Here is a 62,758-nt window from a genome sequence, read left to right as displayed (position 1 = left end):
GTAAACTGATGTTTTTCACCAAATATGGGAGAGTACTCCTTCAAACACTTTTCCACATCACTCTCACTCTTCTCCTTCTGGAACCCCAAGCGTACATATGCTAGATGATTCTAGGTCTCTGAGGCTCTGTCACTTTTTCTTCAATATTTTCTCACTGTTGTTTGGATTAGAAAACTTCCACTCCTGTCTTCAAGACACCAACCCTACCCTCTGACATCGTCAGTCTTTGGCCAAGCCCCTTCGTTGAATTTTTCACTTCCATTCCCACACTTTTAGATCCAAGAATTTCTCGTTTGGTTCTTCTTGACAATTTTCCATACCGTCTTGCTAGCTCAATGATGCATTAAAATGTAGTTTTAAGTGTATTTTCCACAATTTTAGGTGACTAATGGCAGAAGGATGTTTCAGAGTTCCTAGTCTGACATTTTGCAAGAAAAGAAGGTCTTGGTCGCATTTTTCAACGGAAAAAAAATAGGCAGGATTCTGTGACTCGTTGGGTGGGGAAAATAGGTATGAAAGAGTTTTAAGCTGGAGATATTAGGCGGAGCTGGCAGAAAGAGGGAAAGCTGATGGAGGGGCATCAGTTCAGGGGGAACTGACAAACTGATTTTAAGGCATTTTGAATTCCAAATATCAGGGCAATATTCAAGTGAAGATGCCCTGTGGGAAACTGGAAACCTTAGAGATGAATTCATTTGTCCTCTTGACATGGCTGAGTGTCTGCTACAAGCCAACACTGGGCCAAAAGCTTCCTGGCACTGAAGCACTCCCTCAGGGAGCCCAGAGCCATCAGAACACCCCTCCTCAATGTCCCCAGCCTTGACACTCAATCAAATAAATAGCTGGCCTGGCCTTGGCAGTCCCCACCACATTGAATGCCTTCCCCCCACCCGGAGATCCCACCCACCCTTCCTAGGACTGAAATAATGGACAGAAAGATCAAAAGCATGACAGGAACTAAGTGACTTTATCTTAAGCACCAACAGCAAGGAGGGAAGGAAGATTCAGGAAAGGAAGGGAAGAGCAAGAGTTCAGGGAAGGGCAAGGTTAAGGGGTGGGGGCTGAGAGACGGTCCCCTTCATGGGTCAGACAGCCCAGAATCATCCAACAGAATATATCCCTGTGCCTCTCCCAATACCCTTTCTCAGCCTCAGGGAGGCAGGAGACAAGGAGGGAGAGTCCCACACAACAAGAAATGAGAAGTGGACAGCAGGGAAGATGGGCCAGAGTGAGATCAAGGGGTTACACCCCACCACCAGGGCCAGGCTGGAGAGAGAGCCAGCTGGGAACCTCGGGAGGACGAGAGCGCCAGAGGCTCGGTGTTTCATCAAACCCTGCCAGCTTCACACTTCTTAACCTGTTACCACAAACTTCCATCCTACAGGATCTGATGCCACAGAAATGGGTGACTGAGACATCCCCCACATACAACTCCGCCTGAGAGCGGCTGACACCTGCACAGGGACGATAACAAGTCAGAACCTTCGGCAGCGTGGGGACCAGAACTCCCGCCCTACCAGCCAAGAGCACCCAGATGGCTGAGATGGTTCTTGCTTATTCACATCTCCAAGGATAAAGAAAGCCTACCTGAGCCTCCCTGTGGCCTGTCCCAGCCTTTACTGGAAGGGAGTCCATCTGGTGGTTTAATCTCAATCCCTTCTTAATCTAGTCTTCCGTCACTGACTTCAGGAAGACCTCCCTGGGGACAACCAAGCTGATGAAACACCTGTTTTAGTCCAGAGAGGTATTTGACATCTTGAACGTGGACACATGTGCTTGGGCAAGGAGAAAATGAGAACCTCCCAACAATGGGAAAGTAAGAATTCCACTCCGATGGGTATGGCATGAGGAGTTATGCCCCTCGTGACCCAAGGTCAGTGTTAGGACTGGGCACTAGCTCCCGACAGTGGTCCCAGAAATAACGTGGTCACCAGCTCTGAACCCAGTCACCAAAGGAATCACTCAAGTTTTCCCAGGTCAGAAAAGAAGATCTGGGGTGCAGACCCCCCAGAGGCTCAGCATCTCCCCAACCCGGTTCCAAAAGAACATAAGGGTCAGGCTCTCCCAGACTCCTCTGGGAAGTGGGACCCGCCAAATGCAGCAGGACACAGAGATCCCTCCACCTGCCCAGGAGTCCAGCTCCGGGCTGCCTCCCCACCCACACTGACGGGCTACATGATCACGAACAATCCAGTCTCCCCGAATCTTTCTATTTGCCCTTTCAGTGTGAGGCCTCTTTTTACCCTGCCTTCCAACCAACAGTGTTCTGGAACCAGTTCACAGAGTCTGTTTGACACATTTCTAGCCAACCCTAAATGCAGTCACAGCCGGCCATGCCGGAAGATTTTACACCACCGAAACTGGCAAACCCTGTAAATGGGACTTTTGTTTCCTTCTGAGAGCTGGTTGTTAAACATTTACCCGCAAGCAATTGCCCCTAACTAAATTATACAAGAGGCGTATTGGAAATCAAGCAGTAGACTTCAGCTAAAAGTATTCTCCTTGGCCTCCCCTCAGGGCAGGGAGGGTCCCTCCAGCTTGGTGTTCTGGGGGCCAGGAGAGAACAAAGTGGGTTATGGTCCTGGGTGTCTCGGTCCATTTCCTGGATGTACCAGTCTCTCCCCTCCCCCAGCTGGGAACACCCCAAGAACAGGCCTCTCCCTTTCATTAACAGAGTCCCCCTGAGGGACCACAACCAGGGACATTTGTCATGCAAACGAGCTGGACTGAATGGTGAGATCCATTTGGGGCACTCACTGCCCCAAATGTGATAGGGGGCGGGAAGTGGGGGGTAAATGACCCACACCTGAAACTTGGCATTTAAACCTCATTAGTCCGCCTCTGGATCACGCGGTCTGCGCAGTAATCTCCTCCACGGCAGGGTCTCCCCACGCCACATCACCATGACTTTCATCTCCCCATATTAAAGAGAAGCAGAGATTCTCCCGAGGCTCAGGACGGGGTGTCCCAGCAATTCAGACACCACAGATGGTTGGAGGTTGTACAGGGCTCAGCCTGTGCAACCATACATGTTAGTCCTGCCCAGCCACTAAAACCTCAGAGCTGTGTGCCCTTCTGTTACCATCTCTAGGGATCAGAATCCCCAGACAAAAGAGGCTTTGTTAATATATGCCTGGCATCCTTCCCACTGCCATGTCTAGGAGGCAGGTGTCCTATGCCCCTCACCTTGCTGCAGCACCAGGACTCAGCCCCAGCCCAGCTGTATCTAGCAATGTCATCAGAGTTAGCCTAGATCTCAGTCACAGTGCAGCCCATGTTCATGTCCCGGCTGTTATCCAGTTTGGTGATGACTGAGGTGTCTGAGATGCGGGCTTCGGTGACTCTCATTTCCTGTGGGGCCGACAGCCATTCATATCACCTGTACCATCAAGAGCCAGGTAGAACAGAGCTCACATTCCCCCTTCACACACACACACACACACACACACACACAGAGCCACCATTTCAAAGCCTTTATGCCTGCAGACCCCTCTGTCCGCTTCCTCTGTTCAAAGTCTAGCCTGGGACAGAGTGAAGACGGATGACTAATGTCCTCCCTGCCAGTGCTCACCTCCCCCCCTACGGTGTTCTGGAAGCCGATCTCCTCCACCAGGCCGTCAGCATCGGCCTCCTGGTCTCCCTTGCACACGTAGGCACAATTAAGCTCCTGGAAACAACGCACAGGCAGTTGCTGGTTGTTGCAGAGATTTTCCAGGGGACTGTACCTCCCCCAGGCCAACCCTGGGAAATTTCCAATCCCATTTTCAACCCTACAGAGCCAGTCATGGGCATAGATCCAGAAGTCAAGGGTTGGGGAACTAAGCTCTCACTCTCACTCTAGCAAAACGTAGTATGTGACTTTGGGGAATTCCTTTATCTCGCTGGGCCTCTCTGTAAAGGAAGATCCAGAGAATCTCTGCCCTGTGGGTCTCCCAGGGTATAAGGAAGAAAATGCCTTTCCATGGGTAGAAATAAAATATGAGCTTATTAACTGACAGACGGAGTACTGGATGCCCCTGAGGGCTGCTGCACGCAAACCCACTCACCGGCTTGATTCTGACAAGCTCATTCTCCGCAATGGTCCCCAAAGTGACCTCCTCTTCCTACCTCCACAGGGAAAGGGGTTTGGATCAAGAGAAATTATCAGAGATTTGGCTAGTAGTGGAAGGAAGCAGAGAGGACCCCAACATGACCTATCACCTCCCCACCCCCAGGATGTCTGAAATATCCCTTTGACCCACATCTCTGATAGTACTTAACTTAAATGAGCATTACTCATTCTAAAGAGCTTGGTTTTGTTATTACTCTAATAGAATAAACTGACTGCCCAAGCTTCGATCCAGGACGGTGGGTAGAATTAGCAACATGCACCAATGAGTGTGAACGGTGGAGAAGAGGTGACATCATTTCTTTGCACCCCTAGTAGCTAGCATAATTTTGGAATAGAGTTAAGCGCTCAGAACAGGTCCACAGGGTGGGTGGACGAGTAGGGATAGGGCCCCTATCTTACATTCATAAGGCAATGGGGAGAGGCTCTTAGCTGATATTTCAGCTTCTCTCCCCTTCCTGTGTCTGCCTGTCACTGCCTCTAATGCTGATAAAAGCACAAAGTGGGTTCACGAAGGAAGAAGTTTCCAAGGCCAGACCTTCCTCCCCACTGACTCGATTCTTGTAGCCCCAGCACCTCCTGCACGTGGTTAGGGCAGGGGACAGCTGTGATGCAGCAGGGTCACAGGCCAAGGTGCAGGTGAAGGTGTAGCCAGAACTGTCTCTTCAAGTGATCAGGCGGGAGCTGGATTTGAGGACCTCATTAGGGGAGCTAAAGCAAGATGATCCACAGGTTTTGGTGAGCTAGGCTAGAAGAGTTAAGGCCAGAGGGAGAGGAGAAGGATTCTGACCCCTCCTTGACTGCCCCTCCCTTTTATAAACGCGGCCCGGCCACGTGGAGTGGCCATTTTGTCACCTGATCAGGCTTGGGAGACTTTGCAGCCATTTCTCCTCTTTCCCGGGGTCATGATATCGAGCTCCACACTGGGGTCCACGCTGAGCATGGAGGCGGCCAAAAATTCTATCACCCCCTCTGCCCCTCCACTTTCTCCCCCCTCCCCCGCCATCTCCCTCCCTCTCTCAAAATAAATAAGGGGCACCTGGGGGGCTCAGTCAGTCAAGGTCCAACTTCAGCTCAGGTCCCGATCTCCTGGTTCGTGGGTTCGAGCCCCGCATCGGGCTCTGTGCTGACAGCTCAGAGCCTGGAGCCCGCTTCCGATTCTGTGGTCTCCCTCTGTCTCTCTGCCCCTCCCCCGCTCGCAGTCTGTCTCTCTCTCTCTCTCTCAAATAAATAAGCATTGAAAAAAAAATTTTTTTTAATAAATAAATTAAATAAAGCCTCCATGCTTCAGGGTAACTCCGTTTCTTCTTGTGAGGGAGACACCAAGGGAAGACGTGTCCAATACTACCATTGCCTGGAGAAAATTGGAGAACAACCTGTACCGAAGCCATCAGTAACACTACTGGCAACCCTAGCTAAAGCTGGGAGTGGAAGCATAAGACACTGGAGTGGGACCCCCACCCCCACCCCACCCCACCCCCCACCCAGAGGACAGCTCTAAGGTTAGGCAGAAGCCCTGCAAAGTCAAGGCTAGACCAAAGGGATTCAGACCCACAAGGGTGTTGGGAAAGACAGCAGAGGGGGCAGAGGGGCACTCTCTAAAAATGGGTTGCCAGACAGCCCAACACCAGTCAGAGCTGGCCAGGAACACCTCTTGGGTTCCAGGATTTAATTACCCTTTGCATAATAATAACTTATATTTAAAAGCAAAGGAAGCTAAGGATGATTTGCATGCTTTTCTTTAATGCTGCCTGCTGAGTTCACATTCTAGTTTCCCCTGCCCATAATTGGACGTATAATTAACTTCCATTATAATGGGCTATGGCTTTCTAGAATTGGTGGCCATGACCAAGCCCCAGTTGAGGGGAAGGCTTTGGATTGGGCCTATTTTTCTAAGAGCCCAAAGCCTAGAAGCCTGGGCTCCCTCCTAGGAGAAGAACTCAACCCTCACTGAGCCCCCAAAGACTCAGACCTCCGAGGGGCTGGCATGGAGGAGGGCTGGAAGCCTCCTTTCAGATTCTGAATCCCCTCCTCCATAGAGCTTTCTGCGCTTGACCTTAAGCCACTGGACCACTCTGAGCTCACCTTCCCAATCAGGTAAATGGGCACAATAATACTGACCTTGGAAGGATGCCCGAGGGTAAAGATAAGAAAATGCATCATAAAGCCCTCACACACTGGAGGCACTCCTTTAATGCAACTGCTTGAACTGACCCCCAGGAGAGTGGAGAAGGGTACAGGAAGCAATGTGGCGGACCAGGGAGTGGGGGCCCCACACTTACTAGGAAAGGAGCCATGAGCTGAGTTCGGAGCAACAGAGAAGGGAAAGTTTTTGCCCAAAGGGACATAGGATGAATGGCAAAATAACAATGGTAGAATAAACAGAACAAGCAAATAAACAAACGTTTATGGAGCTCTTATTAAGTGCTAGGTAGGGCCCTAAACGCTTTCCTGTCCATTATCTCCTTAGGTCCTCCCAAGAGCTTGCAGATGGGTACTATTTATTACTCCTAACTCGCACAAGAGGAAACTGAGGCTCCGAAAGGTTATTCACTTGTCCAAAGTCATGACAAGAATCTGTAAGACCGGCTTCAGAGACCCCTCCCCTTCGACGCACACACTAGCTCCCCCACTCCGTGGTGCACACGAGACCAAGGCTAAGCCGGCCCCCGCAGGGCGGTGGCGCCCGGCAGGGACCCCAGCCGCGCGGGGTGTGCCCAGCTGGCCAGCCCCGGAATGGAGCCGGTGACGATCCAGCGCCTCCGGGGCCCAGTCCCGGCCGAGGGGCGCAGAGGGGGGCGCCCCGAGGCCGCGGCGCACGGCCCGCAAAGGTGACCAGGCGTTTCCCGGCCCCATAAAGCTCGGGCGGGAGGTGAAGCCGTTTTATGGAGGCGGCCGGCGGCCCGGCCCGCTTTGATTCCCGCCTCGACGAGGCGCGCGGGCCAACCTCCAAGCTCGTAAACGCGTTGGCCGCGCGCTCCCGCCGGCCCGGTGGGCCGCGATATAAGGCGCAGCGCGGGCCCCGGGCTCCAGCCACCCGCCGCCGCCGCCGCCACCGCCGCACCATGTCCTGCCTCTCCAACGGCCTCGCCGCCCCCTGCGGGGTCCGCGCCTTCAGCTGCGCCTCGGCCTGCGGGCCCCGGCCCGGCCGCTGCTGCATCACCGCCGCCCCCTACCGCGGCGTCTCCTGCTACCGCGGCCTCACCGGCGGCTTCGGAAGCCACAGCGTCTGCGGCGGCTTCCGCGCCGGCTCCTGCGGCCGCACCTTTGGCTACCGCTCAGGCGGCGTGTGCGGCCCCAGCCCGCCCTGCATCACCAGCGTGTCTGTCAACGAGAGCCTCCTCACGCCCCTCAACCTGGAGATCGACCCCAATGCTCAGTGCGTGAAGCACGAGGAGAAGGAGCAGATCAAGTGTCTCAACAGCAGGTTCGCAGCCTTCATCGACAAGGTGGGTGTCCTTGATCACACCGTTCCTGAACCCCATCCATGCTCAAACTCAGGCTGGGTGCTGAGGGTGGAGTCAGAAGCAGGAGGGATGTGACCCAGGTGAGCTCCCAATCTGATAGAGGAGATGAACAAACGTCCCGGGCACAGGCAGACACAGAGAAATGAGTATAGAGCAGCAGCCCCTCATCTGATAACACCATTATTATATACAATCCCTATCCAGACAGGCAGAGTCTCCACAGACAAGGGGGGATGTCCTTGATCACACTCTTCCTGAGCCTGGAAATCCTGGGAGAACCTTGGAATTCCCAGGCCAGTCTCTGGAAATGGGGAATGGGGGGGCTGGTGATATTTTATGTGATCATATTAGGTGGTGCATTAAAGCACTAAATAACATCGAAACATCTGATGGGAAAATTCATATTTTCTCATGTGTGTTTCAGTCCTTAAGATTAAATCTCATTAGGTGCTAACATGTCTTCAGTATCCCTCAAATACTTACTGTTCCCTTACCCTTTTTCTTTAATTTTTAATGTTTATTTATTTTTGAGACAGAGACAGAGCATGAACGGGGGAGGGGCAGAGAGAGAGGGAGACACAGAATCCGAAGCAGCTCCAGGCTCTGAGCTGTCAGCACAGCTGTGGGCTCGAACTCACAGACTGTGAGATCATGACCTGAGCTGAAGTCGGACGCTTAACCGACTGAGCCACCCAGGCGCCCCTCTCTTACTTGTAATAAAGAGAGCAAGCCTCAGGTTCAGGGTTGTCTGGGACAACGCTTTCAGCTAGAATTTAATGTTTTATGATTTGCTTTTATGTATGCCTACTGATTTTGGATTTACGATATGGTGGTAATATCCAGTTACCCCTGAAGCCCCACTGGAGTGTAAATGCTACGCAAATCCACTTAGAGATAAATCATGAGTCACACAGTACAAGGGGATGGCAAATCCCGAAGTCGGCCTGTGAAGGCTTCCCATTTGAGAATCACTGCCACCAGTCCAGCCCTTTGAACGTACACAGAAGACAAGAGACACAGGGACATAAGGCAGGGGGGCCTGCCCAAGGCCCACGGGGAGTGGGTGGCAGCCCAGGACTCCAAACCTAGGCTCTCTCCGGCTCTCCAGGCGCCTGGGGCCTAGAGGATCCAACCCGGGAAAGGCAGCAGGGGAGTGGAACACGGAAAATGTCCTGGCCCGCCAACAGGCAGCCTGGGCTCCACCTCCCGTTTCTCCCACCCCCCGCCCCCCACCTCAATCTGCCGGGCGACACTGGGCAGCGGCTCCCAGTCTTGGCCCCAGAGCTGTCCACACCAGAGCTATGTGTGGTGCAGGGTGTGACCTTGAAAGGAAAGATGGGGGCCAAGGCAGCCATCACCCTCCCTACCATAGCTGGTGCCCTGTCAGCTAAGACCCCCTGAAGTGAGCCCATATAACATCAGCAGTTCCCATTCCCCTTTTCTGGAAGTTCCAAGTAGGGAAATTCCCAGCTGCCCTGGTTAAGTTGGGTGGGAGGACACCAGGGCTAAAAAGCGAGGTAATGTCTCAACTGCAGCTCAAATGTACGAGCTATGGAACCCAGGAGGCCGGGGGGGCCTCGCCTTGTTTGCTGACCGCCTCTCCTGCAGTGTGTCGTTGCCATCACAGGTCTTCAGTGCGAATGACCTCCAGGAAAGGCTTGCGTGCTTCCCTTCCCCGCAAGTCTTCACCCTCCCCATTTGCCAGAATCTCCCCCCATTCACACCATCTGCCTGGCCTCCAGGGACCCAAGAGCATCCAACACGGGAATTCAGGCCGCCTAAGACCACACACATCCCCCTTCCTCCAGCTGCAACCATCCTGCTCAGCTCTCTCTAACCTCCCCAGTCGGGTAGCCCTTCCCACCTTGACCATCCTTTCAGACAACTGCTGGGCAACCTCCTGCTGAGCATTGAGGACAGAGGATGAACCCTGGTCCCTGCCCTGAGGGGAGCTCCTCACGAAAGGCTTTCATCTTGCGCTACATTCCTTTCCTCCAGGAAGCCTTCCTTGATTATCATTACCCGCCCCCTCCCCCGCCCCACCGTAACGCCAGCGCCAGCGCAACCCCAAGGCCCCTCAGTTTCTCACTCACCCCATCCAAGCCCACCCTAACAGACCCTCGCTCAAGCCTGAACAAGCAATCGTGAAACAAGAATGCTCCCGGTGCCTCCTCGGGCCAGGAGGGCCCAGAGAGGCCATGCTGTCTGTCCCTTACCGCTGCACACTTCCCGTTAGTTCTGTGTTGACTCTACCTGCTCTCCCAGGAGGGCTGGGGATCCTGGCTTCCCCCACTGACTTTTCCCCCCACTTGCTCACCAGGTGCGCTTCCTGGAGCAGCAGAACAAGCTTCTGGAGACCAAGTGGCAGTTCTACCAGAACCGCAAGTGCTGCGAGAGCAACCTGGAGCCCCTGTTCGAGGGCTACATCGAGACGCTGAGGCGGGAGGCCGAGTGCGTGGAGGCCGACAGCGGGAGGCTGGCCTCGGAGCTCAACCACGTGCAGGAGGTGCTGGAGGGCTACAAGAAGAAGTGAGTGCGGCCCGGAGGATAGTCTCAAGAAACGAAATGGGATGAAGTCAGAGCAGGATAGATTTGGGCTACAGCACCAGAGGAACTTTCCAGTAGGAAGAAGACAGTGACCGGGAGCCTGATGAGGGAGACTTTTCTTTTCTGGGTTGGGAGTTTAAACCCCCGGAGAGACTGGGAGGGGCTCCAGCTACCTCATCAGCGTGGGTTTATTTCCTTAATTCAGCAAACGTTTATTGACATCTACTCGATGTTGCAGGTGCTGTGTTAGGCCCTGAGCGGGGAGGCAAGGGGGGGAACCAGAACTAGTGTGGGGTTCCTGCCCCCACCCCCGCCGGGAGTTACAGCCCAGAAACAGAGAGAAAGCCTACAAAACTGCGCGCGCGTGCCCACTTCAGGAATGAGAGTCCCTAAAACAGGAAGAGCATTGGGTGACGGAGTGGATTGAGAGCCCCAAAGAATGGGATGGACAGATCCCTTCTAGTCCAACACTCTGTGATTCTGTGACTACCTCCAAAAGATCCAGTTCCTGGAATATGTTTGTCTGGGCCTTCATTCTCTTTTTTTCCCCCCCTCTTCAAAGCCCAGACTATTAAAGTTCTGGCCACTGAAACTTGTGCCCTTTGTCTCCAGGTATGAAGAGGAGGTGGCACTAAGGGCCACCGCCGAGAATGAATTTGTGGCCCTGAAGAAGGCGAGTGACCCCAGAATACTTGTCCCACAACTCAGAAAGCAGGGCAGAGGCAGGAGGGAGCACTCAGGAATTCAGAGAGGCTGAGCGACTCCCCCAGAATCGCCTAGCGCAACCCCTCCCCTATTTCCTTCCCCCACCCCCAGCACCCCAGCACTCCCCGGGTGGCCCCAGACATTGGAGTACATACACTGCCTGCTTCAAGCAGGGCACCCTATTCCTCCATCGGAGGTAACCCCCATCTGGCCAATGGCTTCCCACGTCTTTCTGCCCTGTGCCTGCCAGAGAGCGGGCATTCCTAAATACTGTGGATGAAAGAGCACACCAATGCTAGGGATGGCCACATCCTGAGGCCGCCAACAGCTGTGAAGTGCTGGCGTGAACGGTGTATCGTCCCTCACCTCTTAGACTTGATTCGCCACAAATGCCATCATGTGGACTCCCACCAGGTCCTTGCAACCACCTCCATAAGAGGAAGGCAAGGGTTGCTGTGAGGAAAGTGAGGCACAGAGGTCAAGGGTCTTACCCTGAGTTGCCCTGGCTTGGAAGAGGCAGAATTGATCCCTAAGACCTCTTCTTCTGACCACAGATCTAGATTTCTTTCCATGAGGTGTCAGGGCAGAAAGGGCTGGGGCATCATTAGAGCCGACCCATTTTGCTGCAGAGCCTAAGTTTCAGTGATAATGCAAGGTGTGGATTCTGGAGTTTTCTTTCGGGTAGGTAGCGGAGAAAGTGCCTGGAAACCTCATAATCCTACTCCCTTCCCCAAACCTGCTTCTGAGCCCTTTGACTGTAGAAAGGACTTCAACAAGGCCATGATACGAGGCACTAGAATGAGCAGCTAAGGAAGGTCTCCGGGGAGTTTGTCCAGCCTGGTGGGGTGCCCTCCTGGGAGCGGGGGGCAGCGGGGGGGAAGCCCTGTGTTGCCTTTCCAGTGAGACTCTTTTGACACCCTCTCCCCTTCAGGACGTGGACTGTGCCTACCTCCGCAAGTCAGACCTAGAGGCCAACGCAGAGGCCCTGACTGAGGAGATCAACTTCCTGCGGCGCCTGTATGAGGAGGTGAGGGGCCGTGGTCCAGATGGAAAAGAAGCAGCCAGCCTAGAAGAGGGGGCTGGGGCCTGGGACTGGCCAGGGATCCCTGGGCAGCTGGGGGAGGGGGGGGCCAGGGGTTTGGGCTGGGGGCTGCAGTCCATGAGGCTGTAGTGGGAGCTGGGGTGGAGACCAGGTAAGGGCTGAGAAGACTGGGTCCACACTGTGGTGGGTGAGGCTGGGGTGTAAACAGTTCCCCCACCATCTGCAGGAGATCCGCGTCCTCCACGCCCACATCTCAGACACCTCGGTCATCGTCAAGATGGACAACAGCCGGGACCTGAACATGGACTGCATTGTGGCCGAGATCAAGGCTCAGTACGACGACATAGCCAGCCGCAGCCGGGCTGAGGCTGAGTCCTGGTACCGCAGCAAGGTGAGGGGCACAGGACACCTGTCTCTTAGACATGGCAGCACGAGGGAAGCCAAGTATTTATTAAGAAGGCCTCTTTTGTCTGGAGTTTCTGATCCCGTGGGATAGTAACAGAATGGCACACAGCTCTCAAGTTATAATCTCTGGGCAGGGCTGCCATGTATAGTTGCACAGGCTGAGCACTGTACAACCTCCCGACCATCTGTGGTGTCTGAATGGGAGGGAAACTGCATCCTGAGCTCAGGAGCACCTCTGCTTTCCCCCCAGTGCGAGGAGATGAAGGCCACAGTGATCCGGCACGGGGAGACCCTGCGCCGCACCAAGGAGGAGATCAATGAGCTGAACCGCATGATCCAGAGGCTGACCGCCGAGGTCGAGAATGCCAAGTGTCAGGTATGGGTCGCCTGGGGCCTCCCCAGGGCCACACAGGCAGTGTGTGCCCCGACTGGCTCTCACCATTCATGATCCAGCCCATTTGCATGGCTCATGTCCCTGGAGTCAGGGGGACTCCGTTAATGAAGGGGAGAGGCCTGTTCTTGGGGTGTCCCCAGCTGCAGGAGGGGAGAGACTGGACACATGAGGGAAATGGACCGAGACACCCAGGACCATAACCCACTTTGTTCTCTCCTGGGCCCCAGAACACCAAGCTGGAGACCGCGGTGACCCAGTCTGAGCAGCAGGGCGAGGCGGCCCTGAGCGATGCCCGCTGCAAGCTGGCCGAGCTGGAGGCCGCCCTGCAGAAGGCCAAGCAGGACATGGCCTGCCTGGTCAAGGAGTACCAGGAGGTGATGAACTCCAAGCTGGGCCTGGACATCGAGATCGCCACCTACAGGCGGCTGCTGGAGGGCGAGGAGCAGAGGTGAGAACCACACCCCTGGGGAGAATATGTCTTCAGTCTCCCCCACACTATGCTTTGAGCCAGGAACATGTTTGCATATCATTTGCATCTAATTTGCATCCAGATTATGTGGGGATCAGAACTAATTTTTGTCTCTGCTCTCCCCACAAGGTTGTGTGAAGGCGTTGGTGCTATAAATGTCTGTAAGTAACCTATGCTGTGGGTTCTGAACTGAGGGCTTGGGGTTCCTCTGGGCAAACTTTTTCTTCAAGGGCCAGATATTAAGGCTTGCGAGCCATCCAGACTCTGTCTCAACTCCTGGACTCTGTCACTGCAATGTGAAAGCAGCTACAGCCATAAGCAATACCTAAGGAGTACATATGGCTTGCTTCCGATAAAACTTTATTTACAAATATAGGAGGCCAACACAGGCCATAGTTTGAAACCCTGAAAGGAAGGAGGGAGTGTGGCAGTGAATGATTATGAGTTAAAAAGCTATTTCTGCCCACAGGGAGGGCCTGGGAGCACGGTTTATCAAGGACACTTGCGGCCTGAGTGCAGGAAAGAGTACCCAGGGGTGAAGGTGTTGGGGGGAAGGGGGGAAGAGAGGAATAGAAATGAAGGGGGAGGCGCTCTGAGCAAGAGCCAGTAGGCAGGGGCCGCCAGCCACGACCTCGCACGGGGACTAAGCCCTGCTCTCCTCCCGCAGGCGTCAGCAGCTCCCGGGGCGGGGTTGTCTGCGGGGACCTCTGCGTGTCTGGCTCGCGGCCAGTGACCGGCAGCGCGTGCAGCGCCCCCTGCAGCGGGAACCTGGCGGTGAGCACCGGAATGTGCGCGCCCTGCGGCCAGAAGTGCAGCGGCAGCTCCTTGGTGCGGTTCGCGTAGCGCCTCCCGCCCTGTAAATACTCGGCTCGGCTCTCGGAGTCCACAACCCCTCCTCCAGCGGCGGGTCCGGGAGCAGCCTTAGCCCTGGGGCTTGAAGCGGAAGGGCTTGGAGAACCTGCGGGCCTGACCCGTCCACACTGCAGCCTTATCTTCTTGCAACTTCTCCGCCTTCTCCCCCTCCTTCGCTCTTGCTCTTGGGGAGGGGGGCGGATTCCTTCCGGAGAGGGCCGGCCTCCCTGCCCAGCTGGCCCCAGGAGTCTAAATGCCTGCCTTCCAAGCAGCCTTGGGCAGGGAGCCAATCCTGACCTGCTCGGGCTGCTCTGGGAGCTGGCCTGGCCCAAAAACCTGTGGCTTCTAAGGCACAGATTGGCCCCAGGTCCCCTGGGCTGTGGACGTGCCTCTATTCCACTGGGCCTCCCCTGCCTTCCAAACCCTGGCGGTGACTGAGGCCTCGGCTTCACGAGGACATCTCTTGGCGGCCGCCTGGGCTCCCTCCCCCTCGTGCTTAGTGTCCACGTTGCCAATAAAGCTCATGGATCATACATAATGCGCTCAGAAAAGCTCCCGTCTGTGCCTACACATGGGGACGTCCAGCCCGCTTTGGGCCCCTCAGAGGCTGACAGAGAAGCTGTTCACAGCCAAAGGGGAAAGAGGACTATCTCGGAGGCACCCTGTCCGACTGCCACATTCACACTTCCTGAAGGCTGCAGGGGGCTGGCCGGCAGCCCCAAATACCCAGACAGCGTGAGAAAGAGCTGGAAGCAGAGGGAGAGAAAGGCAACCAGGAGGAGACTTAGCCAGGAGGGGCAGGGCCCGGCTCTCCTGACACCTGTAGGGGGGCACCTTATCACTCACGGCTGGCGGGACACCGACGGTCCACTTCCCCCACTCCCCATCCCACCCCCACCTCAATATATGAAAATTCCTGACCGTAGGATCGAATATAGACTCCTCCTCCCCCAAAAACCAACACTCTCTTGATAGCCCCCCTTATATACACCACCATCACGCCCCCCAGGTGTCCTAGACACAAGAGACCTCCCCACTACCCCCTCCCCACCATCCATCATATGTGCTGTTGCAGGAACAGATATCCCCATAGACCCTAAAAACACCCCCACACGCGTACAGACACACAGACCCCCGACCCCAGACACAGAGATGCTCTTATCGAGCAGCTGACACACAAATGCCCCTCCCCCCACCAGGGAGCCGGATACACACACAAGCCACCGCCCAGGCACAGAGCCTCCTGCCAGGGGGTCCAGATTCTGGGACTCCTCACCCCTCCGCCTCCCAAACACACACAGGCCTCCTCCCACTGCCATAATCACCCGCACAGAATCCCAGACCCAGAGAGCCCCGGCCAGGACCTGAGGGCCGGGCAGACCCAGCACCAGCAAGGGCCAAGGGCGCGAGCTGGCTGGTACATCCGAAACCCAGGCCTGCGGCAGCTGAATGTCTGGGCCTTCTCACAGCAAGGAATGAACTCTGGCAGCACAGGGCATGGGGGTGGGGGTGTGCAAACAGCCCTCCACTCCCTCAGCAGGAGAAGGCTTCAACGCCCACTTCCTGGCAGAGCCAGACTTCCTGGGATGTTTCTGGGCTTCAGGAGAGGAGCTGGACTCAGTCCCAGCCCTGGGAGGAGGCCAAGGCCTCACACCGGCTAAGAGCCACGCCCCTCAGAGCACCACCACCAGGTCACCAGTGTACTTTCCCAGTCACCTGCACAAGTGGCTTCTCCGTGTTCACAGCAGACGCCATCCTGTCTGGGGCCCCTTCCTCCCCATGGCTCCCCAACCAGCTGATGAAGCCAGGATCCCAGGGGCCAGGATGGGGCTCACCCTGGCTTCAGAAAGGCTGCTTTATTGGAAGCTATTCTGACATCACTTTTCAGACTGCCTGGCCCTCTTGGGACCCGTGATGGGAGTCCTCCTGTGACTGGGGGGGGGGGGGGGGGGCGGGGAGGGGGGCAGGGCTGTGGGTCTCCACACAGCAGAGCTCATTTTCGGATGCTCCTGTGGGTGGTGGCTGAGGTCCTGGTGGAATAGGACTTGATGGCCCCGGGCCCTCCGCCGCTCGAAAAGCTCAGGGCATTGCTGCCCATGGTTCCCCTGAAGGACAGCCCGGCCAGCCCGCTGCCACCTCCACCGGTGGAGTTCACCACGGCTGCGAGAAACAGGAGGAGGGCTCATCAGCACGGGCCCACCACCTGAGGCCCCACCCCTCACTCCACCCTCCCCTCCTGCAGTACCTGCCCCTCCCCCTCCCCACTGCCTGACCCCACCCCCCACCACCCTCTTCGAGCGGGCCCAGAAGGAGCCTGGGACAATGCAGGGGATAATGCACCACGGGTTTCCCCCGCCCCACTCTGCCCTCTTGCACGCCTTCCCTGGGCCATTGAGCCCAACTGGCTGGGAGCCTCAGGGCACCTGCTAAAAGCTGGTGAGGGAAAGAAGCTCCTGTCCCAGACAAGGGCAGGCCCTCAAGCCGACATGCCATCCTATAAGACCCAGTCTAGCCCGGACAGCGCAGGAAATGGCCACAGCCAAGGACTTACAGATGTTCACAGCTCCTACTCCATCTCCGGCCAACCTGGGGGCAGAGGAGAGAGACCTGTGAGAGCGACTCTTTCCTCAGAGCTGGAGGAAGCAGTCCCAGGCCCCTCCATCCAGGCACCAGGCAGGACCAGTATTCCTTCCTCTGTCCCCACTGCGGGAAGGCTACGTGACCTTGGGCAATGTCTCAGAGCCTCCATTTTCTCACTTCTAAACTGGGGCCAACTTAGTCCCAACCTCAGACTTGTTTGTGAGGGCTGAATAATATCATTTACCTAGAGCCCTGGGCACACAGGACTCGGTGGATGGGAACTGTTATTATTTATGAAGACAGCTGCCTCCCCTAACCAAATCATAAAATCCTCAAAGCAGGTTGTAGCTTATTGATTCTTGGATCTCTGGCCCCTTGCGTGAAGTCTGGCATGTAGTAATTGCTCAGTCTGTATTGAAATAATTAATGAATTGGAGATTTCACGAGGGTCGCTGAGGCAGGGACGGAGGACGGAGCAGAAGGTGGTCAGGATGGCTTTAAGCAGACTATACTGGAAATAGAAAAGCCAAGGGAGACAGCTGGACGTGTTTGTTTTGTGACTCACTCCATTGTCACCAAGCCCTTGGCCTTAGGGTTGAGTTTACTCTGCAGTGAGGAGGGGAGACCTCACTTTGATAGAAGGAGTGAGGAGAGCCCAGCTGGCCTCATCACCCCCAAGTCCAGGAAGGGGGAGGAGCAAAGGCCAAGTTCAAGAAAAGGATATGCCAGGAAGCTTCCAGGCCCCTTGCTCAACTGGGCCCTTCAAGCGCTGGGAGTTGCTAACAGTTGTGGGTGGGGAGGGAAGCCAGGTTGCAATTAGGCAGTGATTTCATGAAACAGTTTCTGGTGCCATGCCTGAAGAACTCAGAAGGAAGAGACCTGAATGTCTAAGACTTTAGTGATTCGTGTGATTTTTCTTTTCTCATCCTAACTAAATATTTGTTTTTGTGCAATTGTGTATTTGTAACTCTGTATTCTTAAAAGAAGGCACCCCAAAGTGCATGAGTTCCTAAGACCACAAATCCTAGACCTGCCCCTGGGAAGAGTCGAGGGGTTAAGGGATAAACAAAAACAAAAAAAACAAGGAGTCCCTCTCCATGTCTCCTAAGAGTGGAGAGAGGACCGTTTCCTCTCAGAGAACCAGGATCTAAGCCCCGATGGTAGCAACCGACGCTGAGATTAGGCTTTCAAGGGGGAATGTTTCCACTCTCCATGTAACCTTGGCCATGCCACTCACCATCCCTGACCTTCAGCCTGCTTGTCTGCCCACGGGAGGAAAAGGATCAGGCCCCATTCTAAGGGTCCCCACCTCTGGCTCTATGAGGAAAAGAGACCCACGGTATGTGTTCCCAAGAGAGTGCTGTCCCTGCTCCTGTGGTGGAGAAGGGTGCAGAGACAGGCATCATAGCTGGGACAGTTGGGCTCTGGAAGTGCCCTGTGCCCCAGATCAGCTGCTCTCTCTTCCCAGAGGCCTTTGGTGTTCAATTCCTCTTCCCACAAAGGCTGGATGCCAACCCAGGTAGGTTACGGGTCAACTGTAATGGCAGAGACCCTTCCTCCTCTCCTTCCCCAACTCATATTCTTAACCACGCTTCTTCTCTTCCTCTTCCCTGCCTCCAGGCACTCTACCCTAGCACTCTCTCATTCCCCAATTCCTTCCTCTCCACTCCATCCATCCTCCAGCCTCTCTCTCCAGCCCCTCCGGAATAATGCTCCCAAAAGAAAAAGTTTGTGTAAATTCAGCATTTTACCAATGCAACTGAGTGGTCTCTAGGTACTTCCTCTGCAAATGTTTGGTCTTCTCGGCCCATGTACAAGCTCCCCAAGGGCAGAAGCGCGTCTTACATATTACTTATCTCCATGCTGGCTTCCAATAAGGCAAGCCCTGATGAGTCCTACTTCCAAGCCTTGACCCACGCTGTTCCCTCTCACCCTCTCCAAACCCTAGCCTTCGCCCAAGGCACAACTCTAAAGCCTTGCAAATTGACTGAATGAATCGACCAACCCATCAAGGTGAGAACGAAGGCCCGACTTCACGGACATAGGTTCCAAGTCTTTCACGAAGAATTCCTGCAACGCTAACCCAGCCCGGCCTGCTCTCTGGCAGCAGGTATGCAAATATCTCGGGGACCCCACGACATTCAGTCAATATCCTGTGACTTGGCATTCAATTATGCAGTGAGAAGCAGCCTGGCATCATGGACGAGGCTTGGACCAGGAATCAGCAGAGCGTGACTGCACACCTGACTTGCCCCCTCAAGTCATAAAACCGAACCGCAGTTTCCCCTCCGTAAACTAGAAACAGTACCTGCCCTGCTTACCTGAATGTGTTGTGAGGGTCAAATAAGATGACCCTGGCCACCCATATGAAGTGGCTGTTATTATTCCAACTTTTTCATTGAGCGTTACACCACGTGGTCTTTCCTACTGCCAGGTCATCTCATCAGGGGCAAAGAAGCAAGCACCAGCTATACCCTCCCTGCACTTCCCGCCCCCCCGCCCCGTGCCTTGCAGAAAAGAGTACACAGGAAATGTCTGTGGGCAAATGAATGGCAAGCCCCAGTCCCCACTGAGCCCCAGAAGGATCCCCTTCCTGGCTGCTGTGACCTCACCGGCTCTCCTCGCCCTCCAGCAGCTTGCGGTAGGTGGCGATCTCGATGTCCAGAGCTATCTTGACGTTCATGAGCTCCTGGTACTCCCGCAGCTGCCGGGCCATGTCCTGCTTGGCTCGGTGCAGGGCGGCCTCCAGCTCCTCCTTCTTGGCACGTGCATCCTTGAGGGCCAGCTCCCCATGTTCTTCGGCTTCTGCAATGGCAGCCTCCAGCTTGGCACACTTTAAGCGATAGTGCAGCTGTGAGCTGGGGGGCAGGCCTCGCCAGTCACTGCCTCCCTGCCTCCCCGGCCAGCACCAGGGCAACTCACTCACAGTGGCTTTCCTGGCACCAGCCTACTCCCCCAGCACCCGGGAATCCCAAGGATTAAATACATGGGCTCTGTCAGGGCGCCTGGGTGACTCAGTCTTGTTGGGCGTCCGACTTCGGCTCAGGTCATGATCTCACAGTTCGTGAGTTCGAGCCCCACATCGGGCTCTCTGCGGACAGCTCAGGGCCTGGAGCCTGCTTTGGATTCTGTGTCTCCCTCTCTCGCTCTGCCCCACCCCTGCTCATGCTCTGTCTCTCTGTCTCTCTCTCTCTGAAATAAGTGAACATTAAAAAATTTTTAGAAAATAATAAATGCTATTAGGATTTACACGTGCCCATCCCCCCAGCCCCCAGCTGGAGGAGATCCAAAGCCACAGGATCTTCATTGAGTCCCCAAATTTCAGGCAGCTGGCAAGAACAAAAACCATCTTCAAAACAGGCCCAGAAACAGGGGGACTTGGAGCAGAGAGACACTGCTTGGAACCCCCAGACCCAAAATGTCTGATCAACAGCCCCCCTGGTTTGGGCCAGGTTGGTCGGATTCACGATGGATCCGAGCACCAGACGCCACTTCCGGCCCAGCATGAATGAGCATTCCTTCTGTTTGCAGCTAGTCCTTGCCCCAGGAGCCTATCTAGTCCTGGGCCTCCCCTCGTGCAGCTCAGAGAGCTGCCACTCCCTCCCCTGCCCAGCAGCCCAGCACTCCCCCTGCCTCTTACCGGCCACTCCCTGCCTCAGACCCTCCCTTGTCTCCAGTGAGCTCTGCCTCCCTGCCAGCCTTCCCCATCCTCTGATCCTCCCGGGAGACCCTCTCGTGTCCACCTGTCGGTGCCCTTCCCTATCACACCGGTGCCCCCTTGGCCAGGGACTGGACCCCACCCCCCTCCACCGGCTCCTCAACACCTGCCCCTTGCCAGCTACACATCCTCCCTTTAGCCTGTCTTCATGGGAAGCCTCTGCCCCAGCCCGTGCTGAGAAGGAGCAGTGAGTCAGACGAATAGGGTCCTGCTCTCCAGGCATTATTTATATTTCAGTGAAGGTAGGGGACAGCCAACTACTTCATTAATAAGACAGAAAACTTCATATATTGATAGATGCTTCAGGAAGCTTCAGATACACTGCTGACAGAGTGGCTGGTGGTTGAGGAAGCCACCTCTGAAAAGGGGACTTGTGTCCAAAACCCCAGGGATGACGAAGGGGTGGCCATGTGCTGAGCTAGGAGAGCCACGTTCCACACGGAGGGAACACCAAGTGCAAAGGCCCTGAAGCCTGAACGTGTCTGGCAAACGCAAGATACAAGAAGCAGGCTAGTGTGGCTGGAGCACAGTGAGAGGCAGTGGTAGGAAGTGAGGGACAGGACCTTGTGAGCCACACTAAGGGTATCTGCTGGCCTGGGTCCCACGAATCCCTGCAGATTGCAGGCTCCCAGGTACAGCACGTTGCACCCGGAGAGAGTTGCAAGGAGAGTACCAATTTGGTAACGAATTTGGTAACAAATGATGGTTTTTCTCGGGCTGGGAAGTCTGAGGCTCCCTCCACAGGCTCTGTGCCCAGCTAGGACTCTTCTTCTCCCTTTGGCCTGAGCCAGGACCTGGCCACGAACATTCTCTCCTGGAGATCTCACAAGGACCCTCGAGATCTCACAGGCCCGTGAGACTTGAACTGCACCAGCCTTAGGCCGGGAGAGCCTCCTGCTCCCCATTCTCGGATGGCTGCCCTTCATGTACCCCAAGAAACAGGGAGGAGCAGGGAGGAGGGCTTGTTCCCACCTGGTTCTTAATGCTGTCGATCTCAGCCTGCAGCCTCTGGATGGCACGGCTCATCTCTGCAATCTCATTCCGGGTATTCCGGAGGTCGTCCCTGTGCTTCCCAGCCTGGGCCTGGAGGGTCTCAAACTGGAGGGCCACACAGAGATGTACGGTGAGGGGATGGTCAGTGATTACAGGGAACTCATCCTTTGTCCCATCCACTGAAGGCCCAAGGTTCTGAGTGATGAAACCTCCTAGCTTATCTTCCCAGGAAGCCACGGTCTGACCCCCAGCAATCTTCACACCCTGCCAGCAAGCAGGGGTGTATAGCAGAGGTTTGCTTTCCTCCCAGTCAGGACAGGAAGGGCGAGGATGGCTCCCTGGGGCCCACCGCCATTGGTCCTGGGCCTCCGCCCATCCCCATCATGTCCCAAGTGCCGGAGAATCACTAGAAGTCTGAGATCCTCACCCGTTAAACAAACCCCTATTAAAAACACACTTATTGGGGCGCCTGGGTGGCGCAGTCGGTTAAGCGTCCGACTTCAGCCAGGTCACGATCTCGCGGTCCGTGAGTTCGAGCCCCGCGTCAGGCTCTGGGCTGATGGCTCAGAGCCTGGAGCCTGCTTCTGATTCTGTGTCTCCCTCTCTCTCTGCCCCTCCCCCGTTCATGCTCTGTCTCTCTCTGTCCCAAAAATAAATAAACGTTGAAAAAAAAAATTAAAAAAAAAAAATTTTTATCCTGTGGGGCGCCTGGGTGGCGCAGTCGGTTAAGCGTCCGACTTCAGCCAGGTCACGATCTTGCGGTCCCTGAGTTCGAGCCCCGCGTCAGGCTCTGGGCTGATGGCTCGGAGCCTGGAGCCTGTTTCCGATTCTGTGTCTCCCTCTCTCTCTGCCCCTCCCCTGCTCATGCTCTGTCTCTCTCTGTCCCAAAAATAAATAAACGTTGAAAAAAAAAATTTTTTTTAATAAAAAAAAAATAAAAACACACTTATTAAAAACATCAGCACCACCCATTTTACAGATGGGAAGAATGAGTCCTGGAGAGTGGGAGCCACTGCCCAAGGATCACACGGCAAGTCTGAACCCAGGTCACCTTGTTGGCATGCCTGTGCTCTCACCTATGTCCCACGGATGATTCCCTATCTCAGCAGAGACATCCCTCTGCTGCTCTTACATGCTGCCTCAGGCTCCCTCTTCTAGAACACTGGTTTACCCCAGCACACTCCCTCAGCACCTGCACAGTCAGCTCCCCTGCCTCCACACAGCATGTGCAATGATTAAACCTCCCCGGTCTGGAGGCCTAGGGCCCAGGATCTAGTCCCTACTCTTGCATCTACTAGCTGTGTGGAGTTAGGCAAATTGCTTAACCTCTCTGTGCTTCAGGTTCCTCTGCCCTGTCCCCCATCAGGCTGGGATCTCTTCCTGGGGAGGGACTTGGCCTTCACATCTTCTTCTTCCCAGGGCGCTGGAGAGTACCTTAGACTTAACGCTGGTGCCTGCCAGGACAGTGGGACCCAGGCCCTAGAGGCTTGGAGACAGGTGAGGAGTAAGGGAAGCTGACACCGAGGACCTTGCCAGGAAGAAAAGAGTACCCTCAGCAGCCTCACACCTTGGTCTGGTACCAGGCCTCGGCCTCAGCCCGGCTGCGGCTGGTGATTTCCTCGTACTGGGCCTTGACCTCGGCGATGATGCCATCCAGGTCCAGGGAGCGGCTGTTGTCCATGGACAGGACCACGGACGTGTCCGAGATCTGGGACTGCAACTCTGCCAACTCCTGCCGGGACCAGACGGAATGTCAGGACTTGGGGCATGACCCCACCCTGTTCCCACAACCCATCCTGGGACCCCCCCACTGCCACACTAGAGGAAGGCAAATGGAGAAGAGGGAGAGGAAGGCAAAGTGGGTGTGGGTCACCAGGAGGGGACACAGACCCAGCACCCGCTAAATAGTCCACCCACCCCTGGCAACCCAGAGAGCCCATTAGTAACTTCTCAACAAAAGAGTCTGGTGGGATCACAGCCGAGAGAGAAGCGACAGAATGTGGTGAACGGTAATGTCTCCTTCTGGGAACTCTGCTGTGGCAGGAGCTCCGTCGTGAAGTGGATCACTAGGGGGTGTGGGTAAACTAAAATATCCCACCCAATAACGGAACTCTCTCCAGCCTTCAAAACGGATGATATGGCTGTACTTATAGCTATGGTACGTCATTACATGAAAAAAAAATACACTCCTGTTTTTATTTAAAATACATATGTCTAGGGGCGCCTGGGTGGCTCAGTCGGTTGGGCGTCTGACTTCGGCTCAGGTCATGATCTCTCAGTTCATGAGTTTGAACCCCGTGTTGGGCTCTGTGCTGACAGCTCAGAGCCTGGAGCCTGCTTCAGATTCTGTGTCTCCCTCTCTCTTCCCCTCCCCTGCTCATGCTCTGTCTCTCTGTGTCTCAAAAATAAATAAAAACATTAAAAAATAAAAATAAAATAAAATATATATTTTTGTATCTCTGTGTGTATAGGCACAGTTCGCAAAGTCTGAGAAGGTAGGCACCAAGATGATAAGAGCACAGACAAATGACCTGTTTTGTGCTTTACTCAATTTTCTGGATTTTTGGCCATGAGCGTGTACTTCTTTCATGATGAGAGGAAAATAATTAAATACACATATACGTATACGTAGGCACGCATACATACATAGACGTGCATATATATAACATACAACAGACGTATGAAGGGCTGCAGAGAGATCAGAATACCCGAAGGAAACCCCAAGGAGCCAGCCCCTGCATTAACACATGTGGAAATTTCACTGAGGGGCTAATGGAGGCTGGACGTTCACAGAAGCTAGACTGAAAGGAGTTGAGAAGTGGTCTATAATTAACCTCATATATAATAAAGTCGCAGACCAGCCCTGCCAGATGACTGGCCATCCTATCTTCCGCTGAAGGCCAGAGATTCCCACTGATAGGAGTGGAGAGGTTCTAAATCCCCAAGTGGAAAAAGAATTGAAAGCCCAAGACAGGGGAAGAAGGAGAGAATCAGACCACAGGGGTAGACAGTGGCCTGTACTTGGGGGCCACCCATCCAGTCCCTCCGGGCATAAACTCCTAGGCACCACAGTCTCTCCTGACTCAGAACCCCCTGCCCACCCCACCCAGCCCACCTCTGAACTCCATCACAGCCCAGGATTCCCTAGACATTCTCCTGGTTCCTTCCAACCCCTCCCAACACCCCTCCTAACAAATGGTCATCCCATGTGTCTGGAAGGCCAATCCTATCTGACCCCACCCTGCTCAGCTACCCTCAGCCCCTCCTAAACTCCCTGCCCACCATGGATTCCTGAATCCAGAAAAATTAAAGAAGAGGATAAGGCCTACACACACACTCAACACATACCAAGACGGCCCAGAGGCAGGGGGTAAACCCCTTGATTAAGACACAGAAGACATGACACGTCTCCCATATCCAAGGTCCTTACCGTCTCATAGAGGGTCTTGAAGAAGTTGATCTCGTCATTCAGGGCATCCAACTTGGCCTCCAACTCCACCTTATTCATGTAGGCAGTGTCCACATCCTGGGGGCGGGGTGGGGGGGTGGCAAGAAGGGGTAGAGAGACACCATGGCTTCATACACGGACCATTTAGCTGGGATGGGAGCAAGCCAGCTCTGTCCAACCCACAGGGTCAAACACCAGGGCCCTACCAAGAAACAGCAGTTCTCCAGGCCATGTGACCTGGCCACAGGACGTCTCCTCTACTGGGCCCTCCCAGGCTGCGTGAGGAACATCATTTCCATGCATCATTCCAGGAACCATACCGGTGTCTGCCTTCCCAGCACCGGAAGCCCAAAGCAGCCCGCAGCCCCAAACCTAGCACTCTCCCAGCTCCTGACTGGTGGGTTGGACACAGCCCTGGCTCTACCACCTACTAGCCATGTGACCTTGCACAAATCACTTCAACTCCGTGAGCCTCAACTTCTTATGAAATAGAAGAGCACAAAATCATCCAGACTCCAAGATAAGGCTCATAGATGTGGAGGACCTCCAGCCTAAATGCAGCTTAGGTAACTGTGATACAGGTAAGCCACAGATAACAGTGCAAGCCCAGGTGTCACTTGGGAGCCACACATTCTTGCGCCCAAACTCCCGTGGGTAAGGCTCGCTTTTATTCATCCCCAAAGCTCCTAAATCTTGAAAGGCCCAGCACCCTGGGGTAGGTTGTCTTCACGTGGGTGGGCCGTGAACACAGTTGCCCAGAGAGTGGACTGAATCGGGATCTGAAATCAAGCCCTTGTAAGATATTCCTAAGGCCTTCTAACCTTGGCTTGCACTTCTCCAGGGACAGGAAGATCGCTCTGCCTCAGGCAGCCCATCGCATTCCTTCAGCAAATATTTCAGCCATGCCATTTGCCAACCTTTGTCTGTCATGCAAAGTTCTGACTGTGATAGAGCACTTCCCTATTTGGGCTTGAAATCTCCCCTTCTAACCTCCATCTTTTGGTCTTAGCTCTAACCCCTCGAGGCCAAAAACAAGTCTAGTGACTCACCCGACGTGCACACAAACACACACACACGTACACAGGACGGGCCGTGCTACGAGGGCCTGGCTTCCAGATCTGTCCTTTTCCAGGCTCATCACTCCCTTCTTCTAGTACTCGCGCCAGACTTTGGCCACAGGTCCCTACTGGCTGGCTGCTCAGGTGAGAGGGCCACGTGGTCCCCTGGCCCATGTGTTTTCGGACAATGCCCCCACACCGGCCTGTCTGCCCCCTCACCTTTTTCAGCACCACGAACTCATTCTCAGCAGCCGTGCGACGGTTAATTTCATCTTCATACCTGCAGGAGAAGGAGGGTGCGTGGTGTGGGTGCAGCTTTGCCTCTGTCCCCCCTCCTCTCCAGGTGTGGAACTCTGCCCTGCATTGGCTTCACCCCTCCTTAATGACACGCCTGGGAAATTGGGTGTCAACTGTGAAACCAAATGTCCCTGACTTTCCCTTATAGCTATTCCTAAGGCTAGGAATCTCGGCGCAGGATGAAAGGGGGGAGAGGAGGAAATGTATATAAAGTAAAGGACAAAAACTGCACAATCTAGGAGCAAAAAAGCAATAGTCATAGCCATGCTTAGGGATCCTTTAAATGGGGCCTGCAGTGTTAGGTGCTTCCCACGGATTAGCTCACTTAACCCTCACGACAACCCTGTAACAATGGTACCACGATCAGCAGGAGGCACAGAGCAGAACATAATCTGTCCAGTCACTAAGCTGCTAAGTGGCAAAGCCCAGACTTAAACCCAGGCAGTCTGACTCCAGGCCCATGCCCTAACCACTGCCTAATCCCACCCTCAGGAGGCAAAGAAGGAGCCTGAAGCGGAGGCAATTTATGAAATCAGGAAGAGGGTGCAGCCAAGTTCTGGGGAAGAACCAGGCCCCAGCTAGGTGGTCTGGCGCCAACCCTACTCCCACAGGGCAACCCCCCCCCCCATCCCTCCTTGTTCCAAGAGGCCAGCCCCACCCATAGGAGGACACTGGCAATTCAGGACACAGAGCAAGAGAGCACTGGAGCCTGACCCAGCATTTATTTGGAAACTTTTTAAAAAAAGGTGTCAGAAGCAGGAACTCAGCAGTGCCCGAGGGCTACAGGAGGGCAGCAGGGCAGCTATGATGGGGAGCAAGCAGGCCCCTCCAGGAGCCCAGACCCCCAGCACCCCGCTCCCTGAGGTTCTATAGAATAGTTGTGGAAATATCCTGAAGGCCATCTGTTCACTCTTGACTCAGCACCATGCCACTGAGAGCAGAGGGCACACAAATCGGAGCTCACTGGGCCCTTCCATGTGCCCTTTCCAGGCCTCCCTGGGCCCCAGTCCTGAGCTCAGCCTGGCATGTAGGCTCTGGAGTGAGGGTATATGTGAGCGCATGTACACACACACACACACACACACACACACACACACACACGACAACAGAGGCTCGCTGGTTGCCCTGCACCTGTCTGCCTCCACCTGCTGTGGGATTATTGCTGTTGACTGTCGCTCTAGGCTGTCGCTCTAGGGAAGTAGGGGAGTGGGCACCCTCCACATAGGCCTTTTTGTTTGTTCTACCTCCGGTCACAGCCAGTGTCCCTGCTTGGCTTAGTCATGCACCTCCAGGGCAGAGCACAGAACTCACTCACTACTCCCAGCACCACTGGGCAAGTATGCTAGGGTGGGGCCCAGCCCAAGCCTCTGGCTTCGGTTTCCGTCCGGTGACAAAAGAGAATTCAGTGGGCACCTCAAAGGCTTGTCCTTAAACCCCCAGTCTTCCAGGCCCCTGAAAGCCCCGCCCACCGCCGACCCCCCCACCCCCGCCCCACCACAGCCTCCTCTCTGGTTCCTGCGTTGACCAGAGCCACCCCTCAGCCTCTGCAACCCTCCCATGGCTCACAACGCTCCCTCCCTCTCCTTGCTTCTTTCAGCCCCAAGTCGGCTCTGTGTCTCCTCCTGGGAGTCAGGGGCCCGACATTCAAGTCCCAGCTCTCCCAGTGACCTGCCACATGATCTCCATCAGGACCCTGAATCTCTCTGGTGTCTAACTCCTCACCGAAACAGAGGGGCTCTTCTAGAACATTCTGTGAGGGTCGCGCACGTTCTGACGCACACCGGTCACAGGACACCTCTGTCCTACCCTCTCCTGGGGCCTTGGTCAGGCACCCAGAGAGAACAGCGTGGGTCAGGGCTGAGCGGGGATATTTCCCTGGGAGTAAGTCGGAAACAGCCCCCGGGAACAAAGAGAGGAACGGAGAGACAGGGAATGTGTCGGTCAAGGCCTTCCCTTCAAGGGTTGCTGTACTGAGCGGCTACACACTTGACCCCTAAGCCCAGAGAAGGCCTGCTGAGGATCAGCCGATGACGGGTGCACACCCCCGCCCCCCACCCCTGCCAGGGCACACCACACTGGGGCCAGTACTTGTTCTTGAAGTCTTCTACCGCGTCCTGCACATTCCGCAGCTCCACCTCCAGGCGGCCTCCTTCGAGCTGCAGCCCCTCAAGCTGCCTCCGCAAGCCAGCAATGTGCGCCTCAAAGATGCTGGGGAGGCTGCTGCTCTTGGCCGACCTCTGCTCCTGCAGCAGGGTCCACTTGGTCTCTAGCAGTTTATTCTGCTGCTCTAGAAACCGCACCTGACAGTAAAAGAGAGGAGGAAACTCATGAGGGGCAGGCCATGCCGCCCACACTGAGCTTGGGAGGGTCTCCGCCCACCCCGCACAGCCCAGGCTCCCTTACACCCCCAGTCTTCCAGGCCCCTGCAAGCCCTGCCCTGCTTGGGCCCTGGTGGGCCGTTCCACCAACCGGGGACCACAGCCCTTGGTCCCCTCCTCCAGGGCTCTCTGTCTTACGTGTCTTAAAGCCTGACCCAGGGGTCAGGGCTACCCGGTCACCAATGTGTTCCCTCCCACCTATGTTCCCTGCCACACTGCAGATGATCTTTCCCCCCACCGTCCCTGAAGGGTTGCCCCCTCCCTGTCTGTCCTGGGCCACCTCCCTCAGTATCCTCTCTCTGCCTCCCCTTTCCTCCAAAATCTCAGGACAGGGTGCTACAAAATGAGCACCTACTAGATGCTCAGCTTGGGGTCCAAAAGTCCCCTTGGATGCTTCCAGTGTGCCTGGGAGTGGGAAGCAACCTCCCCAAAACTAGCAACTCGGAACAGCAGGACCTGGGGGGCTACAGACAGTAAGGTAGAACCGCTCAACAGCAGGGGAGGAGCCTGGGCCTGGGGAGGCTTCAGGAGAAACTTAAAGATGTATACGGTGTGAATGATGAAGGAGAGGGCATGGGGGTGGGGGAAGGAGAGAACTACAGCCAAACAGGGGAGGGAAGGTCTGGTCTATACCCAGGAGGCAGGAGGCCCTGGCCAGAGGGGTCCAGCTAAGCTAGCCCTTAGTTCCTGATCCAGCCCTACATCGCTCCCTTCCTAGACCCTCCAGTCAAGTCTGCTCCTCTCCTTGCCAAGTCCCACTCTCTCTCCCCCAACTCCCTCCCCCAACCCTGTGGGACCCAAACATCCAGGAAAAAAACGCTATCAAATGGCCCTTCCCCAGGGCCTCTCAGTGTGCTCCCCACCCCCACGGGGCGGGGGGGGGGGGGGAGGCAAATGGGCTCTCTCCAAGGGCGTCCCTTCCACCACCAAAGGGAGTCTGGAGGACCAGGTAAGTGGCAGGTATGTCAGGGAGCCTCCCTCCCTCCCTCCCTCCAGCCCTTGATTTTCAGCATCTGCCCCAGCAGAAGCAGTAGGAGGAGGGAGGACCTTCTCAGCTGGGAACAATGTATCACCCCTACCCCATCTCTGACGCCACACGGCCCCCTCTCAGAGAAACTCCTGGCCCTGGCCTCTGGAGCTCCCCACCTGAATCAGCCCAAGAAGCCAGCAGCCCACTCACAGACGCGCCAGCCGCCGCCAGCCGCGGCTGCCTGACAGACTGAAGCACACATCCTGGGAAGAAAAAGCAGGGCGATTTGGGCAGCTCTCTGGAAGAGGAGGCTTGGAGACTGAAGGGGAAAAACAGCCACAGGCTTCACGAGAAAGAGAAAGGTTTCTGATAGTGGCGGAAAGAGAACACGCCAGGCCTCCGGGCGCCTGGCCCGCGCGCGGGCTGGGCTGGGGTGGCTGCCGTGGCCCGGAGCGTGGCTTGGGGCCGGGTACGGCGACTCACCTTGTCGATGAAGGAGGCGAACTTGTTGTTGAGGGTCTTGATCTGCTCGCGCTCCTCCTGGCGCACCTGCTGGATGGTGGGGTCGATGTCCATCCGCAGCGGGACCAGCAAGCTCTGATTGATGGTGACCTCGCGGATGCCGGCGCCCACCGGGCCCCCGTGGGTGGAGCGCACGGGCACACGCGCCCGCGTGGCGCCCAGGCCGTAGAGGCTGCTGCTGCTGAAGGCACCGCCGCCGGGGCGCACGGAGCTCAGGCGCACCTGGGCGCCGCGACCCGGGAAGGCGGCGGAGCGCGAGCTGAAGACCTGGGAGCTTAAGTGGATGGACATGTTGGCGGGACCGGGCTGGACCTAGCGGCGGGCGCGAGGGAGCCGAACTCGCTGACCTCCCGCGGCCGGTCGCTTTTATCCGCTAGGCTCCGGTGGCGGATCGGCTTACACAGGTAGGGGCGGGGCTGGCCGCCGGCCACCCTTCGCTGCCCGCCGGGCCCCTCCCCGGGCCACGCTTCCGCTCTCCGCCCTGGCCGGGCTTTGGGGCCCAAGCCGGAAGCTCCCAAGCGGGGCGCAGGGCCATAGACCCCCAGAGCCCCGGATGCGGGCTGACCTGCAGAGTGGCGGGAGGGAGATCGCCAGCTGAGCAGATCTGAAACAAGTTCAGTGTTCCGGGAGGAGGCTTGGGCAAGATTCCTGAGGCCAGAGCAGAGAGATCAAGCCGTAAAAGACTGGGGGAAGGGGTGGGCAAAAAGTTCTAGTCCGGGAGTCAGCCCCCAGCTCCCTTCCCCAGGCATTCCAGAAAGGCATTCCCTGACAGCCTCCAACCCCCAAGTTCAGTTCCTCCTTGAGGGATCAGCTCAGTTCTTGAGTAATCTGACCCCAAGGTGCCCTGGCCTGGCTGGTTTCCCTGGCAAGTTCACCATATAGAAAGTAGGCCAAGTGGGGCACGACCCCTCTTCTAGTCCCTCTCCTCACTCCAGTGGGCACCTGAAGCCCAGAGACACTGTGAGAATGGTCGCCTTGGGGCCGGGCTTCCCCCTACCCCTAAGTCACATTCCTATCCACTTATTTTATTTGTCCCTGGAGAGGAAGGGGACACCTGCGTGTAGTTGGGACACTTTGTGGATGTCTACACTTCTGTGTGTACAGACCTGCAGGCCACTGGGCTTCTCTGTGTGCTCACCTGAGACGTGTGTGTGTGTGTGTGTGTGTGTGTGTGTGTGTCTGAACGTTCCTGTACAGGTGGAAGTCTGTCTTCAGCGTGTGGCAGGGTGTGTGTGGACACACAATTGCACACTTCTGTAGGCAGGTCTGTGAGTGTGCTTGTTTGTGTCTGCACGCAAACACTCCTCCCCATCTTCCACTGCTGCCATTTTCCTGTTTAAAGGTCCCCCGCTCTCATCGTGTCGCCTACCAAACAAGTCCCAGCAGTGTCAGACCCAGCCCAAGTTAGGGAGAAACACGGCGCTGGAACAGGGGGCACTGGACAGAGACGGCTCCAGAGGCTTCGTTTCTCGGAGCCTCCAGCCACGCTTGCCACGCACCCTCTGTACGGCCCCGCCCTCATTCTCCCCAGACCCGGTTCAGCTAGAGGGGCCACCTAAGGAGCCTTTGGAAGAGACAGCTGACAGGCCTCCAGCCCCTCCCCAGTGAGCCCACCAGCTTGTCACCTCAGACCAAGCCCTCGGGGCCATCCTGGGTGGAGGAGGGTGGGAATGGAATGTCCTTCCTGGTTTTCACTTCAGTTAGATAAGGATTTCCAGTGAAGCTGACCTTGCAGCAGCCCCTACTCAGGGTTCTCAGTAGAGGCTCACGCCCCCAGCCCTCCCTCTCCTCCGTGTTGGTGTTGAGACAGCTCAGGCCAGAGGCAGAAGGATGCCCAGGGAGACCGCCGGTGGACTCTGCTATGGGGTGTGTGTGTGTGTATGTCTGGGAGAGAGAGTCGTAACCTGGAAGCTGTAGTTTGAAGAACACACAGAATTCCTGGCCTTGTGATATTTGCCGTCGTGGGGAGCCCACTCGCCCCCAGCCCCCACCCCCAAGCAGGCTAAAGAGACCAACTGTTTCCTTTCCACACGCTCACGCACATACCCTGTCATTCATACACACACAGATACACACACGCGTGCACACACACACACACACACACACACACACTCCTGCTTCCTTACCCCTCAAGGTTCATTCTCAACTCTTTTTCCCCCCGCTACCTCCCACCCCGGGCTCCTACCCCTCGGCCCCCACCTATGGTCTGCAACCCTTCCTGCCCCCTCCCACCTGCAGCCCCCACGGGACCTGCTCCCAGCCACCCTTGCACTTCTCCCGTAGAGCCTGGCCTGAGAGATCTTTGCAAACCAGAACACTGCCAGTGACCTCCCTCGTGACCCTGGATAAGTCACTGCCCCTCCCTGAGCGTGGTTTCTACACCAGAGAAGAAACCCCAGCGTTCCATGGCAAGAGGGAGCTGAGAGGACATTCAAAGAAGGCTTGGCGGATCCACCCCTCAGCCTCCCCATCCCCTCCCTGAAGTATTCCCGGCAGCTCCAGCCCTGCCCACCTGTCTCCCCCCACCTCTGCATCTCCAGGCCGGCACCGCAAGCGCACTCCGTGCCAGGCTGCACACATAAGTACCCTCTGGACGGCTTCCTGAGGAGCCGTCCACACCGAGAGGCTGCCGAGTGCATTCTGGCCTGCACGAGTGCACAGCACGGCGGGCCATCTGAACGGAGTCTCCCACCGCAGCCCATGGCTCTGCCGGCTTCACAGACCTTCCTTAGGACATTTGGGGCAGAATCTTAAGACAAGATAATCCCCGAAGCCTTTCCTAGTTGGCCCTTCCCTGCGCAGCACGCCAAGCACACCCACCAAGCACACGCTCAGTGGCCCCCTCCCTCCCGGCCTGGCTTCCCACCGAGCCTCTGGAGAGCTAGGAACCAGCAAGTGGTTTGGCTGCACTAAACCCGCGGAAGGTGGGGGACACTGTGGTGCTGTAGCTCCCCCCCTCTGCCCCGCAGGAGGAATGAGCTGCTCTTCTCCACGGAGGCTGAGGCCGAGGCGGTGGAGACGTTCTTTTGGCTCCTGGCTGCACTTTCAGAGCCATTGCTCACCGTCCATCCCCTGGAAACACAGCCTCTGATTCCTAAAGAAGAAAAAAAGGCATGATCGGTTTTCATTAGCTTGGAATGCAAATGTTTGCGATCGTAACAAAAAAAAAGAAAAACATTTATCATGTCTGCACGGAATGTAATACTTTTTTTTTTTTAATCAAATACCGAAAGGCAAGAAAGCAACATAAATGACAGCCAACAGGCTACTTTCCTGACTATGTGAACCTGTAAAAAAAAAAAAGCCAACGCAGCAGGAAAGTGGGTAACAGACGCACATAATATGAGCCAGCAGTGTGCACAGGATACTTAATCTACAGGTGCCTGGCGCTGTCCTAAGCACACAGCATCTGTTCACCCGTGAAGTTCTCACAACAGCTCCTCAGCCCAGTGTCATCGTCCCCATTTTAAGAGAGGGGACAGAAGCACAACAAGTTTAAGAAAATGGGTCAAGGTCACACAGCTAAGATGTCGAAAATCCAGGATCTGAACTCTGGCAGTTGAATCACTAGATTACTTACAAAGAAAAAGAAAGAAAGAAAGAAAGAAAGAAAGAAAGAAAGAAAGAAAAAGAAAGAAAGGAAGAAAGAAAGAAAGAAAGAAAGAAAGGGAGGGAGAAGGGAGGAAGGAAGGAAGGAAGGAAGGAAGGAAGGAAGGAAGGAAATGGAAGGAAGGAAGGAAGGGAGGAAGGAAGGAAATGGAAGGAAGGAAGGAAGGGAGGAAGGAAGGAAGGGGAGGGGAAGGGAGGGGAGGGGAGGGGAAGGGAGGGGAGGGGAGGGGAAGGGAGGGGAGGGGAGAGGAAGGGAAGGGAAGGGAAGGGAAGGGAAGGGAAGGGAAGGGAGGAAGAAAATAGCAAATATGAAAAACAAAATGCTCCACCTCACTCAGATTAAAGAAATACAATAAGAATAACATACGGAAAGTCACATGCCCCCGTCACATTGTCAGGCTGCAAAGCTTGGTAACGGTGATGGCGAGCATGTGGCCTTGTCCCTCGTTCATGGGATCACCCACTGGCCCATCCTCTTTGGAGGGCAAGTTGGCATAGCTCTCAAAGTTAAAGCCATTTGCGCTTACCTCAGTCAACAAAACAAATAAAATGAGTACACTTGTCCTTGACCAAGTACACCCACCGCCAAGAATTTATCCTACAGATGCTCTCACCAAAAGTGCACACACGTGGTCTCTGCTGCCCTTGGTTTCCATCAGCGAAAAACAGGCAACAACACAAATGCCCATTAGTGGGAAGAGATTCGGTGGGTTAAGCTGTGTACATTCAAAGGGTGCTATTTACTGGGAAAAAAATCCTTTCTATGCTGATTGAGCTTTTGCCTTTCTATATTGGTGGCACAGATCACTGCAGTTTTTTAAAGCCCAAGAGGCTCATGCTGTCCAGCTACACCACGTCTACCCCCTCCCCTGTGGCTGGCCCCTGCTGTCCCCACAGTCACCTCCTGACCTCCTGGCCACTCCCTCACACTCGCCAGGGACTCTGACACCTGGCTCCCGGGGCTCCTCTCCAGCCTGGCACCCCCACTCTCCAGGTAACAACCTGCCCAGCATCTCACCCTGACTGTTCCTTAAATCCTCAATTCCAGTGATGTTCCCATCCAAACTTTTCCTCTTGTCTCTGCCCGTGGCCACGCTCTAGACCCTAAACTGCTCCATCTCTTGGAGAGTCTGCCCTCACGCTATGGGACTGATCATAACTATCTCACTCAGCAGCTGGGTTCTTCAGCCTCTCCAGCATCCCCAGGCCTGAACCCCATTCTTGTTTTCTCCCCACCCACTACCCTCCTTGAGACTTTCTGTCCAGGTTGGACCTCTCAGACCCCTCAGTCTCTGAGGCCTGACTCTGCTCAGCCTCCTCCACCTGAACCCTCAGCCTGGCTCAGCCCCGCTCACCCTAAACGCTGAATCCTGCTTGAGTTCCAAACTGTAGAGCATCTGTGAAGACCATACCATCAAGATGTGGTGTCACCACCAACTCACAGTCCCCAGGCTCAGCCACATCCTCTCTGCTACTGGGCCCCTCTCTCTGCTTTGGGTCAACAAGCTTTTCCAGTCCTCCCAGTTGCTATGGCAAAGCTTCTCCACTCTCTTCGTGTCCTCCCCCCTCCCCCCTTATCTTCAACAAAGTAACGTAGCATTCTTCTTCACTGAGAAAATCAGGCCATCTGGTAAAAACCTCTTACCTTCACTCCTCTGCCCAAACTTACCTCCCCACCCACCTTTTTCTTCCTCCCTCCAGGCTCTGAGGACAGACAGTCTCTCCACCAGGACACCAGCCTCTCTCACCTCCTCAGATAGAGCATTCTATTCTTTGGTCACCACTTCTTAATACTGTCACCCTCTCATTCTCCTCTCCCTCTGCCTGCCTTTCCATCTGTCTGCATGCACTTCAGTGGGGTTGTGGGGGCAGAAGACAGGTGTCAGCAGGCTGCAGTTTGAATGGGGCGAGGGAGTGGGAACAGTAAGTACCCCCTACAATGTCTCACGCAGTTTGACAGTAAGAGAAAGTAAGGGGGGGGTGGTTGGCTTGCATGGAAAGCGAGGTAAAGGAAAGGATTCCCATGGGATGGAAAGACTTGATGATGCAGGTTGGTGGGGGGAAAGGAGAGAGACCATAAGGAGAGGTGTTAAAGATGGGGAGGGGGGGCGGTAGCTAATTAATTAGGGTTTTGGCTTTAATGGATGGGGCCAGCCTGGCTCAGAGGAGAAACACCTTTGTATGGCAGGAAGGAGCTAAGGATGGGCAAGGATATGGATAGATACTCAGAGGTGGGCAGAGGAGGCTAGTCCAGAGAAGTTTCTAGAGACGATGAGAATGGCTATTTCTGCCTCCAGGGGTGACAAAAACAACATTTTGTGAGGTTGTTCTGTCCCAATCCTCTCCACGTGATCACCCTATGCATGTACTCTCTCTGGTCTCTGTCAGAAGTTACTCCCCTAAAAGAGATCAGCGGTCTTAGTGGAAACCACACAACACCAGTGTGGCCCTCTGGTTTCGCTTGGACGTCGTTTCCCAGCTGCACAACCTTGTAGTTCACCTCTGTGGGGCTCAGCTGCTTCTTCTATAAGATGGGAAGTGAATAGTGCCTGTCTCGTGGGTTCTTTTAAGCAGTGAAGAAGAGAGTGTTAGAAAACACACTTAAAGACTCGGTGTATGCGAGTTGTTGCCGACGTTGAAGTTATTGTGACAGATGGCCATTGCCATGCTCTTGGAGATTCCTATCCTCTCTTTTCTGGTAGGAGCCCCAGAACATTAGGACTTGAGACACCCCCTCTCTGGGTTTATCCCTCATTTGCTAACTCTGTGCTACTGGGGGTGTCTGCAGGGTCTTACATTACCCATGGTGGTGCCACTGCCCCCACCCTGCTCTCCTCCTCCATCCCCGGGGTTTGTGCTCTCTTTCCTGCACACCAGGAGTCCTCAGCCACCTTCTCTTTCAGGCTGTTGCATCCTGGTACATCTATTTCCCATGTTCCTGCTGAACCTTCTGGGCTTGTGGAACCAGATATGCAAAAAAATGGTTCCCCTACTTCTCGCGGAGGTTCACCGTGATGTACAACGAACAGATGGCGAGCAAGAAGCGCGAGCTCTTCAGCAACCTGCCGGAGTTTGCGGGCCCCTCCGGGAAGCTCTCTCTGCTGAAAGTGGGCCAACTTCAAGTTCTACCCGGCTGGATGCAGGGTGACTTGTATCGACCCCAACCCCAACTTTGAGAAGTTCTTGATCAAGAGCGTCGCCGAGAACCGACACCTGCAGTTCGAGCACTTCGTGGTGGCTGCAGCAGGTGGCCGATGGCTCCATGGATGTGGTGGTCTGCACCCTGGTCCTGTGCTCCGTGCAGAACCCGGAGCAGATCGTCCAGGAGGTGTGCCGAGTGCTGAGGCCAGTGAGTGAGGAGGAGGTGGAGGAGAGCCATCCTCACTGTGAGCAAGGCTGGATACCTATGGGCTTCAGGCACAGCTCCCACTGAGGGTGACCTTAGGCAAGTCCCTTCACTCATTCATTTATTCACCTACTTTTTTTTAATGTTTATTTATTTTTGAGACACAGAGAGAGCAGCAGAAGGGCAGAGAGAAAGGGAGACAAGAATCTGAAGCAGACTCCAGGCTCTGAGCCATCAGCACAGAGCCCAATGGAGGGCTGGAACCCATGAACCGCAAGCTCATGACCTGAACCGAAGTAGGATGCTTAACCAACTGAGCCACGCATTTATTCACTTATTTATTCAACAAACATTTGGAGAATGTTGACTATGTGCAGCAACCCAGTATTTCTGGTGTGATCGATTCATCTCAGAGAGGTCAAACGACTTGCACAAAGGCACATAGCTCACAGAAATGGCAGAGACACAACTAAACTTCAGGCACGTTAACCTCTAGGTTAAGAACTAGGCCAGAGAGCTTCTCCCCGTGCCACTGCTCTGGTGTCTTCCAAGTCCTATCACAGAATTCGGTCTTCTAAAGATGAGAACAATGAACCCCCCACAGGGCATGCCAGAACATAGCCCTTCTCCAACAAAAGAGAACTTGCAAGGACGCAGATAGCTATCTTTATTCATGGAGCATGTTCGGTTTCTACTTTGGGGCCTCGGGAGTTATCTGCATACCATGGCCTAGCCTTTTTTCTGGTCAGTCATTTTTTGTTTGTGAAAAAACTACCCTGGGAAAGAAAGGAGGAATTGGGGAAAGCAGTTTCTCTAGAGACATGGCCTCACCTTACACCTTTGAACACTGTTAACTTTTCAGTGTTTCTTACTCCATGGTCTTTAATTATGAAGGCAATTAATCAGTGCATCCCAACTGTTCAAGAGAATTCAAAAAATCAAAGAAGAACATGGGGAAGGGGGAGGAACGCAAGTTCTCCTTTATTTGCCTAAATCCCTCTCCCTGATCCCGGACCCCTAACTCTTTAATTCCCTACCCTCCTCCCCTCTTTGCTCTTGACCCCATCAGTGTCTCCATCCCATAGCTGAGGCTTGGTTGAAATAATCTGTAACTTTACATTCTGGGGCACCTGGGTGGCTCAGTCGGTTGAGCATCTGATTTGGCTCAGGTCAGGATCTCATGGTTTGTGAGTTCGAGCCCCAGCGTCAGGCTCTGTACTGACAGCTCAGAGCCTGGAACCTGCTTCGGATTCTGTGTCTCCCTCAGTCTCTGCCCCTCCCCTGCTCGTTCTCTCTCTCTCTCTCTCTCTCTCTCTCTCTCTCTCTCTCCCTCTCTAACCATCTCTCTCTCAAAAATAAACATTAAAAATTTTTGAAATAATCTGCAACTTCAGGTTCAACCTATTACTAAAAGTTTTCCCCCTTGTGTCCTGTTTCAAAGATCTTTGCTAAATATAGAACATAGCTTAGAATCCGTTTATCTCGTCCATTTATTTGCTACAGATTCTAGTCGATTTACTGCTCTCCACTGTTTCCCATTCTCTTTGCCTTTCTCTACCTTGAGGTTATTTTGTGTTTTTTCAAATTTAATTTTCATTTGTCTTAACTACCTTCTTGAGTCGTTTCTTGAGAAACGGTTCACGGAGACATCCTTGCAAGGTCTGAAAAATGTCTCCTCCCTCATGCTTACATAATATTTTGGCCAAGATTTGTGAATCTGAGTCCTTTCCCCCAGAAGTGGTGAGGGAGCATTGTCCCATGAGCCTGGGGCTTTTCAAGTTGCAGGCGATAGTCTGATTCTCTTTCTCTTTCCATTTCAGGTCACCTGTGTTTATTGTTTGTTGTTTTTATGCAGGGAGGCTTTTAGGATTCTCATTTTGGTTTTCGTTTCCTCTTTTTCTCTCTTTCCTTTTTTTTTTTAAGTCCTGAAAATTCACCAGGAAATGATTAGGTATATATCTTGTTTGTATTAATCTTGCTAGGCATTCAAAGAACAGTTTTTACGTTAGTACTCAAGTCTTTCTTTTAGCTCAGAGAAGTTTTTCTTCTCCTGTTTCTGTCTTTATTAGTTCTTTTCTATTTGTTCTTTTCTCTTCTTCTGGAGCAGCTGCCATTCAGATAGAAGATCCGCCTAGCTTTGGCATCCTCGCGTTTATCTTTACACTCATAATTTCCATTTCTTCATGCTTGTATTCCATATTGTAAGATAGCTCCCCCATTTGATCTCCCAGAAGACTTCGCCTGTCACTCAGCAATATTTGTTCTACTTTTCATTTTCTCTATTGAATTTTAAACTCAAGATTTTTTCTTAATTGCCAAAACCTCTTTCTTAGTCCCAGACCATTCTTAGCAATATGCAGTTGAATCCTCATAAAAGTATTTCTGTTGAGGGGCGCCTGTGTGACTCAGTCGGTTAAGCACCTGACTCTTGGTTTACGCTCAGGTCATGATCTCACGGTTGATGAGTTTGAACCCCACGCTGTCAGTGCGGAGCCTGCTTGGGATTTTCTCTCTCCCTCTCTCTCTGCCTCTCCCCTGCTTGTGTTTTCTCCCTTGCTCTCTCAAAACTAAATAAATAATTTTTTTAATTTTTTTAAAAAGAAGTATTTCTGGAGTGCCTGAGTGGCTCAGTCAGTTAAGCATCCTACTTCGGCTCAGGTCATGATCTTGTGATCTGTGAGTTCAAGCCCCACGATGGGCTCTGTACTGACAGCTCAGAGCCTGGACCCTGCTTCAGATTGTGTCTCCCTCTCTCTCTACCCTTCCCCCACTCACATTCTGCCTCTCTCTCCCAAAAATAAACATTAAAAAAAAGAAGAAGCATTTCCGTTGGGGGCGAGCACCTGGCTGGCTCAGTCAGAGGAAAATGCAACTCCTTTTTTTTTTTTTAATTTTTAAGAAGAAATTTGTCAACGTTTATTTATTTTTGAGAGACAGAGAGAGACAGAGAATGAACAGGGGAGGGACAGAGAGAGAGGGAGACACAGAATCTGAAGCAGGCTCCAAGCTCTAAGATGTCAGCACAGAGCCGGACGCAGGGCTCTAACTCACGAACCATGAGATCACGACCTGAGCCAAAGTCAGTTGCGTAACTGACTGAGCCACCCAGGCGCCCCAGAGGAGAGTGCAACTCTTGATTTTGGGGTCATGAGTTCAAGCCCCACATGTAGAGATTACTATAATAAATAAATAAATAAACTTAAAAAAAAAAGAAGTATTTCTGTGGGGGCACATGGTTTTCAAGTTCTATTTGTTCCCTTCCCATTTTCCCCAGTAGGAGGCACTGACTCTGATTGTGCACATCGGTGCTGTCTCTTCAGGCTGGCAGCGAGGGGGCAGGTAGACATTTCTCCTTGCCTCAAAACTGGAGAGAGCTTTTAGGTTCTTCGGGGGCTCCGGGTATGAACAGATAAGGGCAGTTTTGTCCCAGCTCAGGCAGAGTGGGTCCTCGCTAGGGCGACCACTGTCAGTAGGTTTAGAGGGCTTCTCCCCAGATCTTTTGCACAGTGGCCAGGGCTGAGTCCTTTCCTTGCCCTGAAGGAGTGGATCTACTCACTGAGATGCCTCGGGGGTGGAGGGGGTCTTGGCCCTGCTAGGCAAATAAGCTTCTACCCGGCCTCTGGTTCCTCCTTTGCTTCCTGTGTAGCCCTCTTCTTTCCCACCACTGGCTCAACATTCACCTTGTTTGCCTTAATTAGTGTGTTTAAAAAAACCTACAGTTCTCCTCCTGCGTGTCCCCTTTACTACTCACACAGAGTACTTCACTTCTGACACTTCCAGTCACAGGGAGTGGGAGTCTTTCCCATACAATGCAATTCTGTGACACCAGCTAGGTGTCCTGTGACCTAACTCCATTCTGACCCTATCTAGACTTGAGATGGTGTCAGCTCCCACAGGCTAAGGGTTCGGTCCTACCAGGCTGTCCCTCTTCAGAGATCTGAGGCTTCCATGGCCCCCTCCCTGGATTCAATTTGCCAGAATGGCTCACAGAACTAAAGGAAACACTTATGTTTACCAGGTTATTAAAGGATGTGATAGGGGTGCCTGGGTGGCTCAGTCAGTTAAGCGTCCGACTTCGGCTCAGGTCATGATCTCACGGTTCGTGGGTTCAAGCCCCGCATCGGGCTCTGTGCTGACAGCTCGGAGCCTGGAGCCTGCTTCGGATTCTGTGTCTCCCTCTCTCTCTGCCCCTCCCCCACTCATGCTCTGTCTCCCTCTGTCTCAAAAATAAATAAAAACATTAAAAAAAAAAAAAAGGATGTGATAAAAGATACGTATGAACAACCAGATAGGGCAAAGGGCAAAGTCTGGGAGGGTCCTGAGTCCAGGAGCTTCTGTCCCCATAGGGTTGGGGTATGTCACCCTCCCAGTACGTGAATATGTCCACCAACCTGGGAGTCCCCTCAAAACCCCGACTATTAGGATTTTATGGAGGCTTCCTCACATAAACACGATCAATTATTAACTCCATTTCCAGCCCCTCTCCCCTTTCTGGAGGACAGGGGTGAGGCTGAAAATTGCAAGTTTCTAATCATGCTTGGTTTTGTGGTCGGCCCCCATCCAGCAGCCATCCGGGAGCCCATCCAGAATCGCCTCAGTAGAATAAAAGATGCTCCCTAGTGCTCTTATCACTTAAGAATTTGGGGCGCCTGGGTGGCTCAGTCAGTTGAGTGTCCGACTTCAGCTCAGGTCATGATCTCACGGTGCATGAGTTCAAGCCCTGCTTCGGGCTCTGTGCTGACAGCTTGGAGCCTGGAGCCTGCTTTGGGTTCTGTGTCTCCCTCTCTCTCTGTCCCTCCCCCACTCGTGCTCTGTCTCTCTCTCTCTCTCTAAAAAATAAACATTTAAAAAAATTTTTAAAAAAGAATTTACAAGGGCTTAGGAGCTGTCCTAATGTTCTTGTCCCTTAGGAATTTACAAGGGTTTTAGGAGTTCTGTGCTGGAAACTGGTATCAGAGAGCAATACACATTTTTTTTGTGTTATCTCACAGTTAATTACGATTTGTTCTACTTTCTAGCTTCCAGAAGCATTCTACAATCATCTCCTTTGCTGTTTTCTCGGTCTTATGTGTAATCGGTTCTGCTATAACACAACATAAGCATTCCTAAAAAACACCCCACTGTGCAAAACCCTGCAACACGACCACAGGGTTTATGAGGGAAAAAATAGGGTTCGGAGCACAATACTTAAAAACTTCATCAGTGACACGTTAAAAAAAGATAAGAACCTAATGAAAAGGATAGCACGGTTTTACACATACGAAATGGTTAAGAAACACATAAAGACTACAATAAATTAGGCATTTTACCTGGAAAGAGACTCAGTTGGCTTGTGGACGTGGGCATGGGAAGGGTTGCAGCTTGTTAGTTATGGTGAGGTTACTGCAAGTTACCCGCGAGAGGAAGGTTATCTGAAGTCCAGTGAAGGGTGGTCCCGCCTGGTGTGGGTGGGCGGCACTGGATAGATGTTACAGTTGTACGCATTTTGTTATTCCTACACGACCCAGTTAGACTAGGTGCAGTTTTCTGTGTTCATCCACGTTCCTCACAGACAAAATTGTGCATGAGGACACCTGAAATGCATACTACGCACGAATTGATCCATAATATATCGTGTCAAAACCAATTCTCATTTTCAAAACAACATCTAAATTTTTATTTGTTTTAATTATTTATGTTTATTTATTTACTTTGAGAGAGAGAGAGTGAGCACAAGTGGGGGAGGGGCAGAGAAGAGAGACAGAATCCCAAGCAGGCTCCACGCCATCAGTGCAGAGCTCGATGCAGGGCTCGAACTCACGAACTGTGAGATCATGACCTGAGCTGAGATGAAAAGTCAGATGCTTACCAACGGAGCCACCCAGGTGCCCCTCAGTTTTTAAAATAAACAAACCTCACCTCAGTGTCGTGGGTTTCAGAAGGGAGCAGAGTTAAATATGTGTGTTCAATCTGCCAGATTTAACTGGAAGCTGTCGTTTTTTTTTACCCGAATGTCACCCACAAGTAGACAGCAGGATCTTAGGGCCTAAGGACTGGTGACTCTATCTGCACGTCCCCATTGTCTGGCACAGCATCTGACCTTCATTTGGTGCTCACTAATGTGTATTAAAAACAATTGACAGGAGGAGAGCCTGGGTGGCTCAGTTGGTTAAGTGTCCAGCTCTTGGTTTCAGCTCAGGTCATGATCTCATGGTTCATGGATGGAGTCCTACTCGAGATTCTCTCCCTCTCCCTCTCCCTGCCCCTCCCCAACTCGTGTTCTCCCTCTCTCCCTCTCTATCTCTGTCAAACATAAACGTTTTATTTTAAACCTGTAAAAAAAAAAAAGTTGACATGAAAGTTGTTGTGTAACCATTGAATGCATCAAACACAAAATATTTGTGTAAATTTATGAAGACTCTTTGCAATAGATTCCTGTCTCCAGGAGATGCCCTTGACTTCAAGGAACATACAGCCGCCAAACGTTCCAGCTGGAATTTCTCCAGTCAACAGTCCTTCAGCCCAGCTAGACACTTCCTGTTTGAAACCTAACAAGAGAGACCCAGAATGCTCTGGAAGGGGCTGCCTCCTCTCCGCCAACATTTCAGCTCCCACAGGTCCACTGGCAGGGAGCTATCTCTTCCCGGTATCTCCACATATACTGACATGGGGAGAAAGTACGTAGGCACCCCATGAGCCTCTGCGCATCAGGGCTCAAGGCCCACCTCTGTCAGTCAGGCTCCAATAAGAAGACAGCAGTCACACTATTTGAACAGAGAGAACTCAATGTAAAGAATTGTTAACCTGGTGTAGAGTGTTGAGAGGGCACTTGAAAGGGTAAAAAGAGATATGATGGGACGGGCCCAAGGGGAAGCAGCTACCATAACTAGGTCTGAGGGAACAAAGAAAAGAGATTAGGGTTGTGTTCCCAGCAGGAGCAGGCAGGGGCCCTGCTGGTGCAGTAGCCAGGGGAACCAGGAGAGGGCTTCCTTTCTTCCTGCCTAATCCAATTCCAAAGCTACTAGGTGGGAAAGCAGGCATCCAGGCCAAGGTTCCTTGGGGGAGTTTCTTGTCCCAACACAGAAGACATCTGTGCCGAGGACAGTGGCTGCAAGGGGAGACTGGTTGTACACAAAGGAATGCTGGAAGAGGGAAACTAGAATGAACCATGTGGTACTGAGATTCAGATTGAAGGTATAAGCGTGCTCATGACCTTCAAGATAGACAAATACATGAAAATACATAGATTTTGGGGTGCCTAGGTGGCTCAGTTGGTTACGCATCCGACATCGGCTCAGGTCAGGATCTCACAATTGGTGGGTTCGAGCCCCACATTGGGATCTGCACTGACAGTGCAGAGCCTGCTTGGGATTCTCTCTCTCTGTCTCACTCTCCACCTCTCTCTCTCTCTGCCCCTTCCCTGCTCTTCTTCTCTCTCAAAATAAATAAATACACTTTAAAAAAATTTTTTAATCACAATAGACTTTAAAAAAAGAAACTACATAGATTTAAACTGTATATGTGTGTATACACATACACATATGCATATATATACATATAGTCCCTTACTTTCTCCATTGATGATGTTTTAGATTTTATAAAATATTATGTTTACTCTATATATCATATATTTCCATTAAGTCTCTTTATCAGTTGATGGGGGTGGGGGGAGGGGAAAGTGGGTGATGGGCAACGAGGAGAGCACCTGTTGGGATGAGCACTGGGTGTTGTATGGAAACCAAGTTGACAATAAATTTCATTTTTTAAAAAAGTCTCTTTGTCTCCACATTGTCCACTACCTGAACAAGTTTAGAATCACTGATCTAGAATGTTGGTCTAGAATGTTGGAGCTTGAAGGTATACTCAATTCTGTCTTAAGGGTCAAAAACTCAAGGACAAGATTTCAAAAGCCATCAGCCCAGATCATGATTTCTAAATACCATTCCCCCCACAAAAGAAACCAAAGTTCCTTGGAGAAATGGCTAATTCCAGTGCCGGCAGCAAAGATGTCACAAAATGTTTCAAGATTATCTTCATCCAGAAAGTTAGGAAGTGTTTCAAGAATGGAGGGGATTAAAAAAAATTTTTTTTTTAGGGGCACCTGGGTGGTTCAGTCAGTTGAGCGTCTGACTTCAGCTCCAGTCATGATCTCATGGTCAGTGAGTTTGAGCCCCGCATCAGGCTCTGTGCTGACAGCTCAGAGCCTAGAGCCTGCTTTGGATTCTCTCTCTCTCTCTCTCTCTCTCTGCCCCTCCTCCACTCACACTCTGTCTCTCTCTCTGTCTCTCTCTCTCTCTCTCAAAAATTAAATAAAAACATTAAAAAAATTTTATATTTATTTTTGAGACAGAGACAGAGTGCGAGCAGGGAAAGGGCAGAGAGAGAGGGAGACACAGAAAGAGGGAGACACAGAATCTGAAACAGACTCCAGGCTCTGAACTGTCAGCACAGAGCCTGACGCAGAGCTCAAACTCTGGAACAGTGAGATCATGACCTAGGCCGAAGTCAGACGCTCAACCAACTGAACCACCCAGGTGCCCCTTCACAAAGTTCATTTTAAATACAAAGAGGAGGGGCGCCTGGGTGGCGCAGTCGGTTAAGCGTCCGACTTCAGCCAGGTCACGATCTCGAGGTCCGTGAGTTCGAGCCCCGCGTCAGGCTCTGGGCTGATGGCTCAGAGCCTGGAGCCTGTTTCCGATCCTGTGTCTCCCTCTCTCTCTGCCCCTCCCCCGTTCATGCTCTGTCTCTCTCTGTCCCAAAAATAAATAAACGTTGAAAAAAATTAAAAAAAAATAATAAATAAATACAAAGAGGAAAAAAGTAACTTACAGTGGTGGAACCCGGAAGACAGTCATCAAAGTTAACATCACCAGGGAGGCCTCGGGTGGCTCAGTCAGTTAAGCGTCCAACTTCGGCTCAGGTCATAATCTTGGAGTTTGTGGGTTTGAGCCCCGCATCGGGCTCTATACTGACAGCTCCGAGCCTGGAGCCTGCTTTGGATTCTGTGTCTCCTTCTCTCTCTGCCCCTCCCCTGCTCATGCTCTGTCTCTGTCTCCCAAAAATAAAACATTTAAAAGGTTTTTTAATATTAAAAAAAAAAAGTCAACATCACCAGAAATGGAATAAATTGAAATCGTGCACTGCGTGATAGAATTCAGCACCTATCACTTCTGTGATACTCCTGCCAAAAAGGCATAACACAAGTCTAATCACGACAAGACATCAGACAAACCCAAACCAAGGGACCTTCTACAAAATAGCTGGCTTGTCATCCTCAGAAGTGTCAAGGTCATGAAAATCAAGACTCAGGAACTATTCCAGACTGAAGGGGACCAAGAAGACTGACAACCAAATACACTAAGGCCTGATTTTGAATGGCATCCTTTTGCTAAAAAGGACGTTATTGGGACAACTGGTAAAACTCGAATAGGGTCTCAGGATCAGATGGCAGTAATGTATCCATGTTAATCTCCTGATTTTGATGGCTGTAATGTGGCTAAGTGAGAGAGAGAGAGAGAGAGAATGTCCTTGTTTGTAGAAGATACACATTAAAGTAGTTGGGAGTAAGGAGACATCAGGTCAGCAACTAACTCTCAAATGACCAAAAAATTTTTTTCTTTGTACTATTCTTGCCACTTTTCCATACATTAAAAATGATTCCAAAGAAAATAAATGCAAAAGTTTATTTCAGCTGTGGCCAAAACTCTGATGCTTTATCTCGCGAAAAACAAAGACTGTAGCCAGTTTGATCGGCCAAACCTGTTCATCTTGACGGTCTGGGTCAGGCTGCCAGGCGTGGGCTGGGCAAACAGTTCTCTGTCCAGAGGCTCAGACTGGAGGTAGGGCCGGGGAGGGCTGGAATGGCAGCTTGAGCCATGGTTTATGCAAGGAAACTCAGTACTGAGCATTCAGGAGGACGTTAGAAGCTATGGCCTCTAGGGTTTAGGATAGGAGAGGAAGCAAGCCAGGATTCTTTCCACACCCCACTAGGACTAAGCTCATCCTATCAAGCCCCAAAGGCTCAGAGAATGAGGAGCCCAAGGAAGAAAAGGGGAGATAGGGAGAGTGGAGAGAGAATATAACCTTTGATTTCTGGTATCGTCACACTGTTGACACATCAGTATGTATTTAATCCATAAAGTCATCAAATTCTGTTGTCCTTGGACCTCTGTGCCATTTCCCTGGGTTGTGTCCCCAGCAGGAGCAGGCAGGGGCCCTGCTGGTGCAGCAGCCAGGGGAACCAGGAGAAGGCTTCCCTGAAAGCAGGCATTCCAGACGCTAGTCACGCAGGGTTTAAGAGGGTTTTTTTCTTTCCACCAAGCAAAGCTGACACTTCATTTTTGCATGTCTTTAACAGGTTTGATAATTTCCCAGAAATAGTTCTGCAAATTTCATAAATGGGAAATAAATACGTGTTTGTTGATGTGTACCTCTTCGGTGCAACTGAGAGCCACCGTAAGGCCAGAAGAATGCAAGGACAACCTCATGTTGCACACTTCCCACTCCCTCCCAGTCCCTAACAAGGGCTGGTCCACAGCAGGTGCTCAAGGAATGATTTTCTTTTCCTGTCTGTATGTGTTTTAACTGACTTTCTTCATGTTGGGGTGGCAGAGATCAATCAAATCACTACACCACTTCCCATGATTTTTCTGCCTGCGAAGGCTCTCTAGGGCACCTCATGCTAATCCCACCGTGTATGTGAATGGCTAGAATGGTGTGTTTAATTACTGAGAGACGCAGCCGCAGCAATTTCTTACTTGACACATCCCCAAAGGCAAGGGAATTAAAAGCAAAGATGAACTATTGGAACCTCATGAAGATAAAAAGCTTCTGCACAGCAAAGGAAACAATCAACAAAACTGAAAGGCAACCAACGGAATGGGAAAAGGTATTTGCAAATGACATATCAGACAAAGGGCCAGTATCCAAAATCTATAAAGAGCCCACCAAACTCCACACCCAAAAAACAAATAACCCAGTGAAGAAATGGGCAGAAAACATGAATAGACACTTCTCTAAAGAAGACATCCGGATGGCCAACAGGCACATGAAAAGATGCTCAACGTCGCTCCTCATCAGGGAAATACAAATCAAAACCACACTCAGGTATCACCTCACACCAGTCAGAGTGGCCAAAATGAACAAATCAGGAGACTATAGATGCTGGAGAGGATGTGGAGAAACGGGAACCCTCTTGCACTCTTGGTGGGAATGCAAACTGGGTCAGCCGCTCTGGAAAACAGTGTGGAGGTTCCTCAAAAAATTAAAAATAGACCTACCCTATGACCCAGCAGTAGCACCGCTAGGAATTTACCCAAGGGATACAGGAGTACTGATGAATAGGGGCACTTGTACCCCAATGTTTATAACAGCACTCTCAACAACAGCCAAATTATGGGAAGAGCCTAAATGTCCATCAACTGATGAATGGATAAAGAAATTGTGGTTTATATACACAATGGAGTACTACGTGGCAATGAGAAAATGAAATATGGCCCTTTGTAGCAACGTGGACGGAACTGGAGAGTGTGATGCTAAGTGAAATAAGCCATACAGAGAAAGACAGATACCATATGTTTTCACTCTTATGTGGATCCTGAGAAACTTAACAGAAACCCATGGGGGAGGGAAGGAAAAAAAAAAGAGGTTAGAGTGGGAGAGAGCCAAAGCATAAGAGATTCTTAAAAACTGAGAACAAACTGAGGGTTGATGGGGGGTGGGAGGGAGGGGAGGGTGGGTGATGGGTACTGAAGAGGGCACCTTTTGGGATGAGCACTGGGTGTTGTATGGAAACCAATTTGACAATAAATTTCATATATTAACAAAATAATAATAATAATTACTGAGAGATGGATAGTTAGCTGCCCTAAGAAACCAGTACGTTCTGGCTCTTGGAGATAAGAAGCTGACACTGGGGATAGAATAGTATGGCTGAAATATTGACTACTGCTAGGCTCACAGACCCTCCTCCCCACCATGGCCCACCCACGTGGGTCGCTGTCCGTTGTGCTGAATGGTCAGTTTGCTGCAACAAGGAAGGACAGATCCCCTGCCCAGAATCAGGAGTATAGGAGGGAGTTGAAAGCAGGCTTTCCCCATCATAGATATTCCCGAAAGCCTGAAGAAAGCTCCATGGGCCCTGATTGGAAACTGCTGGAATCTAGATAAAGGAGAGAGGTTCTCAGGGAACCAAGATGGAGCTTCAGATCTGGCGAGCTGGATTTGGGAGCTCTGAGGGCAGTGAGGGAGTCCTCAGGCTGGGCCCATCCCCAGGGCTAGGGGTTCTGCCCCCGGGAGCAGCAACAGCAACAATGAACACAATGCCTTCTAGGACTTGGCTGGGCCCTTTTCAGGCGGTAGTATCTGAAAAGCATCTGCATATCACAGAGCCCGAGTCAACAACACCATCAGCCCACAGAGGTAGGGGTGCTCAGTTCAGCCCCAGGACCTTACCCTCCCAGCCCTTGGGATCCAGTTACTGGCAACGGACATCACATATATCCCATCCCATCGTGATAAGGTGGCAGCCAGGCGCGTGTCTCCTCCTGCCTGGGTCCAGCATCTGACCCCAGTGTGACCTTTCTCCTCCCCAACCTGGGCCTGACTCATGCCTCCAGAATGGGAACCTGGGGATTTCTGCTGCCCAGCAGTAGCTGACTCATAGCTAGGCCAGGGGTAGCTGTGGAAGGGACTCAGGGCGGCTGTCGGCAATCAGGGAGGAGATCCCTGTCATGTCCTGAGCATGTACCGTGTACCATGTACTGCCACATTTCATTGGTATCCTGGAGGGGGGGGGATGGATTTCTGCCAGTTTTCTGCATGAATGAATGCCATGTTATGCCCTGTGGTCCGCACACGATTCCCACACTCATGTGCACCCTGGACACACACGTGTGGACTTTGGGATGCCTGGGTTGCGAACAGGAGGAGGGAAGGAGCTGAAGCTGGCAGGAAGCCGCGATCCCCAACCTCACCTGCAGAGGCCGCTGCCGCAGACGGGAGCTCCAAAGGGGAAGAGCTGGCCTAGGGCACAGTCCTCCCGCTGGCCTGAGGCAGCAAGTGGCACCGTGGGGCTGTAGGCGGCCTGCTAGTCTTCAGGAGGAGGGGGGCATTCTGGAGAGAAGACAGCCTGATTCCCTGCATTATCTGGGATGACCTCCTGCCAAGATGGGCAGGGGGCTCCAAGAGAAAGGAATAGACAGCTTGAACTCGGGAAGGGGAGGGTGGGGGGGAGGGGGGGCATGTGAGTGGAATTGAGCCCGGGGGAACAAGGAGGAGATGAGAAAGGGAAGAGGAGGAGGTGTGGAGGGGACGGAGGAGCCAGGGGAAGGATAAGGGGAAGAAGAGCGAAATAGAGGGAGCTAGAAAGGAAACCAGAGAGAGGAGTAAGGAGGGTTGTGGGAGAGAAGAGGAAGAAGAAAAGTGGAAAGAGGATTCGCAGAGATGGCACAAGGAGCCTGAGAGAGTGCCTTTTCCAGAACCAGGAGCTGTCCTGGCAGGCCTCCCTTTCCCCTCTCCTGAGCTAGTCAGACAAGACCACCGTCCACCTCGCCTCGCCAGCAGCATCCCCCGGGGGCTGCACTCTGCCCCAGGCCCATGTGAGGACAACCTCCAAGGAAACACGGGTGGCCGGTGCCTCAGGAGGGCAGAGGCGGGGGCACTGGGTCAGGGCATCTCTCGACCTCACTCACTCAGCGGCTCCCCCGGGGTGGGGAGAAAGCAGGGACCCCTGAGATGGAGCTGGAAGTTCTTCTTATCATCAGAACACCATTGGTCTGCTCTGGGTGGGTCCCTTCCCTCCGATTTCTGCTTCTGCGGAGTCAGAAGACGAGCAGTAAATTGCAGAGATTTGGAGACTTTCGGAGCTAGGCGAGTCCAGGTTTCTCACCCCTTTGTGCCTAAACTGTCACCCCATCTTCCCCATCCTCCCAGCCCTGGGGGCCTGGGTAATGAGAGAGCAGTTGAGGCCGCAGAGGAGAGAAGGAGGTCTCGGCCAGGACTGCGTCCACTGCTTTTCACTTTGGACGTGCCCCCAGCCCCTCCCAGGGCACTCCGAGAGCTTAGTGAGCATGCCCAGAGCCCACCCCCAGCCATTGTGTGGCTAGCGGAGGCCTGTATGTCCATGGGCTCTTCCCCTTCCGGTTTCTGTGCCCTGGAACCAGGCCCAGGTAGAGAAAGCGTGTTCTTTTTTTTTTTTTTTTCAACGTTTATTTATTTTTGGGACAGAGAGAGACAGAGCATGAACGGGGGAGGGGAAGAGAGAGAGGGAGACACAGAATCGGAAACAGGCTCCAGGCTCCGAGCCATCAGCCCCGAGCCCGACGCGGGGCTCGAACTCACAGACCGCGAGATGGTGACCTGGCTGAAGTCGGACGCTTAACCGACTGCGCCACCCAGGCGCCCCGAGAAAGCGTGTTCTTAATCGGCTACTCCAAGTGGCAGGGAGAAAGTTGCCCCACTCTCCATGTCTCAGATGAGAACACCGAGGTTTTGAGAAGCGACCTGTCTTATCTAAGGGCCTGTGGAACAAACCAGCCTTTGAGGCTTACAGGGGAGAGGTGATAGAGCCAAGGCCATGGTGGGGACCCTGGCCTGCTCTTCCTCCAGCTCTGGCTCCCTGCCTCAGGGTCAGAGCCTGGCTCAGCCCCCGCCCCCAGATCCATACCCGCTCCTCAATCCTCCCTCCCTGAAACCTGAAGTCGGATCACCCCATCCTTCCCCATTCCCGTAGCACTGCAGACCCTGCATCTGACCACAGCTCTCCCCGGCCTAAAAAGCCTTCAGTGGCTCCCACCTACCCTTGAGACACAGTACGAACTCCTCAGTGTGGTCGCCAAGACTGCTGGGCCACTTTCTGGCCTCATCTCTACCCACTCCCGGCCCAACTCCCCCCAGGGCCCTCCAGCCACACAAATGCTTTCAGGTCCCCCAGCTCAGTCTGCAGGGCTCCGCTAAGCCTTACTCCACACAGCCTCACATCACCATTCTGGGGGGTTCGAGGGCAGCCTTCACAGCTCCTGTAGCCCGCCGTGCTCCCCCTCTGAATGCCTTTCTGAGTCCCGCTCTATGCAGGCAGGACCCACCCAATCGTTGCCAAACGATTGTCCTCAGCCCCTGGCACTCTTGCTCAGCACTTAGTAGGTGTTTTATAAGTTTTGTGTAATAATGGTTAGACTCTGTTGCAATGATGGTGTGTGTGGCGCCCCTCTCCACCAGCACAGGCCAAGGAGATGCTCAGGGGGGTGGGGTAACCGGCAGCCACTTTCCTCTTGCCCTCCCCCCTCCCATGCTCCCTCTCTGGGCACTAAGCCTGCCCCTCCTCACAGGCTCACTGCAGTGCCGGAGGCCCTGAGGTCTATGCCCGGGACAGTTGGCTGGACAGTGAGAAAGTTGGGTGCACACCTCATCAACGCAAAGCTCCCTGCACGCCTCAATCCTCTGGGACACTATGGTGGGTGGCCGAGACCGCCTGAGACTCCCCTCCCACCACCTGCAGGCAGGTCTCTGGGCCTCTGCAGAGCCCCCCCTAGGGGCTCCAAAGGGCAACATCACCTTGTTCTCAAGAGCTCTCCCCCGCTTCACTCCCTGGAGCTGCCAGAGCAGGGAGATGATGCACGCAGGCCCCACCCTTGGGAAGCTTCCCGGCTGGCTAACGAGGAATGAGCCCGTCACCCTGGGCCCAGACAGACCCAGCGACAAAGCCAGGCCAAGATGCGGGCAGACGGGTGCTGTTGGATGACGACAGCCCACAGTTCTAATGGCTACTTCTCATTAAGCACTTACGAAGTACAAGGCTCCACGCTAAGCGATTTATAGATGTTTTTGCACCTACTCTTTCCCACAAGTCTATGGTGTAGCATCCTGCTTATTTTTGCAGATTGGAAAAGGAAGCTGAGAGAGCTCTAGCAATCACCCTGGTTAGGCATCACACAGCTAACCAGTGGGAGGGCCGAAATTCAAATCTAGGTCTGCCAACTCCAAAGCCTCTGTGCTTCCATCCACCCCAATTCATGGCCACCCCAAACTCTAGGTGGGGGAGGGGGGTCCAGAAAAGCCTCAAGGACTCCTCACTGCCAATAGCATAACCTATCCCAGCCGAGGTGCCCCACAACCTGGCCCCTGCCTGCCTTTCCGCCGTCACCCCGCCCACACCCACCACACCTCAGATTTCTATCTGGACTTTTTCCAAGTCGAGCCCCCCAAGCTTGCTTCTGCTATTCACGCAAGCTCAAATGCCTGCCCCATTTTACAGATGAGAAAACAGAGGATTAAGAAGGCTAAGTAACTAGCCCAAGGTCACAGGGTTGCTTAGAACCCAGGTCATTAGAGCATCAAGTAATAAAGCATTAATTTGTGTTACAGACAATTAGGGAATGGGAATTAGCAGGATGTGCTGCTAATGGGGCAGAAGAAAGTAGAGGAGAGAGATCAGGTGAATTCCAGAGTGGAGGGGACCAGGCCAGGCCTTGAGGAATGGCAGGAGACAGATGGGCTAACTGTAGAGAGAACAGTGTAAGAAAAGTATAGGGGCAAGAGAAAAAAGAGAGGGAGAGAGAGCGTCTGGGAGGCCCAGTCCATTAAGCATCTGACTCTTGATTTCTGCTCAGGTCATGATCTCACGGTTCATGAGATCGAGCCCCACATGGGGCTCCGTGCTGACAGTGCAGAGCCTGCTGGGGATTCTTCTCCCTCTTTCTCTCTCTCTCTCTCTCTCTCTCTCTGCCTCTCCCCTGCTGGCATGCACATACACATGCACTCATGCTCTCTCTCTCTCTTCCTCTTTTTCAAAATAAATAAATAGACTTTTTTAAAAAGCTTTAAAAGAGAGAGAGAGGTAGAGTAAGGGGTGTCAAAATTAAGAAGGCAATGTGACATGGTGGCAAGAGTAGTGGCATGGGGGCCAGGACACCCAATGTGTCCCACAAACGACTCTGTGATGTTGGACAAGGTCCTTCCCTCTCTGGGAGATGCCTTCTCTGTAAATGAAAGACTGATGAGCCGTGGTGGTCTCCAGAGTCCCACCAGGCCCAGTCGTCCTAGGATTCGGACTGTGTGTGTTGCCACTGGGCCTCAAAACACAGGATCTAACCCCAGACTCACTGACGTGGGGCACAGATTTGGACACCAAGTTCAGGCAGGAGCCAGCAGCCAACATGGCACCTGAAAGGACACACCGGAGGGCTGGTCCCAGCTACACACCGGGAGCTGTCCCTGTATCCCCCTTCTCCATGAATGAATCCATGCTCTAAGCATGTCTGGGCTCCCCACAGCGAGTCCAGTCCTGGAACAGAGGGGTGAATGAGTCAAGGCGGAATTGGGTGCTCTGCCCACCAGTAGCTAAAAGCTTGGACCCCAGTTTATCCTTAGGAAAGGGGAAGAAAATGGGGATCGTTGACAAAGGGACAGAGAAAACTTCCTGGGAGTAAGGAGGGGGTATCAGGACTAGAATAAGCTGGAGGACATTTGGGGAACAAGAATGGTCCCCAGTCAAGACCACTGCACCCAAGTACAGACTACGTTCCAGAACGCTCTTCCTTGAGTGTCTGCGGTAGAAGAAATGCCACTGGAGGGCTCCGAGTCAGCAGGGGCAGCAGGTGCATCACTAGAGACTGCGGACACATGCTTGTGTGTACACACACACACACAAGCATCTGCACTAAGACCCCCATGTCAAGTCGCCCATCTCCCCACCTCCAAACTGAGCCCTTCCGACTTCTCCCACTGTCCAGAGAACATGTCCCTCATGTGCCGATGACAGGGAGCTCTGGAAGCCAAAGATCTCGCTGCCTCGCCCTGCTCCCTAGAGCTGCAATTCTGATGCATTTGCTTCCTTTCTGACTCAAGAGGCGCCAAACAGAAACAGGCCCACCCACCTCTGCGTGGCTGACTTCCACCCTCTGGAATGTGCACTCACCTCTTATCTTTCCTGCCTGTTTGACCTCCCAGTCTTGCCCTCGAGAACCCCGTCTCACTCACCCCTGAACGCTCAGTGAAGAATGAATGAGCCCTCGGGAGCCCCGCTCCCTGGATGCTTGTGATTTATCAGAAGGTCGGAGACTTGAGTGCAAGTACCAGCTCCTTCACTTACTGGCGGTGAAAGCTGTAGCCTGAGTTTCCAGGTTCTACGGTGTCATGGTGAAGGCCACAGTGCTGCCCACAAAGCACGTAGCGCAGAGCCCCCAAACAAGCGCAGAATGAGCCCCGAATGAAGAGTGTTACACTTATTGCTGACACGCGTCCTGAATTTGAACTCCTTCCCTTGTCCCACTTGCCAGGCTCTTGAATGGGAAGTCCTTCTTGAAGTCTAACCTCAAGCCTTCATGACAAGGCACAAGCCAGTGTTCTGCCTCTGTTGGAGTCTGAGGACAGAGGCGGACGAGACTACACTGGCTGTTGGGAGAAGCCGCCTCCCTGCAAGGGGATGGGGCCAGGAGGGAGATTATGGAGGCGCCGGGCCCAGGGCTCCGCCATGCACCTGCCACGGCTCCAGTGAAGATCAGGAACCTGCCAGCTTACCCCACCCCATGATCTCATGGCTGTGCCTGCCAGGTGCTGGCTCAGGGAGCAGGTGCTGATGGCAGGGCCTGGGCACAGAGCCCAAGGACTAGAAGGCGGGAAGGCTGCGAGGGCCAACAACAGGGCTGTCCCCGAAGGGCTCCAACGCCAGGTCCCTCTGGCCTCCGTGTGTGGCAGTTGGCTAGTGACCCACCGTCCAGGCTCCTCCTCCCAGGCCCCCTCCCACTGCGCAATCCCCTAGACCAAGGGATACAGGGAGGAGAGGCTCCCTCTTCTTCCCCAAGCGTCAGTCTCTCCCTTAGCATCTCTTTCAGCATCTCCCTGCCCCCAACTGCTGGCCCCCGGGCAGGATGCCACTGTTTTAAAGCATGGAGTTTGTTGGGCGGGAGATGAATGGCCAAATCCTATCATTCCTGAGGCTAAGTGCCAGTTTATAAAGTGACTATGAAGCCCCAAGTAGATGCCTCTGTCCCAGTTTCGGGGCGTCCTTAGAGGTGAGGACTGGGCAGGAGTCAACCTCGGTCCCGTGTTCTCCCGTGTCTTGCTCCTCAGTCACTCCTTGCCCAAAGCTCCCCTCCACCCACCGCAAAATCCACAAAATCCATGACTGAGGTCGAGACGCCCTCCACCCAGCCTCAGCTGGATAGGCGGCAGCCCGTGGAAGGCAGCAGGGGGACACCTGGTGGTAAGCCCAGGCCTTGGCCTTCCTGATTCTATCCCAGGGGTGAAGGGTCACCAGGGCTCTGGACCACCAGAGGCTCCATTTGCCTCTTGATTCCAAGGTGAAGCCCTCAACCTGGGCCCAGAGCTCTATCCCTCAGGGTACTCGTTCTGTTCCCCACCTCACTGTCATCTCAGCCCGGCCCCCTGCCCATGCCTCCCTCCCCCCACCAGGGAGCTCCTACCCAGCCTCCCACCTTCCAGCAGCTCGGCCCTTCTTCTCTGCCCCATCTCCTCCAGGGTTTGCCCCTCCCCCTCCTCAAACACCACACCAGCGCCAGTGCCCAGCTGTACCGCGGCCCCCACCTTGGACTGTGGGCTGAGATGTGCCAGCCACCTTCCAGGGAATCCCCGAAAACCATGACAGCGCCCTCCCTCCAATCCTGGCTGTGTCCTCATCCCCCCTCCCCCCCCAACACACACACCAGTCCATCCTCCCCTCCCTACCCCTGCCCTCCAGTCCCTCTCTGTAAAGGAAGGGGCTGGACTGAGGGCCTCTCCTGCTCAGGAGCTCTGTGAACTTGGTACTTCTCTACACTGCCCCAGGCCCAGGCCCAGGCCCAGCCCCAAAGCAGCCGAGCATGGAGACAGGTTGACTGGGGGCCTGCTATCTCCCCATTAGCACCCTGGCCCCCCTGAGAAGGAGGCAGCAGGCCTGATTAAGCACCCCCTGCACTTCTCAGAATCCCCCTCCGCCTCCCCAGGGGCTCCATGCTTCCCCCTCATCTCTCTCCCCAGACATCCCAAGGGAAGACAGGGAAGACAGCCAGGCAGACCTGGGCCACACTCCTGGAGAGAGAACCTGGCTCAAGGCTGCACCATATTTCCATGTCATTTCCAAGTGGCCCCAGGTGGGCTGGGCAGGCGTGAGGCCGGACAATCCCCACCCAGGAGGCAGGGCAAATTCTCAGGGTAGCAGGTCACTGAGCCAAGGCTCTGGGGCACGGCTCCTAGGGACTGGCAGGTTCCAGAATAATGATGCTGCTGGGATGCGAGGTGCTTGCTGCTCCCCCTGCCTGCCCGCACCCCAAGGAAAGCCTTGTCCCTCCCCAGCCTGGTCCATACACACCCCTCACTTCACTCTGGGAAGCTTTCCCCAGCCAACCCCACCCAGCTCTTACCACCGCTTATTTCGCGTCCCCTTGGCAATTAGACCAGAGTTTTCCCTGTGTTCAGTTGTCCTCGGTTTATGTGTTGCTTTGCAAACGTTCTCAGAAAGCTTCATATTCCACAGTCATCACTAGCTGTGAGTCCCTCTCTCTGTTAATTAAGCCCGTTTTGCCGGGATATGAGTCCCTGCCCTACAGAAGTGCCAAGAAAAGCTCTAGAATCGAAGTCACATCTCTCTTCCTGCAACTTGTTTCTCTTGAGAAGCAACCCACCTCAGCAATGAAATTCTCAAAAATCAGCAGCTTCTCCCCAAGTCCAAGTTCCTGCCTTGATTGCCAGAGAGACCCCAGATAAGGTTGCATCAGAGCAGGAGTCTCCGGGGAGAACCTGGCAAGGGTCCGCTCTTCCTCAAGGGAAGCTTCTCCCTCCGGAGCACTGCAAACCTTCAGAGACCAGATTCCCCCTTCCTGGCTGCTGGAGCCAAGCTGAGTGCTCATGCTGTGTCCCCACCACCACCACCCTTAGGTCTGCAGTAAGATGTAAGGACAGCCTGGCCTGGCATTGAATCTGCACCCTAGCACTTGCTAGTTGTGTGGACTTGAGTGCTCTGGACCTCGGCTCCCTCCTCTATAAAATGGGCACAATAATAAGAACACTTGGAGAAGGTGGTCAAGACCGGAGTTGACATGCGTAAACCAGCCCGAAGCAGGCACCGTCGCGTCCCCATTTTGCAGAGGAGGATGCTGCGGGTCACTTCAAGGTGACACGGCCGGTTCAGGGGGGTGCATTCATTAACCCGGAAAACCGTCAGTGGGGCCCCACTGACCCCGTCAGAGTGCGAAGCTCATCTGCTTCTGCACAGAAACTTACGGCGGGAGGAGGCAGACCCGTAAGTTAGAACCCTCCATAGGACGGAGCAGGTGCAAAGCTGGAGGAGAGTATGAACGAATTGTGGCGGGTTCGCAGAAAGCCCCCAGCGGCCCCTCCCCGGCTCCCTCATCCAGTCCAAAAGGCTATTTGAATTTCATTTCAACCATAGCAGTTGGATCTGTGGGGTCAGCAAAGGAGGCTCCAGCCACCAGGGTGGCTTGCCCTGGACCCTGTGAACTCCTGGGCCGCCCAGCTCCCCTCACCCTCCAGGGGCGGCCCCGGACCGGAGCCTCTTGGGCACAGCCGAGCCCGCTCAGAGACACCATTCGCATTGGGGGAAGCGCGGAGGGCGTGGGGGTTGTGTGTGGGGAGGCAGGCTCCCGTCTGTGGGAGCTGATGCAGGTCAGGCTGCCAGAGTTCCAGGGCACCTGGCGGGTGGGAGAGGGGCCGCGGGGAGCCGCCCAGCCCCGCCAGCGACAGAGGGCGGGGCCCAGACCTGGAGCTTCCCGCCTGCCCGGGAATGCCATCCGCCAGCCACAGGTCCCAGCCCACACTGGGCACCCAGAGGGCTGCGGGGGAGGGTGGGATGTGAGCTCCTCCCCACCCCCCGTGGACACCCGGTGGGGAATGTGTTGAGCTCGTCAACATCTCTCTGGCCACAGGCTGAGGGCTCCTGTGGCTCCTAAATGGTGGGGCAGAAGCCAGGTCATTAGACAGGGGAGACTGTCATTAGTGCGGGCGATGCCACCACCACACAGACAATGGCAAACAGTCATTAGTGGCTGTGTCACAGGGGTGAGGCAACGTTGGCGGGGTGCAGGGAGCTGGGCTGGGGGAGCCCACACTCGCACACTCACACGCTCATGCACACCCACGTGCGCGCACCCACACACCCACGTTCACTCACAAACGGAAGTGGGAGTAGATCCACTCACGCCTTCACGTGGGCATGTGAGTAGACACACGTCCACACACTTGCGTGGCCACACACTCACACTCATAGAGAGACACACTTGCATGATTGCACACTCACCCATTTACAAGGGACATGAGCAGGTATGCGCTCGCACATGTACACGTCCACACGGGGACAGCTGGGTGCCGTCGCACACTTACGCGTTCACTTGTTCGTGCGCGGGTGCGAGCAGATGCGCTCACACTCTCACAAGTCCACGCTCACGTGCGGAACGCGAGTAGGCACGCTCACACACTTGCACACTTACATGCTCACACCTGTTCCCACGCCTCACATCAGTGTGATAGATACACTCATACGTTCACACCCTCCCACAGGGGCGCCAGAGACACATGTTCACACACTTGCACAGTCACACAATCGCTCACACACGTGAGGTGTGAGGAGACACGCCCTCCCACCAGGGGCACGAGTACTTGCCCATTCCCACATTCACACACTCAGGGGCTGAACAGACATACTGCCCAGAAGGGCCCACAGGATCCAAGAGATGCCCCACACGCACCAGAGGGGAGGGCCATAGATCCTCCTACAGCCGGGTACCCAGACACACAGCTATCTCCCCACTGCCTTGAGATGGACTCACAGACACCCCCTCTCACACACCCCCTCCCATGCCACCCACCCCTCACTTCAAAGGACCAGCACCCAGGATGGAAAAGGCACACGAAGCAGAAGCAGAGAGGCTGGCTGTGCCCTAAGGGCAGAGACCAGGTCTGTTTTAACACCGTAGCCCCTGCACACCCCCATCCTCACGGCTAGCCGTGCCCTCCCTTACTCGACTCCCCACACACACACAAAATGGGCCACCGTAGGCATGTTTCTAAGAACTCCTGAGCCCCGCAGTCGGGGAGACACAGGAAGAGGAGGCTGGGATCCGAGGAGGAGGAGAGCTCCTGAAATCCAGCCTCGGTCCCAGTTTTGACACTTCCCTCCCACCCACCCACCCCCCATCAGTGGTTTTCACGTGGCAAGTCGTGGGCCCAGCTTCCCGTTCAGAGCATGAGGGCGGGGGCGGAAGGGAAGAGAGGCGGCCTGGAGCTTACTCATCAGACGCGGAATGTGGAAGGCAGTGGAGGCTGAGTCCTGGGTGCAGATCCTAGCTCGGCCACGAGTTGGGCGTGTTGGTTTCCTGTTGCTGCTGTAACAAATAAATCACCATGAATTTGATGGCTTCAAACAACAGAATTTCATTAGCTCACAGTTTGAAGGTCAGAGCTCCAAAATGGAACGAAATGGGCTAAAATCAAGGCGCCAAGAGGGCCGTGCCCCTGCAGAAAGTGCTAGAGGAAGAACATTTCCTCATTCTTTTCTAGCCTCCACAGGCCACCCACTTCCTTGGCCCTTCCTCTCGAAGGCAATGGCCAGACGAGGCGGTCTCACTGCCCCATCCTTCTGCCCCCCTTCTTCGCATTAGAAAGACCCTTGTGATGACCCTGAGCCCACCCAGATAGTTCAGGATAATCTCCCCATCTCAAGCCCCTTGACTTAATCATGACAGCAAAGTCCGGAGGTTGGCACAGACATATTTGGGGCGGAGCATCTTGCTGCCTGCCACACCAGGTGATCTTGGACAAGTCACTTCACCTCCCAGAGCCTCAGCGTCGTCAACGCAATCTGGAAATCACTCCTACCACACGGGTGGTCATGGGGATTTAGAAAAGCCACGTGGATGAAGCACTGTGCCTCCCTGGGGTGGGGTGGGGGGGCGCGGGGAGGGAGGGCAGGGGGACTGGGTCCACGGTACCAGCCTCTCCCTTTGCAGCTTCCTGAGCATAAAGGATTCAGCATGATGCAGGAGAAGGGTGGCTGAGGGGCCGCAGAGACTAGCAAGGGGGTCTCTGTGGGCTTGGGCAGGGGCAAGAACTGGGAGGGGCTGTGGGTATCTGTGAGGGTCCCTGGATCTGGGCAGCCGCGAGCCCCTGACGTGAGGGGAGCCACCCCGCGAGGCTAGGGGCCCCCCCGCACCTGCAGTGACCTGAGCTAGGAAGCAGGGTGGGGCTGGGCCTGCCGCTCCTGCCTTCCTGCCCCTCATCTGCTGCCATCTGTTTGCAGGGCCCCAGGGCCAGCGGGTGGGCAGGAGCCCCAGCCCAGGCTGCTATTACCCTGCTAAGTGCAGATGGAAGAATGATGACCCAGGAAGATAAACCCCACATAGTGGAATCGCCCGCTCGAAAACACTCATTAGTCCCCACGTCTGCCCTGTGCTGTTTGCCCGCTCAGGACGCAGCTGTGGCATCTCAGAGAGGAGCTGAGGTCATCGGATTCCCACTGGCCGCCCTGCTCCAGCCAGTGGCCCTGGCTGGACGCCCTGTCCGGAGGCCCCCTGCCACCCACCGCAGTCACCTCACTGGCCCAGCCCTGCACCCCGCTCCCTCTGCTCCTCCACCCACCCCCCCTCCTCCCCCAGCTAACCATACAACCCCAGCTCTTCTCGCACCATCCCAGCCCCACCTCCTCCCAGCTTCCGCCACAACCTCGGGGTCTAACCCAGAGACTAAGACTCCAGTCAGCATGAAGACGCAACTGGGGGCACGTGGATGCTGAGTGCGTCAAGTTCAACCGCCGAGCTCCCACTGTGCTCAGTACGGGGGATACAAAGATGAATGAACCAACCACCATAGTTCAGGCTTCCGTTCTCAAGATCCCTCCTCCTGTGTGCCCTGAAAGGCCCTGAGGACCCCTGGATGAGGGGACAGCCCCACATGTGGGGTGGTGTGCAAGCTGGTGGCTGGCTGGCCCGGCTGTGCCTTTCCAGGACTGGCTGGCCTGTGTCAGCGGGCACAGTGCCCAGCACCACCGTGAGCTGCCACCTTCCTGGCAGGCTCACAGAGGCCGGGCACTGATCGCTCAACAGAGAGCCGGACACAGTTTCGGTCTATTATCAGGGCAGATAAAGCAGCCGCCGAAGCTCAGGGAGTAGTTTGGGCTCACAAATAGGCAGCTCCAGATACCCTCCCCCCCCCACCCTGCTTTTGTCAGCCACCCCAGCCTTCCAGTCCCTCTTTGTTCCTCTCTGAAAGCAGCCCCAGGGAGGGGGACACCTCCTAAATACTGCCTGCACGGTGCCAGGAATGAAAGGGTGAGGAGGCTGGAAACAGCCGGGCAGCAGGCCCGGAGGCAGGGGCTAAACGGAAAGAGATTCCAGAGTTCAGAAAGCACTAGACGGGGAGGCTGCAGGGACCCGGAATGTGGGGAGAACACCCAAGTCATCACCCTGCCTGTATTCGCCCCACTGCTCAGCAGAGACCCAGGCACCCAGGAGAGACACAGAATGCATTCCCTGAGTGAAGGCACAGCAGGAGGGGTGGATAGAATTGGCTGGTTTCTTCAGTGGCCAAGACTTGGTGGGAGTTGGGGGGGTGGGCAGCACGGGGACAGAATAGAGAAGAGACAGGGTTCCAGACCCTGTCTAGTGGCGGTGGGGGCCTGGGGGAGGGAAGAAACCTTTACCTAAGTGGGCCGTAGAAACAAGTGCTAAAGAATAAGAGGGCACACTGTGCGTTAATTCAACAACTGTTTCTTGCACACCTACTATGTGCCGCTGATGCTAGAGCAATGAACAAAGCAAAGTCCTGCCATCATGAAGGCTGCTTTTGAGAGCTCCTGGCTCAGAGGGCAAGTGAGGGGGCCATCTGGGGAGACTTCCTACAGGGAGGGAGCAGGCGGACCTAGAGCT

At 54.0% G+C, this 62,758-nt stretch overlaps 2 protein-coding genes and 1 pseudogene across 2 annotated transcripts; 2 read left to right on the top strand and 1 right to left on the bottom strand.

The window, feature by feature from the left end:
- The first annotated feature begins 6,936 nt into the window (after nt 1–6,936).
- On the top strand, nt 6,937–14,522 carry LOC125171188 (keratin, type II cuticular Hb1-like). The gene is made up of 9 exons (XM_047868378.1): nt 6,937–7,557; nt 9,896–10,104; nt 10,735–10,795; nt 11,759–11,854; nt 12,096–12,260; nt 12,525–12,650; nt 12,896–13,116; nt 13,267–13,298; nt 13,805–14,522. The coding sequence occupies exons 1-9, from the start codon at nt 6,994–6,996 to the stop codon at nt 13,978–13,980; spliced, it is 1,650 nt and encodes a 549-aa protein (XP_047724334.1). The 5' UTR covers nt 6,937–6,993; the 3' UTR covers nt 13,981–14,522.
- Nucleotides 14,523–15,799: 1,277 nt separating this feature from the next.
- On the bottom strand, nt 15,800–30,305 carry KRT7 (keratin 7). Its single transcript, XM_047868380.1, has 9 exons — nt 29,915–30,305; nt 28,172–28,383; nt 26,006–26,066; nt 24,711–24,806; nt 22,848–23,012; nt 21,260–21,385; nt 19,182–19,402; nt 16,541–16,575; nt 15,800–16,149 (listed from the first exon to the last, which is right to left on the bottom strand). Exons 1-9 carry the CDS (start codon nt 30,242–30,244, stop codon nt 15,983–15,985), a joined length of 1,413 nt encoding a protein of 470 aa, XP_047724336.1. The 5' UTR covers nt 30,245–30,305; the 3' UTR covers nt 15,800–15,982.
- Nucleotides 30,303–37,014, top strand: LOC125171195 (putative methyltransferase-like protein 7A; annotated as a pseudogene).
- Nucleotides 37,015–62,758: the final 25,744 nt, after the last annotated feature.

This window comes from Prionailurus viverrinus, chromosome B4, assembly GCF_022837055.1.
Source record: "Prionailurus viverrinus isolate Anna chromosome B4, UM_Priviv_1.0, whole genome shotgun sequence".
NCBI classification, from domain to species: Eukaryota; Metazoa; Chordata; class Mammalia; order Carnivora; family Felidae; genus Prionailurus; species Prionailurus viverrinus.
This window is presented reverse-complemented; position numbering and strand designations above follow the sequence as displayed.

Bases quoted from the DNA above. Each gene is read 5' to 3' on its own strand.
- LOC125171188 (XM_047868378.1), top strand. From the start codon at position 6,994: ATGGAGGCGGCCGGCGGCCCGGCCCGCTTTGATTCCCGCCTCGACGAG. The intron at 12,261-12,524 runs GTGAGGGGCACA...CTTTCCCCCCAG, and splicing joins AGTCCTGGTACCGCAGCAAG to TGCGAGGAGATGAAGGCCAC. The intron at 13,117-13,266 runs GTGAGAACCACA...TCTCCCCACAAG, and splicing joins CTGGAGGGCGAGGAGCAGAG to GTTGTGTGAAGGCGTTGGTG.
- KRT7 (XM_047868380.1), bottom strand. From the start codon at position 30,244: ATGTCCATCCACTTAAGCTCCCAGGTCTTCAGCTCGCGCTCCGCCGCC. The intron at 28,384-29,914 runs GTGAGTCGCCGT...TTTTACTGTCAG, and splicing joins TCGCCTCCTTCATCGACAAG to GTGCGGTTTCTAGAGCAGCA. The intron at 16,576-19,181 runs GTGAGGTCACAG...CTCTGCCCCCAG, and splicing joins CTGGAGGGCGAGGAGAGCCG to GTTGGCCGGAGATGGAGTAG.